Source organism: Lepisma saccharinum, chromosome 21 (genome assembly GCF_977018435.1).
Source record: "Lepisma saccharinum chromosome 21, izLepSacc3.1, whole genome shotgun sequence".
NCBI classification, from domain to species: Eukaryota; Metazoa; Arthropoda; class Insecta; order Zygentoma; family Lepismatidae; genus Lepisma; species Lepisma saccharinum.
In genome coordinates this window covers 43035304-43100276 of record NC_139249.1, presented here as the reverse complement: position 1 = coordinate 43100276, position 64973 = coordinate 43035304, and the positions used below count along the sequence as shown (strand labels likewise).

The 64973-nt window shown below is 37.3% G+C and overlaps 1 protein-coding gene across 1 annotated transcript; it reads right to left on the bottom strand.

Annotated features, from left to right (window-relative positions):
• Window positions 1–5322: 5322 nt before the first annotated feature.
• On the bottom strand, window positions 5323–35668 carry Galphaf (G protein alpha subunit f). The gene is made up of 10 exons (XM_083142427.1): window positions 35477–35668; window positions 33475–33547; window positions 22303–22540; window positions 15813–15910; window positions 15578–15632; window positions 13056–13202; window positions 10288–10418; window positions 8830–8957; window positions 7597–7655; window positions 5323–6758 (listed from the first exon to the last, which is right to left on the bottom strand). Exons 1-10 carry the CDS (start codon window positions 35661–35663, stop codon window positions 6552–6554), a joined length of 1323 nt encoding a protein of 440 aa, XP_082998553.1. The 5' UTR covers window positions 35664–35668; the 3' UTR covers window positions 5323–6551.
• Window positions 35669–64973: the final 29305 nt, after the last annotated feature.

Sequence of the window (64973 nt, the reverse complement as noted above, 5' to 3'; positions counted from 1 at the left end):
GCAGAATAAGAGAAATGGCAATTTGCTGCCTGATAATATTGGATGTCTTATTGTTGGGCCATCAGCTTGTGGTAAAACTACACTAATGATTGATAATTTTTTATTGGCACCCAACTGGTTAGACTGGAAAAACAGGCACTTGTATATCTTTTCTAAGAGCTTGGAACAATTAAAATATCAGCAGCTGATGAAGGTATATGATGGATTGTATATAGCCACTTTTGAACCAGATGTTAAGCCACTTCATGAATGTCTCGATAATTCTGTTGTTGTGTTTGATGACATTATACTGGATAATCAAAACAAGGTTAGAAATTTCTTTACACAGGGCCAACACAAAAACATAGATTGCTTCTACCTGGCACAGACTTTTTCAAAAATACCCAAGCAGCTGATCCGAGACAACAGTAATTTTATATGTGTGTTTCATCAAGACCATACCAACCTCAAACACATACATGATGAATATGTAGGTGGGGACCTGAGCTACAATGATTTTTCCAAGTTTTGCAGCAGGTGCAGGAACCAGGACAGTTATGGGTTTGTCACAATTGATATGACAAGAACACCCAATAGTGGCAAATACAGAAATAAAATCAACAATTTTCTAGACATTGAAACATAAACCATGAAAAGGCCAATAATTGATGATCTTAAATTAAGAGATTATCTTGTAAAAAGATTTAAGGGATGGAAATCAGAGAACCGAGGAATTTATGAAAAACACAAACAAACAGAACAGCCTATTATTGACGCTATTAGTGAATTAGGTAAAAATATCAAAACTGTTACAGAGCAAAATCAAAATTTGATCACAGAGCTTGTACCTGTAGCTGCAAGGAACATATTAGATTATCCAATCACCCCACTTTCTAGTATTCATACACCTAGTCCTATTGCTCCTCGAAGAATTGAAGCTACTCAGGATCCTATTCAATTGGGTCTTCTTGCTCAAAAATATTTAACCACACCTAAAGACAACAAAGATGAGGTTTTTCGCTTATATGCTGACACAGAGCCTGATGGTAGCATCATACATAGAATTGGTAATTTCAGAGTAACATTTATGGCAGATGATCTGATTGTATATTCAGAATCTCATCTTGGAGAAAGAGGTGCTTTTGTTAAGTATCCTGGCACACCTGGATTGTGGAAACTGATGACTCGAAAAAGGCCTGGCAACTATACAGATCAAGATTATGAATATTACAAAGAAATATTAATAAAATCAGATGCTCTATACCAGAACAATGATCCCACACAAAAAAGAGTCAAGTCTAGCAGTGGAGCAAAATACAACAATTTAATCAAGCCCATATGGTCACAGATCAAGACTGGCAGTGGAATCAAACAATACAACACCCTGCCTAAAGAATTTGTGTGGGTTGATGATGTCAGGAAACTTGTAGATAGGTTATTGGTGATAGCTGGGGAGGAAAATGCTGGCAATCACAATTTTTACAATGAAAAGGTTGGAATTATGGACATGATAAGCACAAAATTGTCTAATTTTATAGTGAATGACACTAAGGGGATTGGATATCTTATAAAAATTATTAATACTTTACCACCTAAATTTTGGAATATTTCTGAGGGTCGGGGGCTTGTTAATGACATTATAAACAAGCTGCCATTTGAACTGCACATTCCAGGCTATCAGTATTGTGGTCCCGGTACAAAATTGGACCATAGATTAAACAGAGGGGATCCTGGTGTTAATCCCCTAGATGCTGCTTGTAGAGACCATGACATAGCATACAACACACATACTGATCTTGACAAGAGACATGTTGCAGACAAGAAATTAGAAGAGGCTGCATTTGGTAGATTTGTAAGCAAAGATGCTTCTTTAAGTGAAAAAATAGCAGCATTGGGAACCACCATAGCTATGAACACCAAACAAAAACTGGGGTGGGGGCTGTGAATATGTATATAATAAACCTACAATGAAGGCCAAGGGTGTTATGTATCAAATACCTTATGCAGGTCTTAAATCTCTTAAAACTATTCATAGTCTTTTAACCAAAAAGCAGCGGAAGAAAAAAAATTCTTGTCTTGCAAAGGGCCATGGTATGAAATTGTTCCTTAGTACCCCCCAATTAAAAAAATTACAACAATCTAGAAAAAAATCACATGTGGGGGGATTTATATTTACTATCCCTGCCATCTTAGCTGCTCTCGGGGCTGTGGGGAGCTTGGCTGGGGGATCAGCTGCCATAGCAAAAACAGTAATAGATGCCAAGAAAAATAGGGCAGAATTAGATGAATTGAAGCGCCATAACCTGGCCATGGAGAAACAAGGCAAAGGTGTTAAGAGAGCCATAAATAAGTTTAAAAAAAACAAGAGCCGCTTACAAACCAAGATATTGAAGCTTCAATCAAGCCACTGGGCATCAAAAATTTTAGAGGTGTGTACATGTCTGATTTTTTAACAGAACAACCACTCAACAAAGAGTGTGGCATTGTTAATTTGGATAAGTACAAAAATCAGGGCACTCACTGGATCTGTTATCTTAAATATTTAAAAGATGAGGCATTTGTGTTTGATTCATTTGGAGGTGTTCCACCTGAAAATTTAGTAAAATATCTAAATTCAGCTAATCTTTATTACAATAATACCCGTGTTCAAAACTTCAAAGATATTAATTGTGGACATTTGTGTTTATCTGTTCTTAGATATATGTCTCAAATAAATAAACCATCAATTGAAAATTTTCAAAAAGCCTTGTGGTATCTGAAACATCATGGGGGTATTCCATCTCACCAGCCAAAATTCAATATTGAAACTCAAATTACATGATGACATAGTATATCCCAAAACAATAGCTCTCAGAGCATTTTATGGCATGTACTTGATCCCTAATATTACACATCACAACAATACAATTGCAGTTGGGGATCAAAAAATTGTCATCACTCCAGGGCAGTATAATCTGTCCACTCTAAATGCTCAATTACCCAGAGGTATAGTGTTAAGTCAAAATTCTGTCACTCACAGAGTGGAGATTGTATCTGCTACAGAGACAGTGGATCTGGGTACTATAGGAGAGCTGTTAGGATTTGAGAACAACACAAAACTTGAACCGGCCATCAAACACACTGCTATTAATATACCTAAATTCTTAGCCATAGAGACTCTGAATATTCACTGTAATGTGGCTGAGGGTATGATCACCAAATCAAATGGCATAGGCACTCACAAACAAACTGGGGTCATTGCAATATTCAAACCTAATTCTGAATTCATGGAGCCCATCATCTACACTCCATCCCCAACATTATATTTTCCTGTGTGCCATAATAGAATAGATTATATTGAATTGATGGTCACTAATGAAAAAGAAGAATTAGTTGATTTTGCTGGAGCCACAACAACTGCTATCATAGAAATTAATATTTAAATAAAAATACATACAAAAAAAATGGAAAATATTGAGAGTTATGAGCTACAATCATTCCCCCCAAACAGGAGGACATTTGCAAATTTAAATCAACCCAACACAGAGATTGAGGTTGATCTTGATGTAGGGGATGGCTTTATACACCTCCACAGAGCAGATCTATACATCAAATTTGATGTTGTAAAGCTCGATGGTACAGATTATCCGGCAAATTCAAATATAAGATTGGTAGACAATTTTGTGCCTCATCTGTTCTCTGAAATTGAGATCAGAAAGCATGGTGTTGTTATAAACAGAATAGATTATCCCGGCATTACCTCCACAGCTTTGGCCACACTAAAATTATCCAAAACCGAGGCTTCTTACTACAAAATAGGTGGATTTGAGGCTGGTGATAAGATATTATCTAAGAACCACACAGTGCTGTTCCCCATGCGCCTGTTGCCAGGATTCTTCTCAGATTACAAAGATATTATGTGGAAGGGTGGTTTAAGAATCACATTTAGAAGAGCTGCCAATGATAATAATGCTTTGATGAGGTACAGTACAATAAAGTCTACAGGGGAAGCTCTGCCTAATACCCTACCTGATGAAGGCAAATGCATTATTCAGACTATGGAGCTAAGAATCCCAGTTGTTGAATATGAAGCCAGTTATGCTCTTAAATACAAAGCAGATATAATAAAAAATCCACAGATTCCATTACAATTTTATACATATCAATGTATACAGAAGCCCGCATCTGGTACCTATTATGAGTTTGATGCTACAAATTCATTCTCCAGTATACAATATGACATGCCGGATTTTGTGGTGGTACTGTTTCAGACTGGAAGACACAACAATCAGGAAAAAAATTCAAGTAAATTTGATAACTGCAACATCAAGAACATTTATCTTAAAAATGGCAGAAATGAGGTATTTCCTAGAGAAAATTATAATTTAGACATGTCCAAGGATGATTTCCTTAAATTATATGAGGCATTTTCATCATACAAAAGGGTCATTACTGGCAATACTGACATGTATTACACACCAGATGAATTTAAAGCACAGAGGCCCATGTTTGTCATCAACACTTCAAAAAGGAAACAAGTTGTGGTTAATGACAGGACAAACATTAAAATTATCTGTGAATTCCATGAGGCATTACCTGATGACACCATATGTAGTGTTATTCTCATAGGTGAAAAATCATATGTTTATGATGTAAGAAATGAGAGAGTCACAGAGCAATTCTAGAAAATCTCTGCATATTACATTGTCTTAGTACTAGATATATAAGTTGAGGCTGGTGTCCAATTAAAATATTGAGCATATTCCAGGTAATAAGTATTTAAGCATATATTATTGTGTAAGCAAAAGCTCTTAAAAGCATTTTTGCCCTAGTTTTAAGTGTAGCCAAAACAATAACAAGAGGGGCATATTTTTAACAAGTTTATGGACAACAAACTGAGAGATGTAGCTTTTACACACATGGGCAAATCTGTCTGAGGGGAGTTCTTCTTTTCTACACTAGGATTCAAAATTGTTTAGATTTAAATATGTACACACATGGCCGATTGGGCTATATGCCCCCTCTTGGCATAGTTTTAAGTGTAGGCAAATCGGGCTGTTAGGGTTCTTCTTTTCTACACTAGGATTCAAAATTCATGAGATTTAAAAGCATATCACACTTAAAGAATTGGGGAATAAGCCCCTCTTGGCATAGTTTTAAGTGTAGGCAAATCGGGCTGTTTAATCATATGACCTCTTCTTTTCTACACTTATAAGTGGTCCTGGTTATATTGTAAATACAACTACTAGATCCATTACATCGAAGTTCCACAACGGGCAGCACCCTTAAAGAAATTACATATATTATTAACAGTGAAATGGTAGGTTAAATCACAAAAATTTATCTTCTTACAGTTATTGGAAATTTTATTTTCTTTAATTTATGTCTGAACACATTTTCGGCTCAACCTTCACCATTTTTAGTTAATAAAGCAATTATGATCAAACGTCACCGTTCATCCGCCATTTTCCAATATGGCGGACAGAGCACAACTCGGATTGTCGGGGACTTTTAGTATGTTGTTTGAAATACCATACTGGTGATATCTACCAATTTTTATGTCTGTTTGAATTTTTTCCATTCTTTTTTCTAATTTGACTGGACTAATAAGAGCCTTTACATTACGCCGCCAATTATTGCGGGAAATAGGAAGAACATTATCAAGACTCTCGCTTTTTTATTTTTTGTTTTAAGTCCACTTTATGAACAGATAGGGTAATCGGTACTGGACGTACGGTTTAAATTGGGATTCGAACCACTGTGCATCCACCGGGCTTCGAACTCGGGACCTCTTGATTACAAGACGACGACGTTACCACTACGCCATCGGAGAGGCCAACTTCGAAATCTCAAGTGAAGTCAAACTTCTACATTGGTTTCTGATATGGAAAAGTATATTTCATATTACTCAAATCGTGTACATAGAGATCAACAAAGCAAAAATTGTTAGTGTTAGCAAGAGTTCTACTAAAATTAACTTTACGGACTAGTACAAAATTGTTATAGTTGTCAAAATGAAAACGATAAAATGCTGACGTGCATAATGAAATCATACCTTCGCCTCTTCTCAACATCTACGTGAAACCAGAAGAATTGGGTTCACTGGCCAGACGAAACGAAAGTGTATATATACATTTTGGCAAAAGGTATACTCTAATGAGTAAGGTTAACCAGAGGGTATACGGGGTATGTCACGTATACCCTCGACCACAGCCCTGAACCTAGGTATATGATGTGTACAAGCACATGTATTTAAACAGGATTCACATGATTTACCACCTTAGCAAAAAATAGTACTTGCACACACACACACACACACACACATACACACATATACCATCATACACACACACACACACACACACACATAAACAAATGTCCTTATGAAACATGATTCCTTTGTTTATATGTATAATGTTTATTGTCTCTGCATCGGTTGTTTACTAATAACACAAGAACTCGATTAGATAGTAATAAATGTAACATGTCCTGCTCACATACAGTGTTCTTACACACACACACACACACACACAGCTCCAGCAGTGATCATTCTTTTCTTCTAGTTCACACACACTCACATGTAGCTATCCCTGTCAGTCCAGACCACATCGTTGCACATTCCAATGAACCAGAAGCGTGTGGACGTCCTTAAACACCGTCCGAATGTTCTTTGTGTCCGTCGCTGTGGTGAAATGCCAGAATAGATTTCTATCGCCCTGTGATTCGGCACTCATTATATTAAATCCAGGTCCAATGCTGATTCTTCTGTTCTCCTGTTGATGAGTTCTCTTCGTGATGTCCTGTAATATATAGAAATTTGTTAGAACTGTTTTGGAATAAGTGCTTTACTCGACACAGGTGGAACATAAACGAACGTATGGCATAGCGGTTATATCATCAGTGACCTATAGTCCCATGTACACATAACAACATTGTGATCAAAAGTATTGCCAACGATTGATATACAATCAACTGAATTATGGGTTTACATTACATGTACATTTTAGTGTATGGCATCTGAATTTTTAAATTTGATATCTTCAAATAACTTGTTGCAATAATAATCGTTCTTATAATAACAATGTTTTTGTTACTGTGACTACAGATTTGGCTACAGCCGGATTGCGCACACTTTTCCGGTTTTATCAGTGGTATCTGATAAGCCGTTGACAAGCTGTCACAATGTACACGATCGCGCACAAAAAAATGAGGCGATGTTGTCAGATGTAAAATGTTCTCAAGCGGTTCTCACTTCTGTTGTGTTTGTTTGTATGGACTTACATGTGTGTTTGCAGTCATTAACCTAACCTAACCTAACCTAACTTTTGAATTTGAGTAAATTGGTATGATTTACTATTTTATTTCTAATTTCTCTCTCTCTTCTTGTATAAAGAAAAAAATAGTTTTGCACACAGACTTTAAAGCTATCAAAGTGGCAACGTTCGATCAAAATCTGTGCGCAAAACTGGTCAGTGAGATTTGTGCGCAATCCTCGATCTAAAGTGTGCGCAATTCGGTTGCGGCGACAGATTTATGCAACAAAATATAGTAGCTACCGAAGTGTGTTTTGAGAAATAGCATTTCTACTTTTGAGGAGCTGATGTGACATATGCAAATTTATAAAAAAAAATTACTTACCAAAAATAAGTCTCGTATGTAGCACCTTGCTTTCACGTATTCGTCATTTGGTTTTCCATCTGAAAGAAACATTCAAAAATACTGAGTATCATGTAATGGTAATCTGTACTTGATTCACAAGACCAGTGGCGTATTTAAGAGCAAGCTATCAAGCCTCAGCCCTACCTCGTAAAAAATCTTTGAAGTGCATTATTTCTTCATCACGTTATGGCGTTGAAATTCTAATTTTGTAAACATTGCCCTTATATTATAAGTGACCGAAAGTACAAAAAAAATGGGGGAACCCCTGACGAGCCCCTTCCACCCCCATACATTTAGGAGGTATTCGTTTATGACCTGGCGCCTTTAATATATACCAAGACATCAGTTGTTTTGAATCGCGGTTCCCCGTCTTTGTGTGCGATGCACTTTATTGTTTAAGTTTTATTAAATTTTGCATGAATTTTATGTAATGAGTTGTTAGTACACATGTACCAGTTATTGACTCTGTATGTATGGGAGTGCCAGTATAGCAACAGTTTACATATGAAGTTAAGCTAACCTGTCGTACAGTTACACAAACAATCGGGTTATGTGTTAAGTATTTCAACAATTGAATTAAAATAAATGATATAGCTAACTAAAACCTTACCGGTAATAGAAGTTAGTGCATGTGTACATGAGATTACTACAGTGAAATACAATTACGAAGACATTTTTGGATGTGCAGACTTGAGAAATATAACAAATGCCACTATAGTCTACAATGTTGTTACACTGGTACAATTCCCACCACTGTGTGATCTGTCGTCTGCGGGCTGTTGTTGCCAAATGTGTTTTTTTGTGCCAAAATGATGACTGGCCGTACCACGAGTCCTTCGAAAGATCGAGCAAGTACAATAATCTATTTAACCCCTTTAGGAGGAACATGAAATATGCTTCTGCTGTGAATGTGGTGACTGAGGGTTCAAATTTCCCTCCAAAAGGAATTGCGAGCTCTGCTTGTCAGAGAAGGAACCACGTGCTGCCTCCAACGGTCCGTCCAGTCAGTCGATGTAAACACTCACGTGATAGCTGGCAAAGTCTTCCAGCAGACGATAGGCCACCTAGTGGCGGGAAGTGAACCAGAATGAATTTTCTGAGGTATACAAGTGTACGTTAATCCACCGGACGGAAACAATAAATATATCACTGACCAAACGCTTCCAGAAGTCAAATTGTGCAACGTTACAGCTTCAATTAAATTTCACCTACCTTTAGGACCAAGTTTGTACGAATCATAGTCTGAGAAGTAATCTTGCAGCCGTCTTCCTTGCCTGATCTTGGCTTCCAGGACATCTTGTTTGTTCAAAAATATTATAACACCAGACTCCTTCAAAAACCTGTAATAAATTCGAGGTGATGAATACTAGTAAGTAATTATTTACAATGATTTAACCCTTTCGGAACGGGGCCTATAGATGTCAGAAGTAACTCAAGGACGGACGACGAATATTTCGTCAAACAAATGTTTTGGTAATAAAAGTTTAATAAACAGAAAACCGAATTTAAAAAAAAAACACGGAATCTTTTTGGGTTTAAAATTTACTATTTATACTATTGTATTCGTATTCGCCTTAATATAACTTTGGTCAATCAGCGACTAGTGGCAGTTTGCTGAGATCGATGGGCGCTAGCGGATAGGAGCTAGCGATTTTTTTTTAAAAAAAATTGGAAATTCCTTTGTCCGTTGCTTCCGAAAATAGATACACATCGACATGTTTACCTTACAGAACGAAAGGCTTGGAAATTCTGATTAAAACGAGCCTCCATTTGCATATTTCGTGTTATTACAACGTTTTTAACGAAACATTTTCCAACATGTTACATTTGAGCATTTCAATATGTACTCATTGCAAGCCTATCAAAATTTTCTTCAGGTTAGATTAGGTTAAACTTTCGTTGTTTATTGATAGAAGATTTAACTTAAGAATTGAGCGAAAGTTATTTATGTTCTTCAAATGAACAGTATGACACAGGTTATTCCATATTCACCATAATGAATCAAAAATGCTCCTACATGTTTACGCTCAGCAACAAATAAAGAAAAAAAAATTGTTTTTGAAGATCCATATCTGCGTTGACTGACTGTCGATATGTACAGAACATTTGAGTGATAGAAAGACTTGCCACGTAAGTGCATGCGTTAAGTGGTTGGATTATGATCTCGTCACTAAAGTTCCTGAGTTCGAGCTGGGCATTGGTGTTCATTGTCAGTGTGCTGTTACCAATTTCATCTAATCGTCAGTTATCCTCATGGTGGTGATCAGCCAAGTCCTTGTTATTTTTATGTGCTGGGGCTGTAATTGATGTTATGGGGGATATTCAAGATATTCGTTAGTGGCAGAAAAGCGACGCCGAATGAGAAAAATGAAAAATATACAAGTCATTTGCACCACAGATCTGTAATTTAATCTGAAACAAGCCAGCACTTGTGTGGTAATTTTATATTAATATCTTTTCTGCCTTTTTAATGTAATCACGGTCATAGATGGATTATGGTAAGGTGAGATTGATGAAGGGACAACATAAAGGAATGCCCATGTCCAGTCCGGGACTCGAAACCAGAACACTCGATGGCGAGATCGTGTGGTGATCCCTCAAAGGTCTCAGCCACCGAGTCAGCTCTTATTAGTACTGAATAATGCGATGCTGATATGGACCACTCCTCACCTGCTGTTCCACACGCTTTCAAACAGCGTCATCGCTTCCTGGAGTCTGTTCATCGAGGGATCTTCCCGTAGCGTTTGATCAAAGCTGCTGGAGGCAACCAGAAACAAAATGGCATGGATTCCTTCAAACACCTATAATGAAACGGAAATGTAAAATCCAGATTTTCAGTCAGTTTTTGAGAGCACTTGCTTCCTTTAAAACAGTGACGGAGTAAGAAAAAAAACTTGTGGAAGGGAAGAGGGGGCAAGAATATTTTCTGAGGTCAGTCACGTCAAATATGCACCTAACACCATAAAAAAATGTACTTTTAGGATAAAGGGAAGCGTTCGCCTCCGTAACTCCCACTGGCACCGTCACTGGTTCACGAATAGCAAGAGTGCTAACCAGTAAAATATGAATAAAATGTAATATTTTTAATGAGAAATGTCAAGATGATAGCTGATTTACTTTTTCGTCAGTAAGAGCAGTGTTCTAATTGAAGAAAATGCAGAGGGGCATCAGAACCTTGTTTTTTACATTTCCAGATTTTGTGTATGAGTGCGGCAGATGTCTGTGCCAGTACAATTGAGATACCATTCGAGTAGTCTCATACATTTCGATGTATAAATGATGCGTTTCAGCATGGTGTTCTTCCTTTAGCCACTTTTCAGAAATTATGTTCACATGAAAAAACGTCCACTGTAGGTTTAGTTGGAAGTGGTCGTGAAAATAGGCATTTTTGGAAGGAAAAAAAAAACAGTAATTTTTTCGCGGCATTTTTGGTTGAGCCTTTTTCGACTATTTTTCCTTTGCAAAATTTGGCATTACAAACCTCTAAATTCACTTCTGAAACTGCAGGTGGAATAGGTTAGTCGCAGTTGGCAATACGCCAAAATTTCGTTTCTTTTTGAGCTGGCATTTTATTTAAAAAAATATCCATTGAAAAAGCTGGCGTTTTCAACTCTGACTGGAGGGGCATTCACATCGATAAATTACAATGCTCATATACTGTTTCAACCTCCGTTCGATTTCTTTGTTCAGAGTTATGTTTATTTTACTGAAACGTAAGACAATCACTAGTTGATATGGGCTTTGCAGAAAGTTCAATCAGCAAGCCACCTACTGAGCTCTTCTTCACGTTTTTTAATTCTTTGTGCACTTTGAATTCCTTCACTATTTCATGAATGCATTCACCTTTTACTACACAAAAAAGTTACTTTCATTTAGATGTCTAAATGAATGTAACAAAGTTCTGTTTCATTTTCTGGCCACACTTTTTGGTTCAAAGCACATGCTTCTTCCAATATTCTACGATCTTCAAATCTGGGATTAATGTTATCAGTAAGTCCCAGAAGTAGCTTACCGATAACATTCCGAATATATGGTGTTGTTTTTTCTCATCGGATTCTGATGTTTCAATGGTAGACTCTTAAATGCTCTGTTTTGAGAAAGCTAAAATTCTACATCTCTTGCACTTTCACCATAGTGTCCTTTCATTGAAGCTAGTGATTTTATTACCACAGCCAGTTCCTGCCGTGCAGTAATTACACGAACACTTCCTTGCAGAAACAATGAAAATTGTTTGAGATCCAATTCATTGAAAAGACAAAGTTCTACTAAAATGACCAAGTTTGCATCTTTAGCATTCCTTTACACTTTGCTCTTCCTTTCGAACTGGTAACTGCACTTAGTTCACCACTTGAAAAGAACTGTACAAGGGGCCGTATAATTCTTTATTGCTGCTGGCACAAACTGATAAGATGCCACACAACGAATGTCAAACATTTTGTTAATCTTCATCATTGTTGCCACTGCTTGAGCACTCTCACATCTCTTTGATTTTTGCTGTTTTGAATGAAAAGTGGAAAGTCTGTGCATCTTTGTTCACAAACTCGTGAACAGCAATCTTGAATTTATAAATATTGCTTAAACAGTGAATGCCTGTTATGTCATCCCAAATAACAATAGAACACACATTCAGAGGGGACGGGGACTTTTCATTCCCTGATGGGAATGGCAATATAAATGTATCTTGGGATGAAAAGTATACCTAGGTAAGGGGGGAAATTCCCTGGCTCTCTCCCTTCAATTGGAACACTAAGTAAGAGAAAATATAAAGTTGTCTTTTTTTTTTTAAAAAAAAAAAAAAAAAATAGTAAGAATAAATGTACTGAGGGTTCCTTCAATTTTTGGAATAAGAGAGAAAGGAAGGAATTTACCCCTTTCAAAAGCAAAACATCTGCACAGTTTGTATACGTCCTTAATGATCATATTTGTGAGTGAACTTCAATGCTTATAACAGAATCTAGATCACTATTCATATAAATATTTACACACACTCACTCATTTTCCAACGTATTTTTCTTAGTTATTGTTGAACTATTTCTGAATAAGCATTCGATCTTGCGTGTTATGAAAACAACGCTTACACCATTAATGTAATATTTGAAGCAATTCTCGTCAAAAAAGAAGCAATAACGTGTTTGTAAGAATATGTTCGATTTTGAAAATGATGCCTCTTCTATTTGTAATTCAAATATTTAAAGCTTTCTAGTATAATCTAGTTTCATGTTCAAATGGTGTTATCTGGTTTGTTTTATTTTATGTCTTAATTTTTATTTTGTGACAGCCTAAAGTGAGTATTATTTAGTCATAGAGTCTATCGTGTTGAGAAGAACACTTTAAAACATCAGTGCTACCCCATTAATCCACATTTTACATGTACGGAATTTAAGTTAAACTTTAGTTGATATTAAAACACAATTCAAAGTTTAAGGCACCTGCCCTACCTGAATCCACTTTCTTCTCTCCCCCCTCTGTCCTCCAACGTCGAACATCCAGAAGTTTTTTCTACCTCCACCGAAGCTTTTTGGAATGTCAATTGCAAATTCTATCTTCTGGATACTTGTAGTTGTTCGTCTACAGCGGAGAATGTCCTACACAAAAGACAAGAAAATTGAGAGTTTTGGTCACATAAACTCAGAAACAAGAAATATACCAGAAGTAAGACATAAGGTGCTGTAGTAAGCTAAAGCACAACTTCATAGTTTCGTGCCTTCTTGTAAGTGCTCGCCTCTTCTTACTCAGAAAATGATATAGCAAGACAACGCGCCAGCTCATATCCTTTCATCCGTGTGAGAGTCCTCAGTTTTTAAAAACATGTTTTGTATACCCACTCCATTCGCCAGACCTGCTTCCTTCCCGCAAATATTATAATCTTGCGGAAAATGGCCTATTAAATTCTTAGTTTGGTGAATGAAATAGATTGAAAGAGCCGGGCTTTCTCATTAACACCCATGGAGGTTAAGACAATTTTTCCCTATGTGATGAAAAAAAGAACGTTAGATACTAAAATGATGGAAAACACATCTCTAAGAATATATAATTTCTAAGCAAGGAAACATATCGCAGTTTATGATCAAAATCTCTCCTTTGAAATTACATGACAGGTCAATAGGCTTTTATCACATTGCTGAAGTAGTAGCTATAATACAGGGAACATTTCTCAACAATTGAGAAACTTTTGGTTTACCAGCAATACGAAACAAACGGTGAGAGGTCCCATGTTATTATCTTTACTGAAAACCCCGATGGCCCTTCAAGTAATATTTCAGTGTAAAACCAAATGTTTGTTTGTTTGTCTGAGCTTGTCTTAAGTTCACTTTGTGCACAGAAAGTAACTGGGCCTACAGTTGAAAGTGGAATCCGAACCACTATGTTCCTCCACCGGGTACTGAACCGGAATCTCTTGACTAAAACCAAATATATTTTGTTTCTTACGCGATATTTAAATGAAATAATTATTTAAGGTAAAATATAGACTTATTAGAGGATGATATAAATAATAATAATCCGTCGCGCAACAGCCCACAAAGGGCCTTGGCGTACCTACCGACTGCCGGTCTCCCTCCCACGCTTTCCTTCGTCACCTCTAAGCGTGGAGATCTTCAACCAGGATTGGAATAGTCGGGGGGTCAGCCCGACGTATCCCCAGCCGTTATAGTAGGTCTCCGTGACCGGATTACGCTTACTCATTCGAAGCTCTCCAATTTCCTCACGATGGTGGGTTGCCACCGGCCCTATACGTAGGCCGAATAAATTCCGACCAGAGCCGGATTCGAACGTACGCCGTCCCGCAGCGAACGAGCTCAAGACGAGTGAACGCCTTAACCCGCTTTTTTATTATTATTATTATTATTATTATTATTTATTTATTTAAGGAAAGCCCCTATGCGGAAGCTTTCCCCATCACACTTCATTCACTCATATCATTTCATTCAAATTTCATTTTCAGGACTTTTCAGAACAAACAATCACAAACATCCATGTCTGAGCCAGGATTCGAACCCGGGACCCCCGGCGTCGTAGCGTGATGTGCTAACCACTCCGCCACGGGGGCCGACAACCCGCTCGGCTACGGAGGAGGACGGATGATATAAATACAATTAAGAATAATGCTAAAATATTTTTCAAAGCAGCTAAAGAGATAGGTTTGGAAGTTAGCAAAAATAAAACTAAATATATGCTTACAAGCCGAAACCAAGTGTTAGGTAATAATCAAATTCCAATTATTGATAACAACTTGTTTGAACCAGTTCCCAAATTCAAATACTTAAGAGTAATAGCTACTAACAAATGAAAATTATATTAAAGAGGAAATAAAAATAAGGCTTAATTCAGGAAATGCATGTTACTTTCCTCTTCATAAAATTTTGTCTTCTGTTTAATATCTAAGAAACTAAAAGTTAAAATATACAAAACAGTAATTTTGCCTGTAATATTATATGGATGCGAAACTTGGTCCCTTACATCGAAAGAGGAACATAAATTGAGAGTATTTGAAAATAAGATCCTTAGGAAAATATTTGGACCTAAAAGGGATGAAGAGACAGGTGAGTGGAGAAGGTTAAATAATTTAGAACTACATAATTTGTATTCATGTCCAAATATTATTAGAATGATTAAATCAAGAAGACTTAGGTGGGCAGGCCATGTGGCACGAATGGGAGAGGAAAGAGGAGTTTACAGGATTCTTGTTGGGAAACCTGATGGTAAGAGACCAGTAGGAATACCAAGACGAAGATGGAGGGATAATGTTGAGATGGACCTAAATGAAATCGGTAGGGATGGAAAAGAGTATATAGATCTTGCTCAGGATAGGGACAGCTGGAAGGCCTGTGTTTCTGCAGCCATGAACCTTCGGGTTTAAGAAGGCTAGAGAGTTAGTTAAAATATAATAAAATTATCTTAATACGTATATAAAATACGGAGAAAAGATTAGCATATACATTGAGGTGACACAAAATCTTACCTGATCTGAGGGAACATATTCCGATTTTCTGATGATGTCAATCTGGTCAAGGAAGCTGAAACCATAATAATAATAATAAATTACTTCTTATACATTTGAACCTTCTATATGATTGAAATAAGGCTGCATTAATTCAGTAATAAAATTAAATATTGAGAACTTTATAATGTAGCACGTACGTTAGCATAGCGATTTTCTATTTTAAAATAATTTTTAAAAATAACCGAATACTTACTATTTGGCGCTGTCAATTAGTTGAAATTCATTCGACCTCTGGTAACAAGCTCGGACTCCTCTGTCAGACCACAGCCTTTTGGTATGCTCGTAAAAGTCCTGCAAAACAAGTAATATAACACTTTTTGTGCCTATAAAATAATAAATTTTAATGTTGCAATGTGTGTACTGCCTTCCACGAATTATATTAATACTATAAGTTCCATTCTTATTGTGCAATTTGGACAAAATCAAATATGTTAAAAAATAGTATATATGTATATAAAATATATACGAAACAAAAAAGGCCAAAGGCACAGATCAACGTTTCAGTAAATTTCTTACAATTCTAAGTTTAGTATATAACTGTGAAAATGGTGACTCAATCAGATATCGAATCTGGTATTGGTATTCTTTACCCGTTGCGTAAAGGTTCAACCTTCCTGGAAATTAGCATCGGTCATTTCAAGTTACAAAAATCAGAAAGCTTGTTATTATTATCGTTAATAACAGAAATAAAGTTCAGTTAGTAAGTTTTCGAACACAATAACCAAAGTAAAAACTGTGTTAGGCAAAAAAATAGGTGTAATATGTAGGAACCATATTATGTTTTTTGATATTCTACCATTTAATCCATTCAAACCTCATCTTGAACGAGATGTGTAAAAGTTAATAACAAAATACAATAACTATGCATTTCTTATGTTCGATATTCATTTATCTGATGATGCATTGTGCATAAGAGTTTCGTCAAAGATTTAATAATAATAATAAATTTGGAATAAAAGTTATTTATTTTTTATTTTTACTAGTTTTGTAGTTATAATTATAGCCATGATAAAAATAATTATTATTAATATTTCTACTACTCAAGTTTCATCAATGGCGCGTCCCCCTTCAAAAATTTTTGGCGACACCCATGTGTTACGGTCATACCCTCATTCTTCAACTTATTTACAGTGTGGTCAGTGTACAAGGTTCGAATCCTGATAAGGTTTAGAAATATAATTGCTTGTGTCTACCATCCATTTCATAACATCAGCATTAATTCTCATCATCACTATTAACCCAGTAGGTAGAAATGTAACGTAAAATAACCGAAATAGAAATAAAGAAAAATCTGTACATCAATTTCGGTACAAACTGTGAATTGTGCGATCAAGACATTAATGCTATCAACAAAAGCCACATATCTGCACTTCACTGTCACAGACATACGCTTGAAACCATTATCTTGCATATTTTATCAGCACTTTAGCTTCTTCAAGTATATGAATAGCTAGAGTGAACAAAACCTTGGCACATTATTTTTTAAATCCCAACAATATAATGGATCTTTATAATGTTAACTGTCTTCAAGCACATAGCAAGGTCACATCATTGTCTATAAAGTTTTCTTCTCAAACTACCAAAAGAAAGTATGTTCACAGTGCATATATCGAGGTTTTAAAGAGGATTTTCCATTTGTCCTAGCTTGATTACTCCACTCCCCCCCCCTCCCCCGTCCACACACTCCGTCGTGGTCTAGTGATCATTGTAGTTTCTACATCCCCCGCAATTTTTGGGGTAGGTTCTCCCCTAAATCCTTTAACCTGAATCGTACCCCTTGTATACGTGTACCCCCTTCAAATAATTTGACAGACACAATATACCTCCGTTCAAATAATTCGGTTTTATTAGCTAAATTCAAGGAAGTTTCTTTTCTCTACATTATATCCCTTCCTAAACAATTAAAAGATCGTGAACATATTACTTAAGTCACTTGATCTGTGCTCTCAGAAGAAGGTAAAAAAATTGTTTATAAAGACTGCAAAACAATGCAATAAATAAATGAGTTTATCTATTCCTGAACTGTAGAAAACGTGTTAATATCAGCTTTCAAATAGCAATAAAATTTCTAAAAAAAAAAAATATTTTGTGAGTATTGTTGCTTTTCGTTTTTTCTTTTTACATTGGAAGTACAAAGCTATGCAAATTTATTTTAAAAATCGAGAACTATGTGGTCTATTCTGTGATCAATGTTTATTTATGAACATAGATACCCATACTCAAAAATACATATACGTATATTTGTGTTTGTGTGTGTGTATAGAACTTTTTAACCCCCCAAATCCAAAACGTTCCTGCGGCACTCTTGGTTCTCACTTGTGCGTTTAACTATTTTTTTGCTAAAAAATGCATGTCTTTCTACCTTCAGAGAATAATTAATATGCTTTTTCAAGGGGTCCCTGGTTTCATCAAGGGGTCCCGGGTTCGATACCCGGTGAATGCACATAGTGGTTCGGATCCTACTTTAAAGTGCAGGTCTGGATTAGCCTTTCTGTGCATAAAGTGGACTTAAAACATCAATTCAATCAATCAATCATTCTTTTTCAAAACATGAGGTCAAAGAGGGATAACAGCCTACTTTGCACCTGACCCCTAACCGTAGCCACTAGGGCCAATAGCTTAAAGTGCTGAAGCAAACAAAGCAAATTCAATTTCAGGCACAGTTCCAACTTGTTTTCTTTTCTCGCAACTATATTTAAATATGTGTTTTGTGACAGTCATCAACACTAGACTTTGTATTATTTTGCGTCTGTTAATCTGATATGTATCACATGTGTTTGAAGCACCATTTGTGTAACATATTCAGTCTGCTAGCTCGAGCTTATGTAGAACGATGCTTGTTACCAGCCTTTTCAAGTCTCTCGGAGTTCGATGGGAGATAAATTGAAGAACAAAATCTCAAATGTACAATCTCTTATCTGTAAGTTAAACATTACCACAGGGATATTTAAAAGTAAAAATCAAGTGTTAAAAATGGACCTTGACATTTGCAGTAGCACTTTTGCACAGATATCAATTGTGTAACTAGTACTGCTGTTTGTGGTAATAATAATAATATCATCGTACTTTGAGTTACTGTACATTACTTATCTTCCATGCTAGGGTATAACTCGCATCCACTTCTCGAACATGTTTTGATTTCCTGAGTACATTATAAGAATAGATATAATGAAGAGGGACAGAGACTGAAAGAAAATGATAGTGATAAAGAAATAGAGGAATTGAAATGTAAAGAAACAGAGAAAGTGAGAGAATTAAAGAAATACAAAAGTAACATATGGTGAACTGTTGGAATGGAGAAAGGTAGGAGAAAAAGAGAAAGAACAAAAGGAGAAAGAAAGAACAGAGAGATAGAGAGAGGATGATAAAATATAAAGGAATAAAGAAACAAAAGAGAGGGAATGAAATGAAGATGATAGAAGGTAAAAGACAGAGGAAAAGTGAAATAATAAAGAAAGGTATAATGAAGGGGGAGAGAGAGAGATAGAAAGAAAAATATAGAGAAACAGAAGAAGATAGAAAGAAAGGAAGAGAAGTAAAGATGGAGGAAAGTCAAAAGATAGAGAAAGAAAGAAACAAAGTAAAAAAGGGAAAGCAGAAAGAAGGAGACAGAGAGTGATGGAAGAAAACTATAGAATAGGATATGATAGAAAAATAGGGAAAGGAAGAAACAGAAATGATGAAAGTTAGAGATCTTGAAAATTTATTTGGTCTGCTCTTGAACCAACACGAGCGAAATTCTCTATCGGAGCTACTGAACACATTGAAATTCTCAAGTTCTAACCAAGTCTCAAACTCAGAACCTTCGGAGTCTGTTGTTCTCTCGTTGATTGATTGAGTTGGTGTTTTAAGTCCACTTTATGCACAGTTAGGCTAATCGGAACTGGACCTCCAGTTTAAAGTGGGATTCGAACTACTATGTGCCTCCACCGGGTATCGAACCCGGGACCCCTTCATTACAAGCTGAGGACGTATCACAAATAAGTGAAGGGAGGAATAGGGAAGGGGGCAAATTTATAATACCTACGTACTTGTAGATAAAATATGCAAATGGATACTTTGGCGAAAAATTTACCTAAATTACGAGTTTAAATAGATATAAATATTTATATATATTTGCTTGTGTGTGTGTGTGTGTGTGGGTGTGTCGAGGTTAAAGGGAGGGGGAGTATTCTTCATATAGTTGACGCGTTTACTTGATTAACGTGTAAGATATGAAACGAGATGCCGCCACGAACGTGGGTGGGGATAAACAGCGGGCGAGTTGTTTTCGTCCAATCAACACTCAACCTTCAACCAATGAGCGTAGCTGTCATCTGCTCGTCTACTCCACGTGGAGTCTTTGAGCCAATGGGCGCGCTCCGTGGACTTCAAAGCCAGCTGGTCATTAACGTAGCTAGCGCGTCGACTATAACTGTAGTGGCTTTCCCTCCCCTCCAATCAACTCTGTTCCCTCTCACGTGTTCATTGGTCGAGCCCTCTTGAGTCGCTACTTGCGCAGAGATTTGCTTTGGTTCGCTCGCTCCAGATTTTCCCGGGAGAGAGTGTAGTCATTCGGTTACTATTTCAAACTGTAGGTCCATTGCCGATTAGCCTTTCTACGCATAAAAGTGGACTTAAATTACAAATTCAACAATCAAACAAACAATTTATATATTGAGTGTTCGGATTTCGCTCTTACCATGAAAGTTCCCATGTTCGAGTCCCGGCCAGGGTGCGGATGTTCTTTATGAGTGCCCCTTCATAAATTTTATACAATCATCACTCTTCCTCGTCGTCGCGATTAGCCAAAAGTTGTAGAAAGCAACATTACATAAAAAGAAAGCAATGCTGCAGTATATGTCGTATGAACTCTGCAATTAAGAAGGTTGGACATAATGTTCAGTACTATATTAATAAATTAGCGGAATATGCCGTTTCGCATGTATTGTGGCAATACCTTTGGAAATATCAAACAGAAAATGTAATTGACAGATAGGAGGAAGCTGATTCCACGTACATCACTTTCGCAATTTTTTGTTTATCAGCCAATGCATCAAAGTCCATCAAGGGCATAATTTAAAAGAAAGAAAAAAAAATATTGTGCATGATTAATGGCTGTTTTGCAGAAGCTACGAGATAACCATGTTATTATTAACATAGAGTTTTGATAAGAACAAATATCGTCAAGATCTATCAATTTTAACTATGATAATTGCGGTAGCAGTCACCATAGTGGGTTGTGATCTAAATGAAACCTAGGTTTACTTCTCTGTATATAAGCTAATGGTCCGTCTCCCTTTGACACAAGTGTGCATGCGCTGGCTGGACGAGCCCACTTGCAAAATAGGGGTGGAACGGATAAGGGAAATAGGTTCCATGAATATATTTTGCTGCTTGAACAACACTGACGTTTCACACAATACGTTAACGCCAGCCGCACACGGGATCCGACATGACACGACGCGAAGAGTCATTCTTGTTGAAACTCGTCTCAGGAAGGTTTTACCGCAGTCCCTTGTGGTAGGCCGCACACTGGACGAAACATTTGACTCGAGTCGCCTTGCGACAGGATGCGACGGTTTGCGACAAAACAACGAAGGTCCGTGGTCTCGCGTGGAGCACCTTGCGACAAAACATTATGCGCATGCGCCGATCCATTCACTTCAGACACAGACATCTAATCACAGACCGAAAAAGAGGGGCAACTTGATGTCAGCAATTAAATGTAATGGTTAATACCATATTTTCAAACCAATTATTTGTTAGAAGTACTTGTATATTGAAGTCACAACATATACATCAATTCTACATACACATTGATTCATTGGTTCTGCTGTAAATTATAAAGACAGGCCTAGATCTACTGCGTATACATGACAATATCTGCTATCATATTTTAGTCAACAAATTGACTCGTCTTTGCCGCCTCGTGTCATGTTGCGTTGTGACTTCTTGTTCTGCGTTTCGTCGCGTCGTATCGAATCCTGTGCCTAAGAGGGAATATTACGTGTTGTAACAGTAATCGCAAAACGCAAAAACAAAAAAGCGATTAATAATAAAACTAGCAAACACGTGCAAACGAAATGCTGATCTGAATCCTACAGGGGCATTCCAGCGTTACGTGTGTAACATTTTACATACAAAATTTAGGGTTCTAGACATGAGATTAGATTTAAATATTCTTCATAACGAACCGATTTCATAGAATTATGAAGTACTTCATGGTGTCTGCTAACAAACGAAAAAAACTTGAGTGTGATGGCATAGGCTGATGCATGAAAAGCATTAACAAAAGTGCGTTACGTGTGTGACTGTTTAAAAATGTAACAATTTTTGACTTCATTTGTCAGTGAAGCACATAGGCTGCCAATGCTACTAATTTTTATTGGTGAAATGCGCAAATTATATGCAATCACAAACATCTAAACCTTAATGCAATTAAAACAATAATAATTTCCATATTAATTCATTTTGTTATTTACATTGAGTAGGACCACTTTTCGTGGTATGCCGCGCCTACAGCATTGTTTCGCGCATGTAACTACCTACCTCCCCCTTTCGCGAGTAGACTAGTCCTCTCAAGCTAGTCTTACCTTCCGCGGTCGGACACTTGATGTGGTTCACATCGGAAATTTAGGTAATAGGAACATAATCCAGGAAATACCTATGCAGTCTGCGGGTTTGTCAATATTAACACTTACCTCAGAATATTCTGTGGGGCTTTCTATGACGGCACAAATGCTGGGTCGCTGCTGTGCTGTGGAATTGGAGGAGATGACCTGCACGGGAGGGGGGAGGGAAAGGATGAACTTCACGCTCTCCGAGTTCTCCTTATTCTCCAGCTCGATGGGCGGGCTGAGTTCGGACATGTGATGCACGATGTTGTATATGGCCTCGTGGATGTTCTGTCGAATGTCCTGCACCTTTTCCAACCTTTCACTGTAACATCAGAGCAGTACAAAAATCAGTTTTGTCAACATTTTACGGTATTTATAATTGAAGGGCTCGGGTATAAAACATGGCAAGTGACGTTTTGGTAATTTTTGAGTTACAAAGTAAAATGTGTCATCCTTCAATTTTCGATTGAAATTGCCATGACATGCAATTTGCATTGTAACACCATTAAGCCTTGTTTTCATGATATGAAAAACTCAATATGCTGACCAAGGCAGAAATTTATTTTATTATAAAACGTAAACTAAACGTAACGTTTCAACCTTGTAGCAAGGTCTTCTTCAGACTCTGTACCAAGTACAAATGAAACAAGGTACAAAACAGCAAAATATATATACACACAAAAAATCACTCCCCTCCAGACACAAGATTATTAGAAAGTTGTTTATCTAGAACATTCCAGCAGGTGGCCTTCCCTTGTCAACTGTACTTTCACCTGACAGGCGATTTAGCTAAACATTTCCTTTCATCTGGAAAGTGGTTGGACTCTTTATCTCACGCTCTTTTTTCTTATCCTTTCTTTCTTCATTCCTCTTTCTTCTTCTCTCCTCTTTCTCTCTTGTTCTTTACACACTTTCTAACAACTTCTTCCATTCTTTGTTTATCTTCAGTCCTCCATTCCAAGTCATTGTGTCTTCTTCCCCTTTCTTCTCTATTTCCTTGGCCTGTATCCATTTTCTCACTAGCATTCTCTTCTCCCTTCCTATGTGCTTAGCCTCATCCCACTCTATGCCACGTCCTGTTTCTCTCGTGTGTTTAAATATCGCATTTCTCTCTCTCTCTCTTAAGTCGTACATCATCCCTATGTTACGTTTAGTTTATGTTTTATAATAAAATAAATTTCTACCTTGGTCAGTTTATTGAGTTTTGCATAATTTGCATTGGACTCGGTGAAGCCTTCTGAAATTGGTGAACACAACACGAAAACAATTTATCTACAGTGTAGTTTCTAATAACCTTTTTTCTTAATGAACTCACAAATGACCAAAATGTGATACAGTTCAGCAAGAAATAATGATGGTAACTGCAACTAAAATATGAGTGAATGAGCTGTTAGGGGAGGGGAAAGAATGTGTACATAGGGGACAAACTAAGAGGCAGTATAAAAGATAAACTAAATGCAAATATATATATATATATATATTGTAGAAGAAAAATCCAAATATTATGTAGTGCGTACAGCTTATGTCTCGCACATGAAAGAATAAACATATAATCATATAAATCAGAGCCATGAATTGGGTCAAGAACCTACATTATTTCAAAGTATCTGCGAAATTTAAGTGTGATTTAAATGTTGACCTACTTCGGACAGGCTGTAAATTAGAATCAAGTGGCCCTGGCAACAGAGATAAAGTTTCGTACCTACCGGAATAATTTTGTCCCCCAGAAAAACATTCATTGCCCACATGATATACAAAAAGTTTCAATTTTTCAGCAATAAAAACTCACAACACTGAATTACATGAGAACCAAGTTGTCAGGCGTTCTATATTTAAGAGAACCGTGTCTTATTTAAGTTATATGCACCGTGTTCCGTGACAATATTTTCCGGGACGACGTCAATTCTCCCGTATTACATGTTTTCCCCAATGCATCCACGTTTCTGAAAGCCTAGATAATCAACTTTTCTTTCATTGATGGCGGTGCATTGTGGGACAGATATTAATTCCAGTTTCGCTTGCCCACCTGTTTGCGACAGCTACCCCTCTGCACTATTTCTACTTTCCTTCCAGCAAGCGTGCTGTTTTATGTTCTGTTAAGCATGTTTCAAGATACAGTAAAACCTCGTTAATCCAGACCCCGATAAGCCGGACTTCGCTTAATCCGGACAGGCAAAAGACAAAAATAGCAGAATGCAAGGTTTTAAATAGCTAGAAGTCAACAAGAGAACTTCCCAAAGAAATGGCAGTCAACCACTGATGAAATTCTGTTTCCCGCAGACTTTGTACTGCACAGTACTGACAAAGGCCTATGTTCTTTAAATACACCATAACAAACGTGTTTTGTTGCTATAGACGGAATTTTAATGCACTTTCTACTGTTACTTTAGGTTAATTCAGTAAATCCGGACTTTCGTTAAACCGGTCAACTTATTCCCCCATTAGTCCGGATTAACGAGGTTTTACTGTAAGTGGTAAACGTAAATTAAGTCTTATGATATAAAGAGGACGAGACGGGTTCATGTGTGGTTATAGGATAATGGTAATAAATATAAAGCAGGTTGAAAATTCTACAGTAAAGAATTTTCAACAACAGCAGATGGCGGTAGCACTGATGGACGGGAGAAAAGGAATAATAAAGTATCTTCTTCCTCTACATCTACAGCATCGTTCATTCGTAAGAAAAACTGTTCTCAAGATGAAAAGGTAAGTAGAAATGTTTATTGCTGTATCTCTTGCAATTTTGTCCCTTATTTTTAAGTTGTGATTGAGATGTTCTCCCCTATTTTTATCTTGTCCACCTGCAAACATGTTCGCACCCTTTTATTGTATCAGTGGTTCGATACTGGAATACAGTCTCGCATGAAATAAAGAATTCAGCAGCAGATGGCGGTAGCAGCGATGGAAGGGAGAACAGGAATAACAAAGTAATTTAAGATTGGAATAAGGAGAACGTTTTTGGAATGATGATTTAGTGTTGATTATAGGATTGAATCCTCTGATCAGTTGGATATTGAATATTAATCTTAATATTCTGCTTTATAAGCGCAAAAGTTTGTGCTACTGGAATGAACACTGCTAACATTTTTTATGGATTTTTATTTTACTTAGTTGAGTGACCTTAATTAGAAATAACTAGATGAGATTTTAATATTAGTTTCATCTCATCACTTTGACTATGCTTCTACGTACTTGCATTCTTGGTGTCAGTTTACTGGTGTATATTTAGAATATGCCTGTACTTAACAACGATGAAAATATGGCCTACATATCATATATATATATATATATATATATATATATATATATATATATATATATATATATATATATATATATATATATATATATCTGTGTGTGTGTTTATAGGATCTGCATTCCTTACTGTTGTTTGTCTCTTGTTAAGGCTATATGTATGCTCTTTGTTTTGAGTGAATTACATTTTGATATCTTGATCTAATGTAGATTAAGAGAAGTGTTGTGTTTGAGTGTAAAACAAGGCATGAGCCTCAATCTCTGCCACGTAAAACAAATGTTTCAAGCTCTCAAATGCCGTTAATGCAAATCATGACAATACATGGAACTTTATTCACAATAACTACTTAACGATACTTTAAGTATATGTTTTGTTGAATAAAAAGATAGTAATGTATCAGTAATTTTAACGAAAAAAGTACATAAAATGAGAAAATCTACACATTATTCAAGCCTTATTATCATGATTCTCGCATTTGAATTCTTGAAAAAAAAACTGATAAACTGTTTCACGACGTTCAAATATTTATGGAATATTTGTGTGACTCGACATAGCAACAATCAAGCAGCATCGGGGATGGCACCCCTAATGACATCATCCCTCCCCTCCTCCTCGACAACTTCGAGCTCTGACATCAGGAAAAGTGGTATGTGATATCGGTTGTAGCACAGCGGCTTTGAAATGCACAGAGAAGTTAGTAAATTTTAGTTATACGATTAGAATGAACATTCAAGAAATCTGCTAACTGATTTATTGAGTTTCCTGAAACACGAAATGTCTTTCTCTTTACTTATTTTTCTAAATAGCTATGTTGATTATATTACGCGTATTATCAGCAGTTAATGGTGAAGATTTTCTCTTAATATTTTAAAATAAACATTAACGTAATAATTTGTAATATACATCTACGTCTAACACCTTGGAAGTCACAGTTTGATCTGTCGCGGCTATATTGAGAATTCTGAGTGCAGTTCCGGGCAAACTTAAAGAAACTCGCCCCTTATCTTCCTCACATTCTTGACGAGATGTGTGGCTACCACGTGTTCCTTGGGTGTTGCCAGTTTTTGTAAGGATGCCTACAGTCCAGCAGAGTTAACTTGAGAGAAATGGCTGCTCAGTGAGTGATGCAACTGCACTCGAATTGGCTAGAGCGGGGAACTTCCCGCTGTAACGGGCCAACGAAAACTCTAGAGTAGAGTTTGTATAGTTTCCGTTGGCCCGTTACAGCGGGAAGTCACCCCGCTCTAGCCAATTAGAGTGCAGTTGCATCACTCACCGAGCAACCATTTCTCTCAAGTTAATTCTGCTGGACTGTACGTGGAAATGACAGTGGTGGTCGATAAAGAAATCACTTTTGTGCGTAAAGTTCACAAGAGGAGCGGGGGAGAGTTGAAACACAAAAATGTAGCAACATCGTAAACCTAGCCTCAGCTATGTCCTCCCCGTCCATCTGTTCGGAGGAGGAGGAGGTCTTTTCAAGGATAAAAACTTTCTTGAAGTTTCGCACGGACTTAAACCAAAATGTCCATTGGCTGGGTCTCCTAGAATCAGATGTAGTGATTGGACAACGGTTTTATTTTTCTCTGGATAGACGTCGAGCATTAATTACATGGACGGCTGAATGCCGCGTTTGAATACATTCCAAACATAAAAATAATAATAATTAAAAAAAGGATAATTAAATGCAAAACTAACGAGTGAGAAATGTACGTCGCAAACAGGAAGTGTCAAGTACTTCCAGTGTTCGTATAGATCGCATATCTGCCCACGAAGCCAAGGCGTACCCTATTAAGATAATACTATCTGCGTTATTTATCAAGTTGGGGGGAATTCTTTTTATGACGTCACATCCTGCGCTGCGGCGTTAGGATGTTTCGTACAAAGTGCCATGACATGAGTAACAAGAATAATGTAAGCAAAAACGAGAAAGGAGGATTCATTTTGAAAATACAGTAAATCCTCGTTAATCCGAACTCCGATAAGCTGGACTTCGCTTAATCCGGACAGGCAAAAGGTAAGAAAAACAACAGAATGCAAGGTTTTAAATGTGACTAGAAGTCAACAAGAGAACTTCCCAAAAAAAAGGCAGTCAACCACTGATTAAATTTTATTTCCCGCAGACTTTGTACTGTACTGTATAGTGTATTTAGGCCTATGCCATTTAAATACATCATAATAAACGTGTTTTGTTGCTATAAACGGAGTTTTAATGCACTTTCTACTGTTCATTAGGTTATTTCAGTTAATCCGGACCTTCGTTAAACAGGTCATCTTGTCCCCCCATTAGTTCGGATTAACGAGGTTTTACTGTAGTAGCAAATTTCTATTTCAGTTAACATTGTGCCCAAATAGACTAATTGGTTTTTGATCGATTGATTTGGAGTATTAAGTCCACTTTATGCACAGTAAGGCTAATCGGGACTGGACCTACAGTTTAAAGTAGGATCCGAACCACTATGTGTCTCCAACTGGAATCGAACCCGGGATCCCTTGATTACCATTAGACGACGCTACCCCTGCGCCATCGGGGAGGCCTATACTAATTGGAACTGGATCTGTAGTGTTAAGTAGAATCAAGGTCACTGCGCAATGTGTCTCCAACGGAAATTGAACTCAAGCTTCCTTGATCACATTTATGTATGCGTCGTCGCCTTGTAATCAAGGGGTCCCGGGTTCGATACCCAGTGGAGTAACATAGTGGTTCAGATCCCACTTTAAACTATAGGTCCAGTCCCGATTAGGCTTACTCCCCGCACCCCCGCCCTTTCAGAGGAGAATTTGTCCTCAGCGATAAGACAGTACACCGAACTTAGTTTAGAATCCACTAGTAATGCACAGATAGGCTGGACCTGTATTTTAAAATTGGATCCGAACCACTATGTGCTTCCACTGGAGATCGAACCCGGGATCTCTTGATTACAAGGCAAACCAACATCTTTCTCCCTCTCCCCAACAGTGTAACCAACTCAAAACTGAGTAGCGCATATATTAGCATATAGAAACAGCATGTAAAACATGTATCTTTAACAGTGATTTTAGAAAATAACGATTTCGCAACTGAAGCCACGTAGCTTACATATTTCTTGGGAAAGATTTACCATTGCATTGATCACGTGAGCAAATGAATGGAAAGAGTCCCTATCGACAACAACACATTACCATCGTGACATTAAAGTGCTTGTCATTGATGGAAGGTTTGATCCGATTCTGTGAATCAATTTGAAGATATTGTCTCTCTCGCATGTGTTCCAAAGACGTTTCAAAGTATCTTCATTTCCATGACCATTATTTTTTTCGTGTTTCATTGTCACTTTTTAAAAGAAGTCGGCTGATTGATGGAGTTAATCCATTATTTTCAGGCGTATAAAGCCTCCGACAACGATTTATCTAGGCTTGGACATGACGTCATTCGTGTGGCTTAATCTTCACCTGTTCGCTGGTAACTTCTTTTTTATTTCCGGCAGGGGAATTATTAAATCTTTCTCCAGGCTGGCCGTGAAATACTATGGACATCAAGGTTGATAAGGAAAGGAATTTTCAATGACAATTTGATAATGGTCGTGTAAATAAACAAGAATACCTGCTCATTTCTCAACTTTTTGGAATACGTACTCTATTTCGAGTAAATAAAATAGTTGCAAAGCTACTCCCTCAGTACCTGCTCCAATGGTGAACACGAACTTATATTTTGATGTGAACGAAGAAAAGCGCCCTTCTCAAGAAACCAAAGAAACCAAATCATAGTACTATTTTCTGTCAGATATATCTAGAAAACAGCCAGTATCGGAAAGTTGACTTTTGAAAGTAAAAGATCAAGTTGCTAATTTTAAAAAGTAATCAGTTACAATTACTGGTGCGTGAAAAGTAACTGTGAGCTACTTTTACAATTACTTTCTGTTGGAATTTTTCTTGTAAACAAATTACACATAATCAATCAATCTTAGTTGTTATAAAATAAATATATGAAGGCTTAGACGTGTTTTGGTTATGTTTTTGGTACATAATATAAAATCTTCATATTTGTGGACAAGGAGTCAGCTTTGCTTGAATCATTCATTTTACTCTCTCTCAACTTTAAATGACAACGGAAAGGCGGTGAGCGCTTGTAGTAACTTTACATGGTTATAAAATAAAATTATACACAGATGCATTTAATGCAATGTACAATATGGACAACACAGACATCAGTGCACCTTAAAATTAAGTCCTCTATGTCCTCCTTCTGCTTGGATGCACTGTTCGAGGCGATGTGGAAAGGTTTTCGTGACGCTTGTCTCAACATGTCCTGTAGAACAGCACGTATTTCACAGCAACTGGCGAATCACAACATTACCCGTGGCTCTCTACTGTCTGACCCACCTCAGAATGCTGTGTCTCTCTGGAACCAGGTGCATGGCGATCGTGGTATACTAATTGCCTGTCTCACAACTCTCCATGGATGGTTCTATGCCATACATGCATACGTGCATTCTGACAGGGTTGCCAAATCAAATTGGTAAATACAATATACGCCACCCTGTGTATATGCATATACCTTAAACCCTTTCTGTCTTTAAACACTGACTTCTTTCTGTCTTGACTACCACATTCCAAATGAATTCTTTCACCTTAGCATGCAGAGAAGACACATAGTTGGAAACAGAGTATCCAAATTTAGCTCTTCCTCACGTTACAAAATTTCAAGTTAACAATTTCGTAAAGTAATTGCGTTGATACGGTTACTTTTACAGTTACAGTTACTTACGTTTGAAAGTAGCTAGTTACAGTTAGAATTCTTCAAAGAAAAGAAACTGTTACTTGTAACTGCGTTACTATTGGCTAGTTCCTTCCAAACACTGACCACTGCGAAAGCAAATCACCGAAAATTCACTTGAATGCTCAAGACGAGTGGTTCTCAACCGTTTTCAGTCCGGGACTCACCTTGAAGGATATTACCACTGAAGGATATTACTGTTATTTAAGGGTATATATACCCTTATCTGTGATATTACACTTCATGGGACCCACAAGCATGGGCGCCGGCAGAATTACTTGTAAGGGTGTGCACCCAGTTTATAATCATATCTTTGCTAACATCGAGTACTTTAAGAAGCCCTCTTTTACGTTTGCGTAAACAAATTACATTTACTTCATTCTAGAAAAGTAAATATATAATTTAAAAGACTAACAAACAAATCCCAGTGAACTCTTAACATCCATTTGTTCATAGGCGGTTAGTTTTGTCAACCAAGCAGTATCGATAGCAACATCAGAGAGATGCCGGCAAAGAGCAATGGTAGAGCGCAAATGACAGAAATGTAGAGTTTAGACTAGGTACAACACGGGTTGAATTTAAATTGTTAAAACAATATATTTTAGTAATTGAAATCTAATAGCTTTTTAAGACAAAGTAAATACATTTTCGAGCCCGACTTCGCGACCCACCTAACGCCCCCTCGGGACCCAGCAGTGGGTCGCGCCCCATAGGTTGAAAAACGATTCTCTAGAAGGAATTCTAAAGATATGTTATTTTTTTAGAATTTGAAATATGATGGCGGTTTTTCTAACGGCGAAGAATTTTCGAAAACGACTTTGATGGCGGAGGCCAAAGATCCAGCGCTGCGTTAATGAAAATTTGTGCTTTCTCATACCTAAATGCCTCTGTTTGACGTCATTTCCCATAAACCAATAACCGTTCACTGCCCCTGACGGATCCACCTTGGAGATTAACAGCTTTCCATGCCTGCCATCACACTTTTGTCATTGACGAAATGCAATTTAAGCATTGGCGTGCCGAGAGAATGAGGAAGTAATCTTGGGATTTGAGAATATGATTGGAAATAAGTTCATGTAATCTAACTTAACCTTCTAAGCTGATAAACTGAAATGAAGTGCTCAGGTTGTTTGAACGGGTATGAAACAAATATGTGTATATATAGAAATTGGATTCGAAAAAGAGAGTGTAATATGTAACCCTGACAACAACAAAAAAATCATTTCTCAACTTTTTGGAATACGTAGGTACTCCTAATAAAATGGTTGCAAACCTGTTCACCACCACTTTCTCAGTACCTACTCTAATAGTGAGCACGTACTTTTATAAATTTTCACTAGAAATTTAGAAATTTCAAATTTATTGCCAATGTTAGTGTTAAGGGAACCAGTTTACTATTCTAGAAATTACAATCTGGTTTCCATTATAGAAAAATTCAAATTACACAGTTACTGTTAAAATATGATAAATAATACATACATATTCAATAATAAACCTTAATCTGTTGTAATATTTGTGTATTTATATGGCACTTATATACCGTATACACATACTCATACTATTATTATTTAATATACAGCGTGTCCATAAATATACTGTCATACTTTAAAGTGGTATTACGTCTCTTTGGATAATCGTATTTAAATGAAATTGGTGACATTTGAAAGAAAAACTCAAATATTTTATTTTGCAACTCATAGACATTGAATGTGGCCCCCACGAGTGGCCCTGCAGACATCAAGGCGATATTCCCATTCATGCCACACACGCTCCAACATATCCACAGGGATGGACTGGATTGCAGAAGTGATGCGAATTTGCAGTTCTTGCAGGTTTTGAGGCAATGGGGGTACATAGACACAATCTTTTATATAACCCCATAAAAAAAGTCACAGACCGGCAAGTCAGGTGACCTAGGCGGCCAATTGTAGAAGACCTTCACCAAACTCTGCGTGGAATGATAAAACACACCAACACGTTCACCAAACTCTGCGTGTAATGATATTCTAAAACACACCAACTACGTTCTTAAATCTTCTGTAATAACAACACAATTTTAAAGGAAAACATTCACATGTAACCTGCCTGCCTGCTAAATATCCGCATCGTCCATTGTTGTCAGCAGTGAATTTATTTCAGTTTATATGTTTGATCTCGTTCATTGTTGTCCATTGCTGATATTGGTGTCCATTGTTGACATGCACAAAAATATTTGAGTTTTTCTTTCAAATGTCACCAATTTCATTTAAATACGATTATCCAAAGCGACGTAATACCACTTTAAAGTATGATGGTATATTTATGGACACGGTGTATTATGTGTGTTCCATCTCGAACTTTAAAGCTGTAGTGGCTTCGATTTATAAAGTAATGCAATAAGATAGCTGTATTTTAGTAAATGTTATATACTCAACTTACGTGACATGTTTCTATAATAGTACACTAGAAGAAATAACAACACCATGCTGGAAATATGACGAAAGTAGCGGGGGAGAGCATTCAGGCATATGGGTGTCTGTATCCAGTAATGTACTCGGGATGTTCGTAAGTGGGTTTACTTCTTTTTAATTGGTCAGCCCTATATTTTATAATCTTTTCTTGGAATTGATGTTCTATATTTTTAGGAATGAGGGAAAAAAGGAGGAATGACCCCCACCAGTCCCTCTTGGGCACGACACTGTCGGTATCCTAAAAATTGTTGTTAAATCAAAAACAATTTGTTAAGGTTTCCATATTTTTTTTTTAGATTTAATATAAGGTGTATTCTTAATGTACTTCATCAATTTAGAATGAGGCTCTGAATATGCTCATACCATTTAAAAAAAGCTAATATACGATCATGAAATGTCAATTGGGGTTTATCCATTCTCTGTGCTCCTGTTTTTGCCTGTTCCAACGTTACATTTCGAGATAACACTACTTCCGTCGTCTTCAGATGAACAAATTTATTTTCTTGGTGGTGGAGATCTAACTTACTAATACTGATCTAGAAGTACTAGGCTATTTACAATGTTTAATAGTATTGCCGTTAAACATTAAGAGGGAACTAAAGCCGATTTTGCGGTAACTTTTTGATAACAGATGGCAGCACCGTTTGTCATGGCAACTAAGGGCCTTGTTGCCAGATCTGTTGAATATACTTCAAATTTCGTGAGCACTACAGTCATAGGAAAGAATAGATATGGATAGAAGCATCACAATACTGAAGTAGTTTTTTAATGTCAAATTTTAAATGAAACGCACTCACCTCCTGTCGAAACCCTGTATGTGTAGAATTTTCATCTGTTTTAATATTGTTGTTTTACCGGCTTCTCCAGCACCTGGAAGGAAAATTATATTTTATGTATAGAATGACATGGAAGCAATCACTCATTGCGATTAGCCAAAATTGGCAGAAAAGCGACGCTAAATAACAAAAATACAAACAAACAAATACATACTATAGGATTGGAAATGTTGAAATGTGTATTAAGTAGAGCGAACACACCAGTATTTATTTATTTTTTGTAGATTTTATATTACTGGGAAACATGAAATGGCGTGGTAAATGTAAAGTAGTTAACTGAGTGTTTATAAAAGAACAAACAAGAATATATTATAGCCGAGTATACGCTAAGATCGCAATATGTTCCATACGCATGACTTAATAACCATCGATAAACCCAGAATGGTATTTGAAGGGGGAATTGCCTTCTAAGGTTGTTAATTTTTGATACTTAGGGGTATTATATTACTTCAAGAAAAGTTACTGGTATCCCCCTATTGGAAGTTTTCACATACTGCACTGGAATGACCACGGTTTTTCATTGCAATCATCTTTGTTTAATGCTTACATTTACAATTGTACACACCCATTGTGAAACGAAAGTACAGTAGGCACTGTGGACTCATAGCGGACGTATGCTATAAAATACAAGATACGAGGAAGATACTTTAGACAGAGCTGCAGAAGATTTCAAAGAATGTATACATAACAGAAGTGTAAAGTTATTCTTTGAACAATAGCATACCAAGAGTAAGTGACCACCAACAGATAATATTATGCATGCAAATTCCATATGAAATACATGTGATAGTGGTTAAGACTGTAGTGTACTGGGTAATTATGAAGGGTCTTTCGTGAGTCTTCCTTCAAATGTGTTTTTTCATGAGTTTCATGAAGGAGCACAGTGGTTTCATTGAAGTTCACTTCTTAAACTATTTTACCCTCACAATCTAGTACTTTGTCGTCTTTCTTTGTTGCTGGCTTCTTAATTATCATACATGGAGTTTTGTTTACGTTTAGAGAGAGATTGTTATGTGGTCTGTTGTGTATTGAAACTAGGTCTTCCTTCATGTGCTGTTATGTGATATCCAAATCCCCCCCTTATAAATAAGTGTTTGTAGTAGCAAATGAACGTAGCACTTATAACTAACATCGTATATACTCTTCTGTTGTACATACCAGCACGCGTGGTCTGATGGGGAACGTGACGTCAGGGACCACACCAAGATGGCCGCCCTCTTGGAGACATGCGCCACAGAGAAGCAGTGGGCTGTTATCCAGTTCTTGGGTAGTGAGAGTGCAAAACCGACAGACATTCATCGGAGGATGAAGATGGAGTTTAGGGATTCCTGTGTGTCGATTCAACAGATTTATGAGTGGCACAGAAGTTTAAAAGTGGAGTGTCAACTCTGACTGACGCAGCTCGCTGCGGTCGGTCTCGCACTGCGATGATGCTCACGCTCTTCTAGGACTCTAAAGGTCCAATCCTCGAACATTACATGCACAGAGGACGCAACGAGTCGCATTGTGATCTGCTTAAGAATCAGGTTTGCAAAGTTCTGGTGTGCTCTTACAGCACCATAACGCGGGGCTACATACCAGCGTTAAAATATACGAAACTTCGTTTGGAGCGTCTACCACATCTTGCATATTCACCGGACCTAGTACCAAGTGTTTATAGTGTGTTTAGTCTCCCTTAAGGAGACACTAGGTGGATAGAAGTTCCGTTGAGGTGCATTTGTGGTTACGCAGTCAGTCAGAATATTTTTTTCCCTCGGAAGTGGTGAATTAGTGAAACTCTGGCAGACCTGCATTGAACGTGGTAAAGCCTATGTTGAAAAGTGATGAAGTGTTTTCAATACTCTGCTAATTAAAAAAATCATAAGGTTACGTTTTGACTCTTCTATGTTTAACTACCAAGAAACTAGTTGCACTAAGTCACTGCAGATTATGAAGAATAGAAATTTGTCTAGTACGCACTTACCTAACAAAAGGATCTTGATGGCGTCCTTATACGTTTTGTTCCACTTCACTAATAACTTTTCTATGTGTTTGCTGTCCCTTCGACCTGTGTCCATCGGTGTGAAGCACTCGGCTTTCATTTTGATGTGACTTCTACTACTGGATGAACTGCTGCGCCGCTTGAAGAGCGTGGAATGTTCCCCCGACATGGATAAATACCAACTGGTAATGAAAGAAGAAACTTCACAAAGTCATTGCTAATAGGTAAGTCACGACATGATAAGGTGCAGACTGTATTGATAAGATACCGTTCCCGTTTCAGAAGTACGTTGGTTGATATTGACACAATTCTGGTTATCTTTTTTAATTCCAATTATGCGTCTGTGCTCAATCAGATTTGTTTTTTCTTCTTCCAAGACAGAAACCTTGAGATGGATGCGTGTTCCATGGTCCTAGTCATCCATTGTGATTAATCGCTTAATCTGTTGTAATTTGTCAAGATCTAGTGTAAGCCTATAGCGCTGATTTGGTGCTTTGTTTGACAACAATAGTTTCCTTCTGTCGTGTTCAGTTCTTGTCATTTAGTTGAATTGCACTTTTATTATGTGGGCATCCAATACAGCACTTATATGGCGTTTCGCAGTGTTCGGAGACTTACTTTTTAAAGGTAACTAAGTTACAGTTAACCATCTCAAAAAAGGAAATCATTTATAGTAACTGGTGCTTGCAAAGTAACTCTAAGTTATTTTTGCAGTTAGATATACAGTCTGTAACAAAATATCTGCACCACTTAACACAATGGAACGCAAACTATGTTTTAGGTGATATGTAGACAATTATACCGCTCACATTTTACCTTAGATTAATCCTGGGCCTTAATATAGGCCTATATGTCTATATATGTAAAAACAGCTGATTTCAGGGCCATAATCTTGCCTTCTTTGCGTGGTAAAGTGTCACTTAGGATTTTCGCCATGCCTGTATAATGGTCATAGTTACTGCACTTAGTAATTGAGAATAGTCCAGACTATCTCTCAGACACGGCTGGAACACACTTTAGTAATCTAGCGATAGTGAAATCCATTACACAGATTTTCCACCCACTATTCACATGATTTCCACCAGTAAACACGGCTGCACGTCAGGAACAGGCGGCAGCCATTTGTGCACAGACATCAGAGACACCTGTTGGCAGAGAGTGGAATGAAAGACAGCAGTGCAAAATAACAAAAAGGAATCAAGGAACAATCCCAGGTTCAATTTGCCATTGTTTTGCACATTATTACAATGGCAATTTAAACATATGTCAATATTCCCCTCATTTTTCGCGGTGGTGCAGTTATTTTGTTACAGACTGTACTTTCTTTTGAAAAGTTTTCCTACGAGCAAATTACACATAATCTTTATCATTAATTGTAATACAAGTATAATAATTGATTGATTGATTGAGTTGGTGTTACAAGTCCACTTTTATGCACAGTAAGGCTAATTGGGACTGGACCTACAGTTTAAAGTGGGATCCGAACCACTATGTACCTCCACCCGGTATCGAACCCGAGAACCCTTGATTTCAAGGCGATACGAGTATAACAAATACTACAGTTGAGACTGCTTTATACGTAATTCAGTTCTGCGCAATTCTGTTTTATACGTAAATTACTGTAGGTCCTGGAAAAATATAATTTAAAAACGTGTTAATTAAACCTTATTTGTACGTAATTGCGGTAGGTAATGCATTTATACGTAGTTCGGTGTTATACGTAGGTAGCCAAGCTACAACAATGTCACAGAAGTTACAATTTTCAGTTGCTACTGGTCGGCCATGGAGATCAAAAAGAGGAAAAGTTATACGCTTGAACAGAAAGTAAAATTTTTGCAGGAAGTGGAAGTTAATCCACAAGAGAACTAAAACTAGTGTCTACTGCAGTATTTCAGTATCAAAGTGTTAACTAATAAAGTGGCAAATGTAATGTATTTAAGAATCAGGGGCGGCGCCAGATATTTTCGACCGGGTGGGCAGAAGCTCCATATTGATAGATTAGGGTGGGCAGTATGAATTTAAGACCATATATATGTGCATGTAAGACGTACAGTATATGTATTCCCCTCTCTCTTACACTCCCGATTTTCTTCTTGCTTATTTTCCCTTTCCTTTCCTTGTTTTCCTCTTTATTCTTTTCTAATCTATTCTCGCAACTTGTTCCATTTCATTTCGCATTATCTCTGATGGACACAATTATTTCAACGAAGTGTTTATCCATGCGCAGCCATACATTCACAGTCACCTTCTTTCATGCATGTGTAATGAAATAAATGTGAATTAGCTTTAAGCTTGTGTTGCATCACATTTTGCCCTTCGAAAAAAAAAAAGTACAGCACATACTTGATTTTATGTATTCGGCGACAGTGATAGAAAGTGCGATGGTAGACAATCGTGATGTTTCTCGTAATTTAAATGCATGTTCCTGAGCATAGTATTTTCACCGTATGAGTTTTTGACTGAAAGAGTTCTCTTACTCTTTGGGGGACACTTTTCTTAGCTTACAAGGTTTGTGCAACTGACAATCTATCTGAATGTTTGCAGTAGAGGCGATTGGGTTCTAACATTTGAGGGGCAATGGCAATATACTTTATTTTGGTAGAAAATGCTTAGCATAAAGAGGTCATAGTGCGGGGACAAAAAGTGGCAAAATGTGGGAAGGGGATGCACTTCCCCTCCCGCTCCTCCTAATCGCCGCCACTGAATGTTTCGATTAAAATGAACGTCTTATTAGGAATGATTTAAAACACAGACGGAAAACAAATTCTTTATTCATTGTCCATGAAGTATTCCTAGCATAATGAAAGGCGATTTTGACAAAATATCACTCATAAGTAATGAACAAGTAAGATTGAAAAATATGTTCAGAATTGAAGAGATTATTAGCTAAGTTGATATTCGTTTTCTGAACTAAGCCAGAATAAAACTTTAATTTAAATTAAAAAGAGAGGTGCATATTATTGCATAAGATGAATTATGTTAAATTAAATTATAATTAGGAACAATATGACGAAAATCCCCCCCCCAATAATCTTTCCTTATATATATGGGTTAAAAAGAATTGTTTATTATATTTTTGTTTTTATGTTTAACTAGAAATACTGGAAATAATACATAGGAAAGTCATGTAGATTTTATAAATGTTGATATTGTTAGGCAGGCAATAATAGTTTGTATAATTAGTATATTTCCTATAGATAGAGGATGTTTCATTTGTAACAATGTTACTCATGCGGGAGAAGCAATACATGTATGGTTACATGAATATATATTTTGAGGTAACAAAATTATTTAGGACACAAGGAATTCATCGAAGTTGATCACCGTGCCAGTAATAATTCATCTATATTTCATAGATGACTTGGATTTGTATGGCATGACCATTTTGAACACACTAGAATGTCAACCTCTGTCCTGTGTACAGCATACCCTGCAAACTTTATTCTTGCAGCTCAACAAGTCCCTGGCGCCTGGAACCACAGTCGAATAAATAATTTATGGGGATTTGTATTTTGAGTGTCCGCGTGTGTTTGTTTTCGCCCCTTCGTCACTTTCATCTAATCACCATTGAACCTTTTCGTCGTCATTATCCAATTTAGCAGAAAAATGACTTAAAATAAGACAAATCATCCACAGCTTACTCTTCCAAAAATGTAGTTTAATTAGTACATACCACTTCGAAAGTTGAGGTGGTAGTTTCTCCTAATGAAACACATTACACAGTCCATTAGTAGATCAAAGCAGCTATTTCCGTGAACAATGACGTTGTTTTCCAAAAGTCTCAAATATTTGTCTCAGGCAATACACTTCCTTAAAATGGACGCATCTTCTGTGGTGGTAAAGTGACATGTTGACATAATGACATAAAATGTTGCGAGTTCTTTCTGTATATTTTTTCTCCAATGGCATAACGCTGTCGCATTATAATGAAGAGACTCCCCCCTCCTCTGGTGGAAGCACATTGCACGCTGGTTCGGACTACACGTTAAACTGTAGGTTTAGTCCCGATTAGCCAATGTGAGCATAAAAGTGGGCTTAAAAACAAACTCACACAAACGTCTTCTGGATACTTCGTGACATAACTTTTTTCTTTACTTCAGCTGCATATACAGATTCTGTCGACATTTTCGGCTGATTCATGTGGAAAAATTTATGTGTGGAACGAAGATTTCTAAATATGATAAGTCACTCGTTAGCAATTGAATAATTCTGTAGCTTTTTCCATACATAACTGGTTTATCAAAATTTATTCAGTTCGGTATTGTTGTGATTATTGTGATTCTTTCTTATTAGTAGAACGAATATAAAGTTGACATTTCACATACCATATTGGTATTTGAAGATGACAGGTATATAAAACTTGTAATGGAATAAAGAAAGGGACACTTCTGAAATTTCAATGCGGAGCTAATTAAAACTATGCTACACTGCGTAGAATACTTAAACCCGAAGGTTTATGACTGCAGCAACACAAGCCTTCCATTTGTCCCTATCCGGAGCAAGATCAATCAAATTTTTCCCATCCTTACCGATTTCCTTTAGGTCCATCTCAACGTTATCCCTCCATCTTCGTCTTGGTCTTCCTACTGGTCTCTTACCATCAGGTTTCCCAACAAGAATCCTGTAAACTATTCTTTCCTCTGCCTTTCGTGTTGCATGGCCTTCCAATCTAAGTCTTCTTGATTAAATTATTCTAATAATAATTAAAATGTCGAAATAATTTATTGTGCTGCTAGAGGAAGTAACGCTAAGATGTTTTTATTTACTTATTTGGAGATTATTTCAACCATACCCAGGCCGGGATTTATATACGTATGTGGAGGCCTGGAGCTTACAGCACCAAAACCTCGCTCCAATCCCCTCTACACAGATTCTGTTAACTTCTCGCCAAGTTACGTGGTGTGGTTTGTTATTATATTTTTTACCACATCCGAAGTACCTAATACTTTAATTATGTGGTACTTTTCAAAGCAGTCTCTTCCAGTGAAGGCCTGGAGCTGCAGTCCTCAAGTTCACTCTAAAGTCTGATCTAATCTTGATCATACCCTGCATAATTTTATCTTCCTAAGCGTACTAGCTGCTTTTAATCATAGAAGTATTAATTTGATCACAGTTTTTTTTGTTTCAATACCTCTATTAATTACTTCCACTTTCTAATGACAAAATTAGCTTTTTATGGGTTGATAATATTTGAACATTTCTAGCATCGATAATATTCACAAGTAAAATATACATGTTATGAACACCAGAATACACTTATTTATTGAGTGATTTACATATCCTAAACCATATGTACTTATTGAATTTGATTGGGTGGGCAATCGGGGAGGGCACAGAAATTTTTGGGTGGGCGCTTGCCCACCCGTGCCCACCCCTGTCGCCGTCCCTGTTAAGAATCAAAGTTTTGGATTTGTTAATTTACCACTTTATGACACAAATAACCTGTATTACGTATATCTTGTTCCTCACTATTACAGTATTTTAATAATGATATAACATGGTATCTAAGCCTGACTTGTAAGTAATTCTCAGTTATACGTATTATTGCATATTGACATACGTATAACTCAGGTTCACCTATATGAATATTAACATGTGTTTAATTTATGTTTCTGGTTACATAAGTCTTCATATTTATGTTATTACAACAAATAAAATGATAGAACAAGGAATCGGCTTTGTCTGAATGAATTTATTTATTTATTTTTATTTATTTATTTCCTTCAACAGAGAAATTATCTCCTTTTACAGAAGGTAGCCAATAAAAATACAAATAAAAATACAAATACAAAAACAAGAGAAACACATAATATAATACAGAGAGACATAACACAGGTAGAACACATACACAAATATAATGTAATATAAATTACTAAACTATACTATAGGATCATATAACACCCAATTAGCAATTTAGAAGCGCATCACCCAAAACAATACAGATAAAAAAAGGTAAAGCGCTCCCCTATGCATAGCACCACGCCTTGAAGGCGTATAGAGGGTGTGGGGGTAACGCCCCACACTTTCTTGATCCGGTCGTGAGTGGGGGTGATGTGATCAGCATCACGCCCCTGACCGCCTTTACCCCCCAGGGTTTCCCCCAGGTACCCATGTTATTTGACGCTGGGTGGGCGCCGGGGCTGCTTCCATCGTTAGAAAAGTTCCCGGATTTGAACCGGCCGGGGATCGAACCCGGGACCTTTAGCATGGTAGTCAGACACGTTACCGACTGAGCCACCGCGGCCACTATACAAGACAAAAAAATGTTATTTTTATTCATATGCAGTGATATATTGCTAAGTATAACACTAAATCTTATAATTTATGTTGTAAACACTTGTCCTAATATTTTTTTGTCCTCATTGATTGAGATACTAAAATCAAGATTAGATTGCAATATAGATATTTTGTTGTACGCAAAGGACATTCTAAATAATGGTGAATTCTTGAATCTTTCTGTTATAGGAATTGCCGCAGCCTTGAGCCACATTTCTTTGCATTGAAACATATCTTTTGGAGAAAAGTAGGGTTATATGATGCCAGTCATTATTTTGTACAGAAATATTTGTTGTGTTATTTCCCTTCTATTAATAAGACATTCATAATTAAACTCATTAAGTAGGTCATTGTATGATAAGTTATTATAGTATGATGGTACATTATACATTTTGTAATACAATTATCTTAAAACTCGTTTTTGAATTCTTTCAATTACCAACTCCTGGGATTTATAATATGTAAACCAAACATTATAACCATATTCAAGCTTACTTCTAACTAATGCATTATACAAGAGAGAAATACTGTCTACGTTAGTTAGATTCCTCGTATTTCTTATAAGAAAACCTAATGATCTAAATGCATTGTTTACCATGTATGATACATGTTTGTTAAACATCATATTACGATTCATAATAATGCCTTGGTCCTTAATAAAATTTATTCTTTCAAGCTCTTCTCCACACATAAAATAGGAGATTTTAGAGGTATTTATTTTACTTGATAACTCCATAAAAGCACACTTCTTGATATTAAAATTAAGGTCATTGTTTATACTCCACTCATACACCATATCTAAATCTCTTTGAAGTTTCCTAATGTCTCCATCATTATTAACTTGTTTATAAATCTTTATGTCATCAGCATACATGAGACATTTAGAATATTCAATTTGTAATGGAAGATCATTAATAAACAATACAAAAAGTAGTGGTCCAACATTCGATCCTTGTGGTGCACCTGACTTCACAATATATTCAAACGACTTCGATTGTCTATAGGTTACATATTGTTTTCGACCATTAAGATATGAGGCCATAAGAGCAAGAAAATCACTAGTCAACCCGAAACTTGAAAGTTTGCGTAATAAAATATTGTGATTAATTGAATCAAAAGACTTAGCAAAATCAAGATAGATCGTATGTAAAGGTAATCGATTTTGAAATGCTGTATGAACATCTTGAACAAAATTAATTAAATTTGTTGTTGTTGACCTTCCAGGAATGAAACTATGTTGATTTTCATTTATGTAACATTTACTGTGATTCTAGATTCTTGTGTACAATACTTGCTCTAATATTTTGGCGGGTGCACAGAGAATTACTACAGGTCTATAATTTTCTAATTTACATTTGTCTCCTGACTTAAAAATTGGGCAAACTCGAGTTGTTTTCCAGATATTCGGAAAAGTTTGATATTTTAGAACTAAATTGTATATAAAGCAGAGTGGCTTCTTTAGTATCTCTGCACATGCCTTTAGTAAATAGGGTGGAATTTTATCAGGACCACTAGCTCTCTTAGGTTTCAATTTCTTTACAACATCAAAATATTATTTATCAGTAATTATATGATTTGATATAGATTTTGATTTGATTTGATTTAGTTTATTTTACTTTCGTTTTGTGCCTCTTGGCTAATTTGCGAAGATGGGGATGAGTGATGAAATGATGAAATTGATGAATGGACATTCACAAACAACCAGGCCCGACCGGGATTCGAACCCGGGACCCTTGGCGTCGCAGCGCGATGTGCTAACCACTCGGCCACAGGGTCGGGCGATTTGATATAAAATATGATACATTCATTTTAACATCATCATGAATATCATATGAGCTTATACCTTTCGCATATACAGATTTGAAAAAAGACGCAAAACTATTTGCTACACTTTGACTTGTTTCTCATTTTCTATTTTCAAAAACCATAGTCTGTTTAGTACAGTTATATCTCCCTCTTTTATTTTGTATAAAGTTCCAGAAAGATCTTGTATTATTTTTAATATTTTCTTCGGTTTCTTTACCATACCTAGAATAAGCCCTTCGTACCATTGTTTTAACTATTTTTCTTGTTTCTTTATATAACATGTTATTTTCTTCAATGCATTTCATGGATTTCCCAGTGTCTTTCATACATTTCCTATAATACTCTTTTAATTTTAATGTTTCTATAATCTCTTTTGTAAACCAACAGGGATATTTATTATTCCTGTAAATTTTCTTTTTTGTATAGTTGAATCAAATACAAAATTTATCCTATCATAAAATAAATTAGTAGCTGTTTCCACATCCTTTAATTTATATAGAGACTTCCAATCTGTATCGCGCAGTATTTCATACAATTTTGGGAAATTAGCCTTACAAAAATTATAATCCAATACCACTTCATTTTTTGTATTATTTCCTCTTTTTCTTAGATTTAATTTCATAATTAGAGCTGGATGGTGTAGATCTTCTTTATCAAGGGGTATATCCTCTTTACTTACTACCATGGTACTATCATCATTAGTTAGTACTAAATTTAATGTTCTATTGTTAACATTTCGAACATCATTAATAGAGTGTAAGGAGAACAAATTCAAAAAAATTGTCTAATGCTCTATAACAAGGCCCCCCTTTTAGAAGTTCGTATGAAGAATTAATTATTAATGGGAGATTGAAATCCCCAGCAATTATTACACTACTACCTTGCAATTCTTTGTTATTTTCAAAGAAATCGTAAAATGCTGTGTATTTACTTTGACACATAAAGAATCAAAATTATCGTGTAGAATAATATTCTTAGACATAATATTTTGCTTAATTGGTATAAGTACTCCACCACCTCTGTTCCGATCTAACCTATCATGACGATAACTTCTATAATTATCTGTAAATAACTCATTGCTATATACACCTTTATGTAGCCAAGTTTCAGTAATAAAAACTATATCATATTCATTTGCAATGTTATTTACATAAAATTCTTGTATCTTTGTGTTGAGCCCCCTTACATTTTGATAGTAAATTGTGACATTCTCAGAAATCGCCATTATATTAACTTCTCCACGTCTTCAATGGACATTTCCACTCATTTTTTTTACAACAATTTTAAAAACTACACCCTGGAAAAATGACCCCTGCAAGTTCTCGCGTTTCTCTGCATCCAGTTTAAGGCAGAAACGAGACTTCCAAAGTTGCGAGGCTAGCGTTGCGCTGAAAACACGCCGCCGCCATGTTAATACGTCACGACTTAGGGAGAGCTCGTTTGTCGTCTGCTTCGAGCGTCCAGTTTACTGCGGGTAGCCCACGGTAAGCGAACATGTGCAGCAGTTTTACAAATCTGTACAGATTTAAATAATGGAAGAAGGAGCGATAGTGGAAAGGAAAGCTATGCTTTGTAATGATCATTCTTCCATGAAATATCCCTGCTGCTCACGTGCAAGATAAATGAAAGGGTTCTGCTGCGTGCGTGTTCTCAGGTCATGCGAAAAATATTGCTTGTAAAATTGGTTCCTGACCAAACTTTCAAAAATATATATATTTTAAACTTATATTTATCGAAATTTACCGTAACCTATGTAGTGCAAAATAAGAATTTTCACATTCTTCACTTTATTTATAAAGCCTATTTTCCATAATGCAATTTCAGTTTGTTTCATTTCTGTTGCGCAAGTTATGATCAAATATTTTTGGGCAATTAAGAGAAAATACACTGAGAAGATTACATCAGTTGCACAGTACATTTTAATACTTAGTTTATGTATAATTAATACAAGGAAATAATGTGTATAACCAAGGGCGTATTTAAGGGGGGGGTTCAATGGGTCCACCCCCCTTTGGTTCAGTAACATTACCAGAGTTACCTGTTCATCCGCTTGTTCATAAAAATTTCTTCGGACTTATTTTATTCTCTTAAATTAGAGACGTAAGACGGGATACGGATGAGAAGGAAATTACGTAATTCAACACACCAGATGGGACAGCAGGCCAAATGTCTGCAATTTCCTGATAATTTCGGAATTTCTGCGATAAGACACTGCATTGAGACTGTTAAATCAGTTATTTTCCCCCTCGAGTCACCTTAAAGATATTTGGTGTTTTAAAACGCAGTGACACAAGATGAACAGAAAACTGTCAATTCTAGCGTAACTTCGTGACTACATACACACAACTTTGTCGGGTCCAGCACCCCCTACTCCCCAACAAGTTTCCGGCCAGCAGTGTACTGGATTTTCACTTACGAAATAAAGCAACCCTAATCATACCAAAAGTTGATCCATCCCCCCCACCCGACATGAACTATATATACGCCCATGTGTATAACAATATTCCATAGTGAAATGGTACGATATATTTTGAATTTTGTACTGCGAAAAAAGCCGCCTCATCTCGTTACCCCGAACGCATTAATTTGTCGGTTCACAACTTCAACACTAAGGATCATATCGAGACGAGACATGGCAGCCTTGGTCTCGTTCTCGTTGAGAGTCGTAAATGTCTGTCTCGTGTTTATTTGTAAATGTCTCATTGACAGTCTCGTCTCTATTTACAAACATCCGTCTCGGTTTGGGAGGGCAATTCTCGTTCTCGTCTCAAGTCTCGAAAAATATAGAATTAACAACGTATGCAAAGGCTTATCATTATAAATACAAAAAAAAACTTTCTTAATATTAATTTTGTGACTCCTCGTTTCGACGGTACGAGCCCTCGAAAACTGAATATTATCCTGCTTATAAATGCAAACCAAACAGCAGATTCAGAATTACCAGGAATGAACTGGCGTTGTAATTATTATACACAAAATTCATGATTTATCTGAGGAAGTCGCATGTTCCAGGTTTGACTCTCGACCTAGACATGACTGTTTTCTTGTGAGTGACATTTCATTGAACTGGAAATTGTTACATGGGAGGATGTTTGCTCGAGACTTTGGGGACAGCGGGGGGTTGCTTCTATTGTTAATGTTAGTGTTGCTCACGAGACGAGACATTTTCCGTCTCGTCTCATAAAAGGAGATGGGACAAGAACTAGTGAATGTTTTCGAAATGAAATAGGACAGAAGAAAAAGTTAATCTCGTATCGTGGCAGGTTGGGTGATACTTAGATTGTGCTTGTTGGTAGTGGTGGTAGTCAGTGGCGTGCCCAGGGGGGGGGGTTGGTGGGAGTTAAACCCCCCCCATTGGTTTCGTCATTTAAAAAAATTCAAAACAGAAATACATTTTATTTCATAAATCGCCAATATTGTAAAATGTTTACATTTGGCAATGAGAAATGTATTTGCTTCTTCAATTACTTTTGATAATATTGGAATTGAGTTACAGCAATGCACAAGCATTCATTCATTCCTTAGTCACTGAAAAGGAAGGAGAATTTCCTTCTCAGTATGGTCAAGAAAAGAGCCGTAACCCTTGGAATGCGAACTGAAGGAATCCCTCCTCCCCTTTCTTTCACCCACGATGACCCTCTTAGGAGAATGACCCTCCCTTTCCTGTTACGACAGTGCTGCTAACTTCCCTTTTCTTTCTTTTCCCTTCTTATACCATTTATGCCAGCAGAGCAAAGTTCTGTGAGATTTGAATCACTACAATTAGTAGGCAAAGTAAGTCGAAATCTTATTTCGCACCTGGATGCATATTTATTTCAAAATATCAATAATTATAATAATAATAATAATTGTTGCAGGCAGTAGCGAAGCATGGTTTTACGAAGGAGGCAAGCGATGTTTTGTACAATAGCATGCCGGGAGGAAGGGAGGGGTGAAGGATGCGTTATATAGCCCAACTGGCCCAGTCAGTTCATAAACAAAATAAAAGCAATTAATATGCCAAAATATCATACGTTTTACTCTTGTGCTCTTTAGGCCTCCCCGATGGCGCAGTGGTAGCGTCCTCGCCTTGTAATCAAGGGGTCCCGGGTTCGATACCCGGTGGAGGCACAAGTGGTTCGGATTCCACTTTAAACTGTAGGTCCAGTCCCGATTAGCCTTACTGTGCATAAAGTGGACTTAAAACACCAACTCAAACCCAACTCTTGTGCTCTTTACAAATTAGATATTTTTTTCTCAACCAATTTCCAGCCTTCAGTTTATTGAATTTTCTTGTAACATGTGTGAAAGATCTCACTTGAATTTGTGCGTAAATAATTTAGCAGTTGCCAACACTACTGACACTGACACTACTGGTTGCTGTCAACACTGGTGACGTAATTTGAGCTGGACCAAGCTGGATGCATGGTTCAGACATTCGACCGCCCGGTATCTTTGTCCCAAGTCCTGGTGTTCACTGGGGTTGTAGCGAGTTGCAGTCTGCAAGGTAGCAAGTCGAAGTGGTCGTGTTGTGTGTTACGTTTCTGCGTGTGTAATAGATTTTTGACGTGTAACTAAAGATGGATAGAGAAAAGAGGAGAAATACGTATTAGATTATTTCCAAAAGAAACAAAAAATGGAAGTTGAAGCTTCACCTTCCACAAATAGAACGTCAGAAATGGTCGATTTAAGTTCAGAGGAATTCCATCCGAATTGCGAGAGTGAAACGTGCGAACTTTCAGAATCTTGATATTCAACAAGAAGGCATAACAGAAGATATTGCAAACCTTGTTGCAAAATTATGTCAAGGAACTGTCGAGGTAAGTGATGTTCATTATTTGATAGCAGATATATCCATAGGCGGATTTAGAATTGTTTTTCTGGGAGGCCACAGCATGGGCTGTAAGCATACAATCGTGTGTGTGCAGGGGAGGGGGGGGTGCCCGCGTGTGTATGTCTGGAAGACGTGTGTAGGATATCACCCTATTTCACCAATAAACTTCGGCAGGGCGAGAGAACATGAAGATGAACAAGTTCCCTCAATGATTTCAGGGGCCTCACCGATGGTGGTGTAATCAAAGAGGTCCTGGGTTTGATCCCCTGTGAAGGTGCATTGCACAGTGGTACGTATCCCGATTTAAACTTTAAGTCCAGTCCCGATTAACGTATCTGAATATAAAATGGACTTTACAATCATTTACTTTTTGTTTTGTTCACGAACCCTCGAAAAACGATATTACCTATCTTATAGATCCACCAAGGCATTTGAAACCCTGGCGTCGGAGCAGTGGCACGTATTTTCCGAGGTCCCAGAAAGCTTGGTGCTACTATACAGTGTATATGTATGCAACCACATTATAAAATCACGGTTGCCATGGACAGTTTTATTATTTTGTAGGAAAGGGATAAAATTTGTATTACGACACGGGATAGACTAGATAGGCATCCTATTAACTGTAAATATTCCTTACAAATCTTCTGAATATTTCTCTTGTACAAACGCAACAAATACAATAAGTAATATACGTGTGCAGTAATAAATTCATTTTCTGAAAGCATCTTTTCTGGCATCAGTGGTCGAAGTAGGGGATGCTGCCTCCAGTTAAGAAAGTTTCACAAAGCATAACCCCAATTAGAATAATTTTCATATTGAGCATCCTCCACCTACTGTATTGTCTCCATGTTGATCCATACAAGGATGTACCCCCTCGTATCTCCAAAATCGATCAAATATCCCCTCCCTTTTCGGCTACGAATTTCTATTTCGAGCACTGTGTGGCAAGATTTTGTCGGGCTCAGTGACAGATCCTGTGGTGCGGTACTGGGCTTCGGAGGGGAAGAGGGGAGTGGCCCCTTCAACAGTTGGTTTCGCAGTTCCATAACGTTAACATTATACAAAATTCCTCTCCATAGACCTAATATGAAAATGAATATGACACATTAATGACACTGTAGTAGAAAATGTTAATTACTGAAGGGGTTCGTATTTGTTTGTCGACTGTCAAACAAATGTTTTCACCAATAATATAATAATACAATGCCAAAAATGTACACAATATTTAGCAAAATCATCTCCACAACAAGTACAATGTTGATTGAATTGATGTTTTAAATCCACAGTAAGGCCAATCGGGACTGGGCCTAAAGTTTAAAGTGAGATCCGAACCACTATTAGCCTCCACCGGGTATTGAACCCGGAACACCTTGATTACAAGGCGACGACGCTCACACTGAAATGAAACTGTGGTATCGTCATCTTGCAGCAATGCAATGACGTCCAGTAAATGCTCTTGAAGCAATTGATATATGCAGTGAAGTAATATTTCCCTGGGTAAACACACGTTTGCGCATATTATGTACAATCCCGGTAACAACAACATCAAATGATAAATCATTCTCAACTTTGAGGCGGTTGAAGACCTATCTTCGACATACCATTTGCGAAGAAAGATTAAATGGGTTAGCTGCTCTGAACATTCACCGGGATATAAAAGTTACTTGTGACGACATATTGTCAGAACTCTCACAGAAATCTCGGTGCCTAAATTTCAGAATTTAAATTGTTGAACTGTGGTACCTTATTTATTACTGTCTTTAAGACATCAAGTAGTCTTAATCTCTTTAATGTTGTTACAATGTTGAGTGTACATATTTTTTGTTTAAAAATTATATTTGAGCAATTAAATATAAAATATTAATAATTTGGAAATATTCAAGCAGGTGCTTTTATATGATGCCATAAAAACATGAAGCATCCATAGCAAATACATTGATTGCGTTCATTGGGGTAAAATCCAAGTATATTAATTATCTAATTTATTACAAGAAATTTGACCTGTGAACTGGAAAATGTATTGGATTCATAACCCCCCCCTTACGAAAATCCTGGGCACGCGCCTGGTGGTAGTGTGTGTGTGTGTGGGGGGGGGTGTTCTCCTGCACCCCGACTTCGAATACCGCTTGTAGTCACTCATATTCATTGTAGCGATTAGCCAAAAGTGGGAAGAAATGTGATGTTAGAGAAGATACATACTAAATTAACCATGCGTTCTCATCGTTGCGGTTAAACAAAGGACAGAGAAGCGACGTAAAAGTAGGCTAAATACAAAAATTTGCAATATCTATATTAACTGAAGAAAACTGTCATTTACTGCAGGAAATTTAAAAATTCCCCGTACCTTTTTATACCGTATCACCTCTTATATTGCAGAAATTGGCGTGTAAACCAGTGTTCTAAACGTATTATCTTAAAATTTGCGAAGAAAATATTATGACGAAAATAATTGTAATTCCAGAAAAGGCATTCCTATAACATTAAGTTCTTGCCAGTCAGAACCAACCTATTTATTCGCATTGAACAAGGCTGTTCACGTGTTCAGCCATTGACTGTTACAAGTTTTGTTTTGTCACCCTAATGGGAAAACCCTCTACCGAGTGGCTGAATTATAGTAAATACTGCTATACTGCTAGTGCATAATTCATCTCCAAGAAATGGAGCACAGATTTTTGCACTGGAAGTTACAAGATACTTGTTTTACACAGTAACAAGTGACTTTACTGTCGCATCCGCAGCTCATGCTAAGTTGACGGGACGAGCAGAAGCTTTGCCTGCACGCATTTCTTTGTGATGACGTCAGAGGACCTCGTGTCTGTGGAGAGGAAGTTTTCAAATCCGTGACGTAGGAGGTGAATTTCAGCGGTGTTTGAAGGCGTGTTTCTCGAGAACCAAAACAAATATCGCCGAGATATTTCGCACATTTCATTTTTGTGTCATTATCTGTAAAATGAATGGGTTTAAAACGTTTTTCATGTCAAAGTGGAAATGTCCATTGTTTTCAGTAATATTATATTTTGATCATCTTGATTTTTCTTTAGTTTGATATTCCCTGCATAATCAACCCATAAATAAGCATGGTTCTTAGCATTTCTAATTTGTCTGGCCTGACTGAATATACGCTTCCTATAGGGAGTTAAAGATTGATTAATATACACCATGTCATTACTTGAGTAACCCAAGTGAGAAGTATTTAAATTTCTTTTTTACTTTTCTCTTCTGAATAAACATATCTTTGTCAATACGACAAACAAATTTGACAACTATCCCATTTGACTTTTGATGTGGGAATTTTTTTAGCTTGTGACAAACATCTATCATGTCCTTTGTAATATTTAGATCTAAGGCTGTCCCTACATTTGCTACAATGTCAAAGGTATTTTCATTTGGTTGCTCTAGGGTATTTCGCCTTCCATATTGGTCCAGTTCATCCAGATCCATCTTGGTTTCTTGAAGTTGTTTCCTTAATGTGATATTTTCTTGTGTTAATTGTTCAATTTTAGAAACACACATATTAAGTTTCTCATCTTGTTTCTTCATTAATTCTAAGTTCTCGTCTAATTTCTGATGAACATTATCTAACGATTTACCAAGTTTTCGTTCGGTATCAATATTTGTTTTCTTTAAGTTCATAACTTCTTCTTTCAAATCTCGGATCAGTTTGTAAATATCACCTAGAGTTGGCAATTCTGTCTGCCTAGGTGTTGACTTCCTCTTCTTTTTTTGCTGCAAGGTTCACAACGCCATGTTTACCCTGTAGATTTCATGTATTCGACATCAGTTTCATTTAATTGAGCGCATTTTAAGCGACATAATTTCACACAGTCAATACATTCAACTTTCACTTCCTGTCTTGACACAGCTTTAGTACATTCGACACAGGAACTCATTGCGATATCTCGAACGACTAGTAACTTCGCTCCACATAAATCTTTTTTGTGACTGGCAATACTGTTTGTTTACATTCTGCGTATCTTACCGCAAGGCAAATATTAACTGAATTGCTGGCTTAACTCATCATTATAATGAATAATTTATATTCAGTGTGCATTAGTAATACTTACTGTTCTCCGTGTCTTACTTTTGTTGCCATCGCTCACTTCAAACTAGATACATTTACACAAAATGTCGGAGCACCAAAGCCACTTCACTTCACTCGTCCATCGCCACAGACTATCTAGCTCGACTATCACGTTTCAAATAAATACATAAATTCACCCCAAACAACCACGTTTTCGCGAACAATTAGAAATGGCGAATCGCAGTGTTGTACCACTCAAAAGTTGCTACTATAATGTTGTGTAACGCACTGTGCTAATTAAACTTTTCTTTGCTTGCGGTTTGGAAGGTATGTCTACTCAGCAGAGTATTTGTGGTCTCATTTCTGGAGGAACTTTTTTTTGGTGGTATGCAAATTTGTATATGTTGCCAGTTACTAAGCAAACTATTGCCCTGCGGTTTAAGTAACTTAAAACATTAGATCTAATACAGGTCATTAAATCTTATGAATAGACCTCGGATTTTTAGGTTCTAAAAAGTGTGCTTTAAGGTTCCTAAAATAGGCTCTAAAAATCCTAAAATAGATCCTAAAATCCTGAAATAGGTTCTAAAATCCTAAAATAGATCCTAAAAATCGTGTTAGGCTCAAAAAATTCTGAAGTAGGTTCAAAATTCCTGAAGAATGCTGATTAGGTATAGTCAACGGCAATGAAAATGGGTCACCTATATTGCGCTTTGAAATTGCATTTCCATCGGTGGCCAGTAGATGGCGCGGCCGTCTTCTTTTGCTGCTCGCAGTAAATAGGGGGGGGGGAGGGAAGATTCATTGTCCCACTGGAGTGTCCTTCACCACAGAAAGGACAGGGGTGGGTTGTGAAACAGGTTTTCTGAAAACGAGGGGGGAATATATGTCTTTCTCTGATTTCATGCAGTTCGTGAATTTACGGAATGAGGACTTTGCCAGGCAGCTACATACCCTACCAGGGCGCGAAATCATTGAAGATTGATTTTTTTTGGGGGGGCAAGAAGATTGTGGTCTACACAAACATACACAAACTATACATATATATTATGTATGTGCATGAAACTTTTCAAATTTTCTACCAAGCAACTGAGAAGAAAGAGCCTATATGATTAATATTTATAATGTTATTAAATATAAAAGTAAATTACTAAACATGTAAAAATACATTAGTATTTAATACATATAAGGGAATTTATTTGATATTTTTTATGTATCAGATATTTATAACTGCCTTCTCGATTGCGCCGTGAATACGTTTTCGCCTTGCAATCAAGGAGTCCCGGGTTCGATACCTGGTGGAGGCACATAGTGGTTCGGATCCCACTTTAAACTATCGTTTGATTGACTTGTTATTGATTTTTAGTTTTGGTTATTATGTATAGGTTTTCTACCTACCTGTGGGTGATCGCGGCGATAGGGTTGAAATAAAACATTATCTCTTATGCCTTTAGAATCGGTTTGGATGGAAGGGGGAAGGGTGCGTGGTATTCGCATTAACACAAGGTTAGTCGAGCAACTGTGCAGAACAAGGTTGACTAACAATGGCAGTGAGCCTAAAGTATCCAAAGTAAACATATATTGCTTAAATATGTCTGCATTATACAGTGACTCAACTACAGGGGGGACAGGGGCTAATGCGAGCAATTACCCCTTCGATTTCAAATTTTATGCAAATAAAAATTCATTTTGTAAAATTTTCTTGCTTGTTTCGCTCGCATTATCTGCTATTCTTGTTTTCATCAAGTTCAGAGGGGCGGCGGGAGCCAGCCATTGGGCACGAATGATCTAAAAAAAGTTATAAAAAGAGAATGCCATGGCGTCCAGGGAAATTAATTGCGCACTAATAAATCAATATTGTTTTCAATTGCACAAATTGGATCTAAAAATTTTTGAGGTATCTATCTGCATTTTTCCGGACCTTCTCATCGGACTAAAATGTATGATATAAAGTAATCCCCTCACATTAGCCTTCTAATACTAATAGTAACTAATGTATTCAACAATGTGCTCATTTCTGTTTTGCGGGTTGAACTGGACCTCTAGATTTCCAGTGTTAACCCAGCATCACAAGTTCAATTGAAATCTAGTAGAAGGAAATATGGCGGAACTCCAGCCTTGAAAGACGGGTAATAGGGCGGTGATGGGACTTCATTCACTGAAAATTCGTCACTCAATGAAAGTCGATCGGAAAGACTGAATTCCGAAAAGGATTTCAATTTTAATAATAGTGGACATTATTAATAATAATTTCAACAATAGCATTTCTTTTCGATATATTTCATGAAACAAGACCTTTTTATATTAATAATAGATCATCAGTGCTGGAGTTGTGGGTGTGGAGAAGGAGTGCAGAGGGGTGCTTTTCCCCCAGTTATGTACATTTCCATTAACCATCCCCTCCTGTTAGGATAATTTGCATAAGCATCCCCCACTTCTTCATTGTCTCCATGCTGATCTACACAAAGACCCTCCTCGACCAAGAGGCCTCCCCGATGGCGCAGTGGTAGCGTCGTCGCCTTGTAATCAAGGGGTCCCGGGTTCGATACCCGGTGAAGGCACAAGTGGTTCGGATCCCACTTTAAACTGTAGGTCCAGTCCCGATTAGCCTTACTGTGCATAAAGTGGACTTAAAACACCAAATCAATCCAATCCTCCTCGATCAAGCATACCAGCTATAGGAGTATCCACTTCGAGAACTGTAGATCAAAAAAAAAAAACACACTGGAAAGAAGGAAATGTCCACAGATTTTCAATATGGAAGACAAAATGAACTTCACAAAATGCCCCCAAATAATGGTAACATTTAACCCATACGCTGTGAACCCTTAGGGCAAAGGGATAATTCGACTCCACATCAAACTGAGTATTGGGACCACTTTGAAGCAGGGTTTCGGAGCGGAGCGGATCAACTTTCCGACTGTTGCCAACGCTCCGGAGCGAGGAGCGAGATTCTAAGAAATGGTTCGCTCCGCTCCGGAGCGGAGCGATGTCTTATCCCGCTCCGCTCCGGAGCGGAGCAGCGGGAATCGGAAAATTTCTCGCTCCGCTCCGGAGCTAGGAGCGAAATTTTAGAAAATAGTTCACTCCGCTCCGGAGCGGAGCGCTACCTTGACACGCTCCGCTCCGGATCGGAGCAGAGGAAGTTGGAAAATTTCTCGCTCCGCTCCGGAGCGAGGAGCGAAATTTTAGGAAACGGTTCACTCCGCTCCGGAGCGGAGCGATACCTTGTGACGCTCCGCTCCGGAGCGAGGAGCGATATTCTAAGAACTTGCCCACTCCGCTCCGGAGCGACTCCGGAGCGCTCCGAGGTTGGATAATACGAGTGTATACAGAAAACTAACGATCAATGGTTCCGAGTACATTAGTAATTTTGTTTGTGAAATTTGTACGGCATTTGAAAATCGCCCGTTATTGTTGTTATAAAACTGATTATTACTAAAGCTAACGCCACGGAAACAATCCAGAAAAGATTACGTCACTCACCTATAGTGTTGCCAATAAGCAAGAAATAATCCTTACACAATACACCAGGGAAGGCACAATCAACCGCATACGTACTGTCCGTGACTGTACAACGCGCAATGTGTCAACTGTGAAGCGTAGAAGAAGTGTGGCAAACCTGGAGGGCCAGGGGTGTGGAGGAGGCAAGGGAAAGCTTCGATCTTCACTGGACTGTTTTCGTGAAGAGAGCGATATTATTATTATTATTATTATTACATTTTCATTATCACTTTTACTACTCTACTACTACTTCTGGGGACAATATATTTCAATAGCAGGTGTCCCACCTGTGGTTTTATAAGTTGAGAGAATGGAACCACTCTCTCATTTCCTGCCACCAGGGATCGCGACTGAAACTCATTTCGGTTCAACTTCTGGTTCGGGCTAAGCACTTCGGCATATCGGCCCGACGTTACAGTCCACGCCGCGGGAGAAGTGAGTTATTGCGGAATATTGGTTCGAGTAACACTGGCGAAATTACTGCAGAGAATCCATTCGACCTTCTAAAAGGCCAGAGGAAAGGCGAAGCAACTTGTACGGAAGAAGATAAAAGGCAGACAGGTGTTCATGCAAAGCACTCGCTGGTGCATGATTGCCATATCTAACTTTCTTTTACGCTGGTTATGTATGATACTTTGAATGTAGCGAAAGGGAAAAGTTTAAAGTAATTGGAAATTCAGGTTGCTATTTTTAACTTTTCGATTTTTGAATGTATGAAGTTGAAAATCGGAATCATGCTTATTAATGTTACCATCGGCCAATAAGGAAACGTTTTAATTTGAAATACAGAGTTTTCATATCTAACTTTTTAAAAATTCTGACACTAGAAAGTTGAAAACCGGCTTAACCAAAAATGTAAGTTGCCACATTTGGTTTACTTTTATGAAGGTACAAAGTCGAAAATCGGAATGCTGTTTGTATACAGCCGACCAGGGGAATTTAAATAGTATGAAATACAGGGTTGTCATATCGATTATTTTTCCCAATTTTAAAGGCAGGAAGTTGAAATAGGTATTTAATGGTTACATACGTATACTACTGCAAAAATTACAAAATGTCTGGTTGCCATATCTAACATTTCAAGTTTGTAAGCAGTAACCTGGAAATAGGCATTGTGGTTATAAGAAAATTGAAAAAAATTTGGAAAGACGACGAATGGAATGTTGCTATAATTAACTTTCTGAGTCTAGAAAGCCAGAAAACGTATACGTATAAAATTAATATTTTTGTATTGAGTACGTTGTACACAGCAAACTGAAAGCACGTTTTCAGTAATGAACAATGTGTAGTCAGCAGATAAGTCGAAACAAGATGTATAAACCTTAATAACCGTGATAAACACAAAATGTAATATTATCTACTTGGATAGGGTCATGTCCTGAATTTTATGGTTTCATTTTGAAAAACAGGGCTGCGAGCAATACGTGCCTTCCTCACTGATGGCATTTGATTTGATTTTTGTAACTTAGCTTTGAATTTTAGTTAATCGCAACGATGATAATGAGAGAATTGATAAATGTGTACTGAAAAAAAAAGTAGCGCCCTGTACCCCGATAACATAGTGGTAACAACGTCTCCTTGTAATGAAGGGGCACTAGGGTCGATACCTGGAGGAGGGACATAGTGGCTCGAATCCCACTTTAGGTAGGATTTAAACTGTAGGTCTATTCTCGATAGCGTATTGTTGAGTCTTAAATCCACCAAAAGTCCATAACAAAAGTCATTGTTTCAACGTATGTTGAATGTATAATTGCAATGTATATTGTGATAAATTAATCCTTAAGCAAATATACATTTGTAATTCTGTTTAACAATAAGAGATGTCACTTTCCTTTAAATCTATTCACAAAATCATAAAAATACAACTCGGAAATTCATTTCCAAATGAACAACCTCTTATGCATATCTTTTACGTATGTGTGTGTGTTTTTCTGAAATCTGGCAAAGTTCTAATAATGTATTCACTTCATAAATGTCTATTACATAACAGAAAACATCATTGGGTATTCAATATCAGACGAATAATGAATTCCATGGGAATATTTCAGCGAGTTCGTGGATTTGAGTTCAGCTCTCAACGACAAATGGTGTTGGTTTGACCCGCGTTAATGTCATTGGTGTTTCCTTTGTGTTTGTTTCTCTATCACAGTATAATTCTTTTCCATAGTTTCGGGGTCCTATTTTTTTACCGACTTATCTAGGATTTGTTTAAAATTACGGATCATGAGAAATGTACGATTAAAGGCAAAGTAAAGTCCGGAAAAAACAAATTGAAACTTATACTTAGTTGAAAGGACAATTGGTTATTGTTGATTACAATTATAGAAATAACTTTATCGAAATACTTGGTTTTCTTTTACATACATATTTGTAATTCTTTTTATGCACCATTCCATTCCTACTTGAATATGTAGACTATAAATAAAAACTCGGCATGGTTTCCTTCAATTCATTATTACAGTATAGATCTTCCATGATTCTCTTGGCTTATGATGCATAGAATTAACAATTACGGGTTTTTTTCGTTCTTTTATATTGATTTAACAAATCTAGTCACCTTATTATTCTATTAAACGATACTGGTTGGAATGATTTCTCCATTCGCATGGACGTCCGGAAATGGAGGGGGCCACGCCACCCGGAAATTAAAGGTAATCAAGAAGTACATATTTCACGCATATAATTTCATTTCAGTCAGAGTAATATATGTTAATTATTGCAAGGGCGTTGCAGGAACATGATAACTTCAAACTGTAGAATATTTTGAATGGGAGTAATACTATTTTGGGGAAATTCTGCCTAATTCTGCCCCCCTCCCTTGGACAAATATCTTGCTTGTGCCTTCCTGGAAAAAATCCTGAAGACGTCCATGTATCAGCGGCGTTAAAAATTTCATTAAATGTCCATACATCACCGTTGACAAGCACATAATATGTATGTACTGATACAAGAGAACACAGCTTTTAAAGGCTTCTTTCTATGACAGTGAAGAGAAGAATAACACGCGCAAGTAATACTTTTAAAAGAGAACAATCTAGCCAGAATTGGTGTAGCATAATTCTAATACAACTGGCAACACTTGATCTGTCTGGCAAAGGCGATGTCTCTACCATGTACGGATAAGTCGAACGCAACGTACAGCGCAGCGAACGGTCTCAACCCCAAAAGCACACATAAACAAGCTATGTAGCAGTTTCACCCTCCTCCCCTCTTGAAACGGGCACAAGACCAATGAGCTAGCCGATTGCACTGAGTCACCTGCAAGGAACACGGAATACGGCACAAAACGAAGCTGTCTGTTGTATGGGGAGGTGGGTCGGAAAAACCCGTAAAGCAGAAAAAAATGATTGCTCGAAATTATTCGTAACCCATTCAACACATAACATTCAAACTCTTATATCTAAGAGTCACAATACAAAATTTGAAATACCCCACGGATCCTTGACGTCATAGGGTGCTGTGCTGTAGAGCGACCACAGACAAAAAAGCTTCGGTCAAAAGTCTTCGCGCACCTCCTCCTTCACCCGTTCGACTAGGGCCATAAGGAAGCATGATCCACTCTGTCCCTCCCCTCCAAGCAGGGGCGATCATACAGACAAACAACTAGAGTACGTGCAAACAGGACTGAAGGCTCTTTTCCACGTGGTCCCATTATAACCACTCCGTCACAGAAGTCGGCTTTAACGCGCCCATTCCATTATTCATAGTTGCATTACAGCATTCGTGTAAAAAAAACAACTCCTAAACGGATCGGAGCGTGCTGTCAAAAGCACCACGCTCCGGAGCGGAGTGCTGTTGCCTCACGCTCCGCTCCGGATCGGAGCGTGCGCCTAAAAAATCTGAACCACTCCGCTCCGGAGCGGAGTACTGCTGTATCACGCTCCGCTCCGGATCGGAGCGTATGTCTCAAAAAGCTGAACCACTCCGCTCCGGAGCGGAGCGTGTCTCTTAAAAAGCTGAACCACTCCGCTCCGGAGCGGAGTGCTGTTGTATCACGCTCCGCTCCGGATCGGAGCGTGCGATTCAAAAAGTCGAACCACTCCGCTCCGGAGCGGAGCGTCTCTCTCAAGAAGTCGAACCACTCCGCTCCGGATCGGAGTGCTGTCGTACCACGCTCCGCTCCGGAGCGAGGAGCGGAGTAGAAATGACGCTTCGAAGTCGCTCCGGAGCGCTCCTTTAGTACGCTCCGCACTCCGCTCCGAAACCCTGCTTTGAAGTAACGTGGAACAGTTGTAAACTATTTTAGATTTTTTTTCAGCTCTTATTTGAATATAAAAAGGCTTAGAGCCATCTTGAAAATATTTGATGTGAAGTTACATTCAAATACCACACGTAAAATTAAAATTAGTGATAAAAGTTCATGATTTATCAAATTTAATTCTTTATATTGTGCAGCAACAAAGGAACGACTGGTTGAGTAACTGGATCTTTCTATACTGGATTCATGCAAGAAATAATAAGTTATGTCAGCGTTTCGTTAAAAAACGCAACAAAAGTTTTTTAGTGCCTAAAAACCTATTTTGCTTGTTGGAACCTATTTTAGGTTCCACTGTTACCTGTGCAATACAAAGTGGTCTGATCTGTGTGGTCTTGCTCACTTTGGCGTCACTTCCATGCTTTGTGGCATTCACGCCTTGCAAACTAACATTTCAGCATTGAAGTTTGCACCACTCACTATATTTTTGTTGTAAAATTTTCAGAATATAAGATGATTCTCACAGACAAAATTGCGGAGTTTTACTGTGGTTAACATGAAAACAGATTGGTGTCTAACTATACGGCGATGAGTGGATTTTAATAGCAAATTTCCAATGTTGAGTTCTGCCATCGCCGTAGGGTTAGGCAACAGACATAACGTTATGCAAGATAGTGCATATTTCAGGATATATGTGTCCCATTTTCATTGCCGGTGACTATACCTAATCAGCAGTATTCAGAAATTTTGAACTATTTTAAGTTTTTTTTTAACCTACTTCAGGATTTTTCGAGTCTAACTTAAGATTTTTAGGACCTATTTCAGGATTTTTAGAACCTATTTTAGGATTTTTCGAACCTAACTTAAGTTTTTTAGGACCTATTTCAGGATTTTTAGAATCTAAAAATCCGAGGTCTAGTTATGAGATATGGGATTTTTTCTATAGATGTCCACCTGCGAGCAAGGAAGTTAATTCTGCATTTCGGAGGGGACACATATGTTAAGTTAGCCGGGCCCCTCTGGCCGAACCAGAACGCCCCTGCTTATTATCGAAGATGTCGTATCATATGTTACTGGAAACCGGATTTCTGTCTCGTAAATTAAATTATTTCATAAGCGACACTTCCTGTTGAATTTCTAAGCTATATAAAATTTCAGAAGCAGAGAGAGAGAAAGAATATTGCGGGGATGGTTCTACACCTCGCCACACCCTGCATTGCCGGGCGGCCACTACGCCACTGTCTCTAATTATCATGATCAATTGAGCTTTCGTGGCTCCCTTCAGTAGCTGTTATGTCAATCTTCGCAGGTTTCAGATTCAAATCTTCTGTGGAAAAATAGCGACGCATTGGCTTCGAGGAGGAGGGCGGGGGTAACCTTGAGTTAGGACTCACTCACTGTCGTAATGTTCCCAAGTTTACGACCGCAACCATTACCCCGATGCCCAAACTGCTCGCGGATCTGATTCAGGTTTGGCCCGCTTTTGAAGGTCCTACAGGCATTTTCTTCCCCCAACTCTCGTGTTTACAATCCCGCCAGAGCCAGTTTCTCTGTGACGCAGGCCCGTAGCCAGGAATTTTTAGTAGGGGGGAGGGCGAAGTCAATCCTAGAGGGGGCAAATTTTTAATATATTGTGTTGCATTGGAAGATGCCCCCCTTCCCCTCCTCCAAAAGTGATAAGTAACAGGAAAGGGATGATATCTTGAATGAAACTCCAACGAACAAAAAAGTTCGAGCAACATCAAATAACAATATTTCGATAATGACCTTTTCGGACTACCAAAGAATACAAAGATAAAGTTTAACATAAATAGGCTAATCGGGACTGTATCTAGGTTATATTTACAGGTCAATAATGTTCATAGACGATTAATATATACCAACAGCTTTGGGCTTCTCTGCAGAACTGATTAAGGAAGACGTTTATAAATCGTGCTTCATAATGTTTTCCTCTAGTTTCCAGTATGCAAGATTTTTACGCATAAAGGAATCTAACGAGAATCCAAAAACACCATTGTGTTGTGTTAGGCAAGAAAAATAGAATTAATTAACTAATAATGGTTACATATTATCTACACTTTGATGAATTGTGTAAACATTTACATCTTTTTAGACCTACTTGCTAAAACATTAAAATGGGTCCCTTACTCCACCATGGATTCTATTTGCTTCAAATGAAAGACTCTTGCATCACTTCAGACAATATTTGCCTACGTTAACCATTTTGCAAAATATTGTGTTGACACCTGACAAACAAATAGGAATCCCTTGATTGATCAGCGACTTCTTGGATTACACTGTCATCATTAATATTTCATGTTTTATCAAGTTTTATCGAGGGAAATGCTGTATCCTCTTTACATTTTGAAAAATACCTTCCTTAATGACTATGGTACGAAACCGAAACATATAAGGGGCCTCCTTCGCTTTACCCCATTTCCGCGGCACGAAGTCTCTGAGCAGCTTATCGTCACCACTTTTTGAGCAGAAGAGTACAAACCCCAAATATCAGGGATTTTTATTATGATACTAATTTTTACCAGTCACACAATGGCTTAAGATATATGAATAAAATTAGGAGAATCCACTACATAGCAGAAGAGTTGACATAATTATTTGTCAAAAAATTAGGTTGTGCCTGAGGTAGGTTTAACAGACAACTTCTGCTACAGACACAATTTATTATTATAAATATAAGAAAATAAATAGAATGTAATTTGAGAGATTTTCAATCGTATTTATTTCACTGCAGCTTTTTTCTACTTGTCATTTTCTTGAACCTACATTCATAAGGTGCCGCCTGATAACATTGACAACTTTCACAGTGTGTGCAGGACATCAAGGCAAGCAACTTTTCTCAGTCACTATTTGCGCCTCTAATTCATCTTTCGATGTTACAAGCAATCAAAATAGGCATCTTCTGTCCTTAATGGATGCAATCCCATTGTAAGCTTCGTAGTAGCAAATGTCATTTATTTTTACTGCCGTTTAAAATTCTGAGAGCAATATATAACATGCTATTGAAACGATATCATGCAAACAGTCAGGGTTAAAACTTAACTTTTCCTTTATAAAATGGATATCATAACACACACCTATGTTGCTTACCATATTTGATGCGTTTGCATAGAGAAATGATTCATAAGATTTGAAATTGATATTTACACTCCATAAGATGCTTAGTGTAACCCTATCGAACTACAAATTTTATCGCTTTATAACCGTAATAATAATTGTGAAACACTATCACATTTTCATCGTGTTTGATAATAATTTGAGCCAGTAAGCTGTCCTACATCTTTCACTAGCCGACCTACATGGTAGGATGGTTACATAACACACTGCGAAGCCAGGGGTTCCAGGTTCGAGCCTGGGCATGAGTCTTCTTTGTCAGAGGCGAAACCACAATTTTTTATCTGGAGAGGGGGGTTAAGTACCAGGACAAACGTGCCAATAATAGTAATAGTAATATAGTGGTGGTAATGGTAGTAATAATAGTAGCATTACAAGACGTTATTATCGTCGTAAATCATGCAAAAGGGGATAGAAGTCGGTGCTAAAGCATTTGTGTTTGAACAAATTATTTGAAATATTTTTTCAACACGTTCAATTTCATATTAGCTAATAATGGAAAACAAGCACACAAACCGTATTTTTCAAGGACAGAATAATGACGAACATTATTATTTTGTACATATGACAAGTATAACTTACACATATGCAACATGTTAACGCTAAATTGTGTACGTATTCAAAGTTTCTTTAATATATATATATATATATATATATATATATATATATATATATATATATATATATATATATATATATATAATTTAAATACATTACATGGTCAATTCATCCGCCAAATTGTCTCTCAAATGTGAACGCTCCATTTCCTCAAAAGAATTGTTCATGCACTTAAGCAGCAACAGTCTGAAGTATATATCTGGCCTTACCTCTCTCTCGGGTAATTTAGAATGCATTACAGAAAATAATCATATTGGGATCGAAGCGAGCAGGAAAGTCTTTAGTATCAAATATTTGCAAACTGAAAACAAAATTTATTTAGTAGGGCGCAACAAATTCTCACGGGGAACATGGCATTCTCTTTAACATTGTTTTTTTTATTTAGATCGTTTTGGCTCCCAGGGCTGACTCCCGCCGCCCCCTAGCTATAGCTCTTAAAATGGGACTATAAGAATAGGAAATATTGACCTTGCGAGAGAAAAGAACTTTCTTGTAAAAGAAAGTTGAAATCGAGGGAGCAATTGCCCCTCTTTGTCCCCTGCAAGTGCCCTTAGCCGTCTGGAGGAAAATAGCAAGAAACACTTGAAAACTAATTCCAACTTGAGTATCCATTTTGTTCTACTATTCTTAGATTCTGCTAGTCATGTTTCTTTACTTCAATGTTTGCCCCCTCCCAGATTGGACTTCCGTTCAAGATTGGGGGGGGCAATGCCCCTACCCCCTGTGGTTGCAGCACTGTTTGTGAGTGTCTCTTCATCAATTTCACGTCACTCCCTCTCTCTATCACATGAATCGCTATTACCAAAAGGTAGACTTGGGAAACAAAAAATTATGCTGTTCAAACTTCTTAGCAACACATCCAAGAAAAACATCCAAATACATTAGGCACTTTTAATACAAGACTACTCAAAATATCACAACTGTTCTACATACTGAAAATTGATAAATCATTTCCTGAAGTTTGAATCTGGAAGAAATTTTATTCCCCAAATCCTGATCCGACATTATACGAAATCCCACACACCTTCATAAATCACAAAATCAATAAATGTCTTTGTTATGTTGCTAGAGTAATACAGGATCAAATTGTAAAGATTAGTGAGAATTCCAGGTA

Coding starts and splice junctions, on each gene's coding strand:
- Galphaf (XM_083142427.1), bottom strand. CDS start 35,663: ATGTCGGGGGAACATTCCACGCTCTTCAAGCGGCGCAGCAGTTCATCC. Junction 33,548..35,476: donor CATCAAGATCCTTTTGTTAG/GTAAGTGCGTAC, acceptor TTTTCCTTCCAG/GTGCTGGAGAAGCCGGTAAA. Junction 10,419..13,055: donor AGAGAAGAAAGTGGATTCAG/GTAGGGCAGGTG, acceptor GTTTCATTATAG/GTGTTTGAAGGAATCCATGC.